The 70,300-nt window shown below is 38.7% G+C and overlaps 6 protein-coding genes across 11 annotated transcripts; 3 read left to right on the top strand and 3 right to left on the bottom strand.

Annotated features, from left to right (window-relative positions):
- Positions 1-70: 70 nt before the first annotated feature.
- Positions 71-6,980, bottom strand: cpeb1b (cytoplasmic polyadenylation element binding protein 1b). 3 transcript variants are annotated; one of them, XM_079472726.1, is made up of 12 exons: positions 6,846-6,980; positions 6,190-6,358; positions 5,219-5,407; positions 4,602-4,813; positions 4,025-4,277; positions 3,817-3,930; positions 3,632-3,736; positions 3,142-3,278; positions 2,623-2,821; positions 2,431-2,525; positions 1,725-1,805; positions 71-1,638 (listed from the first exon to the last, which is right to left on the bottom strand). In XM_079472726.1, exons 1-12 carry the CDS (start codon positions 6,858-6,860, stop codon positions 1,528-1,530), a joined length of 1,680 nt encoding a protein of 559 aa, XP_079328852.1. In that variant the 5' UTR covers positions 6,861-6,980; the 3' UTR covers positions 71-1,527. The 3 variants fall into 3 exon arrangements, with proteins under 3 accessions (XP_079328852.1, XP_079328854.1, XP_079328853.1); XM_079472728.1 differs by having other exon boundaries at positions 396-1,638; positions 2,623-2,764; positions 6,846-6,926; XM_079472727.1 differs by having other exon boundaries at positions 396-1,638; positions 3,647-3,736; positions 6,846-6,921.
- A 954-nt stretch (positions 6,981-7,934) lies between these two features.
- On the bottom strand, positions 7,935-14,361 carry rbpms2b (RNA binding protein, mRNA processing factor 2b). Of its 2 annotated transcripts, XM_079470114.1 has the most exons (9): positions 14,185-14,361; positions 13,847-14,051; positions 12,643-12,720; positions 12,259-12,297; positions 11,790-11,852; positions 11,197-11,347; positions 10,620-10,771; positions 9,239-9,311; positions 7,935-9,147 (listed from the first exon to the last, which is right to left on the bottom strand). In XM_079470114.1, exons 2-8 carry the CDS (start codon positions 13,898-13,900, stop codon positions 9,246-9,248), a joined length of 603 nt encoding a protein of 200 aa, XP_079326240.1. In that variant the 5' UTR covers positions 13,901-14,051; positions 14,185-14,361; the 3' UTR covers positions 7,935-9,147; positions 9,239-9,245. The 2 variants fall into 2 exon arrangements, with proteins under 2 accessions (XP_079326240.1, XP_079326239.1); XM_079470113.1 differs by having other exon boundaries at positions 13,847-14,321.
- An 8,467-nt stretch (positions 14,362-22,828) lies between these two features.
- On the top strand, positions 22,829-24,821 carry oaz2b (ornithine decarboxylase antizyme 2b). The gene is made up of 4 exons (XM_079476163.1): positions 22,829-22,977; positions 23,116-23,288; positions 23,980-24,065; positions 24,336-24,821. Exons 1-4 carry the CDS (start codon positions 22,918-22,920, stop codon positions 24,410-24,412), a joined length of 396 nt encoding a protein of 131 aa, XP_079332289.1. The 5' UTR covers positions 22,829-22,917; the 3' UTR covers positions 24,413-24,821.
- A 476-nt stretch (positions 24,822-25,297) lies between these two features.
- Positions 25,298-32,121, top strand: slc25a44b (solute carrier family 25 member 44b). Of its 2 annotated transcripts, XM_079470816.1 has the most exons (6): positions 25,350-25,468; positions 25,729-25,815; positions 28,277-28,454; positions 29,437-30,102; positions 30,302-30,429; positions 30,775-32,121. In XM_079470816.1, exons 4-6 carry the CDS (start codon positions 29,475-29,477, stop codon positions 30,964-30,966), a joined length of 948 nt encoding a protein of 315 aa, XP_079326942.1. In that variant the 5' UTR covers positions 25,350-25,468; positions 25,729-25,815; positions 28,277-28,454; positions 29,437-29,474; the 3' UTR covers positions 30,967-32,121. The 2 variants fall into 2 exon arrangements, with proteins under 2 accessions (XP_079326941.1, XP_079326942.1); XM_079470815.1 differs by lacking the exon at positions 25,729-25,815 and having other exon boundaries at positions 25,298-25,468.
- Positions 32,122-35,153: 3,032 nt separating this feature from the next.
- crabp1b (cellular retinoic acid binding protein 1b) lies at positions 35,154-42,628 on the top strand. The gene is made up of 4 exons (XM_079467123.1): positions 35,154-35,369; positions 37,159-37,337; positions 38,358-38,471; positions 41,649-42,628. Exons 1-4 carry the CDS (start codon positions 35,300-35,302, stop codon positions 41,697-41,699), a joined length of 414 nt encoding a protein of 137 aa, XP_079323249.1. The 5' UTR covers positions 35,154-35,299; the 3' UTR covers positions 41,700-42,628.
- A 221-nt stretch (positions 42,629-42,849) lies between these two features.
- Positions 42,850-62,001, bottom strand: sin3ab (SIN3 transcription regulator family member Ab). 2 transcript variants are annotated; one of them, XM_079469006.1, is made up of 21 exons: positions 61,803-62,001; positions 59,834-60,040; positions 59,102-59,269; positions 58,895-59,001; positions 57,091-57,382; positions 56,751-57,002; positions 56,475-56,627; positions 56,220-56,375; positions 55,911-55,997; positions 55,696-55,814; positions 55,358-55,568; positions 55,147-55,263; positions 54,796-55,034; positions 54,254-54,437; positions 52,397-52,964; positions 51,772-51,941; positions 51,253-51,426; positions 49,345-49,437; positions 46,350-46,444; positions 44,432-44,633; positions 42,850-44,339 (listed from the first exon to the last, which is right to left on the bottom strand). In XM_079469006.1, the coding sequence occupies exons 2-21, from the start codon at positions 60,008-60,010 to the stop codon at positions 44,118-44,120; spliced, it is 3,786 nt and encodes a 1,261-aa protein (XP_079325132.1). In that variant the 5' UTR covers positions 60,011-60,040; positions 61,803-62,001; the 3' UTR covers positions 42,850-44,117. The 2 variants fall into 2 exon arrangements, with proteins under 2 accessions (XP_079325132.1, XP_079325131.1); XM_079469005.1 differs by having other exon boundaries at positions 56,220-56,393; positions 61,803-61,983.
- Between the last annotated feature and the right edge of the window lie 8,299 nt (positions 62,002-70,300).

The raw sequence follows: 70,300 nt of genomic DNA, 5'->3' as shown, positions 1-70,300 counted from the left end.
TTACTTGCACCGTAACCTTGTCCCACCACAAACTCGTAAAGTACATCTGGATTTAGTAGGCCACAACATTGAAAGCTTAGTAACATTTAAGCTTTAAAAGTAGTATTTAAGAGACAAGTCCACAAATTATTTTCAGGAGTCGGTGAGAAATTTACTCCGACGACTGTGTGATGACACCACAAACATGTCGAATCACAGAAACATTACTTCGTCTTAAGTACAAACATATTTATATTAAACAATGGCGTAAATACATGAAAGTTGACATTAGGAGCGCAGTAGTGCAACCTAGGGTACATGAAGACAGACTTGTCACTTCAAATCACTACCTCCCAGTTTGTGTAAGATCACACAAATATGCTTCAAGCATTAAACAGAAAATCACACACCCAGATGAATGCTTAAACACCTTTATTGTGCAGTCAAAAATCGAACTTCACCTTTAAAGCAAACTTGGCAGACAACAATGAGGTAGAATGACAGAGGAGCTTTGGAAATGGCTTTGCAAGGAATGCATATTACAATCGTTAATCTGAATGTGACATTATCCATTCAGACATACAGCAGAGGATGGAATAAAGTGATTTGCATTTAGTCTGCAAAGGCTCTTGGTACATTCAAGGGAAGTCTATGGTTTTAAATTCAACAAGCAGCCATTTGGGATCACACCCACAACACCTGCTGATGTACAACACAAGTGATTAAAAACCTACCCCTTTACAAAGTGCAAATTAAAAAGTGCAATAAAACTACGTGCAGTCGATGGCCACTCATTTTGGATTAATACAAGTTGATTGAAATCTGATTGAGAGCAGTAAAAGCAATGCCTAGTGGAGGCACGCACTGAAAATGGTCTGGATTGGCTATTAGCAAAGTTATGCACAAACCTTGTTCTACCAAACAGAATACTGATAATGCAGATATACTCCCAAAAACACGGAGAGAAAAAAAAAACACGAAAAATTAAAAAGCCGCCAGGTAGATTGCTATTCAACCGTTTCCATGCCATACCTTAAAACTGTTTCATGTAAAAATTTGTGAAAACTAAAACTGCTAAATGTCATGATGAAAATCTGGCTTTTGTAGTTGGGTCTCAAAAAAGTAAAAAACACTGGCAAAAAGTGCCATGAAAAAGTTGCTAGTGTGAGGGGGAAAACCAATTTAAAGGCACTGTATGGCTTCCATCTGTTAAACAATGAGACTTTAGAATGATATTTACCAAAACAAATAGCAACCTATGCTAAAGGAGAAAGAAAAAAACCCTTCAACCATGGCCTAAATCTCAACTGAGTCAAAAACTCTGGGTCTTCCCATCCACGGGTCCCAGCTAACCCATCTCACTGTGTACAGTGCCAAAGTGAACAAGCCAAACTGAAAAGAAAGTGCTACAGTGAACTTTCTACAGTGTTTCCCCAAGCCCCAACTCCTGGAAGGGCTTTTTTGGGGAGACCAACTCTAGAGCAGTGCTCCTGGGGGAGCAGGCGCAATGGACGACCAGGCTGAGGCAGAGAGCTGCCATGCGTGGCTTCAGTTGATGTCCCGCTTCTTCTGGTTTCGCATCAGAGGGCGGTGATTGCTGAGGATGTCCATGGAATGCTGCCTATGCCAGCAGGAGCGACAGTAGTATTTGAAGCAGGTCTACAGGAATAGGGGAAAATTTGCAATTTAATGGCAAAATGAAATATTTAAGGCAAAATTTATGGTCAAACAAACAAAACCGTCACCTTGTCCCTGCAGAAGAATGGCCCAGGCTCACGACTGCATGATTGACAGATGGCATCCTCCAGGTATGGGTCAATCTGAACCTAAAAGTTAAATCAGCTCTCATGAAGAATAATGCTTGCAATGGCACAAGACAAACTTAGTCCCTGTTTTTGACTAGTGTATATAGTCCAACCTCTATGACAGAATTTTTTTACATCACGTTTTAACATTGTGTATAGTACACAGCCATTTTCTCAAGGAGAGCATGGCACTCTCGTTTCCAAAGCCAAGATGTGGGTAAGCTTAGTTTTAATGGATACTAAGAGCACGCATTAAACAGACTCGGATGTTGCAAAAGTGAAAGTAAAACTATCCGCGTCCGTAGCTGCCAAATAATAACTGCAAGTAATTAATTATTCTGGCTCCAGCCAATACACAGCCCTAATAAAAACAGACATTGCATTTTAAAATAGAACTGGCATCAGACTGACAGTTGAAGGGACCGAGTTAAAGCATGCTGCACTCAGGCCATCTAACATACATCATTTGAGATTAGTCACTAGAAGGCAGAAGTGCATTTTTGTTGATTTTAACATTATGAGGGCATGAATTATTGAAAGAGCATGAGCCACACATAAGTGATTTACAATAAACACTGCAAGAGTACATGGAAAAATTGGAATTGTAATTAATTTCACTTTAGCACTATTAAGAAACAACGCTTACCTTCTTTGTAAATTTGGGTGTCTTTATCTCAACAAAGGCAGCACTCACAGCTTTCAGGTAACTACGTTGATTGTTAAAAGTTACACGTCCAGAGCCTAGAGAAAGGAAAACCATATGGTGTAGCAAGCACAAGAATGATGGAAATTCAAGTTTACATGAATAGTGAGGGTACTCCTAAACCAAATGGCTCACCAATTGGGTACTTGTGCTTGTCTGTGTCAATGCCTGCATACACAACTCCTCCAAACAAGTCATTCATGATGCTGGCCAGGGCCTCAGCGTTGAGCATACCATGTAGGGCCCCTACAAACACAGTGTTCCTTGGGTCCAGCCTCTGAGAGGGGCAACTCACAAAGTTACTGTCTGAAATCACCCATGGTATCACCTGTGCCTGAGGACCAGAGAAAATGAAACCATATACTTAAATCACACAAGTGATTTGACGACAAAATGCACGCTGAAAACTGTGCAGATTTCCATCCAGTCTTAAAATTATGCAAATGGGTTGCCAGGTCCAGTTTCCCACATAACTACTATACACAGATTATAGCATAACACTAAACTAAAATATGCATTTTAGATATGGGAACAAGATTTGAAGTTGATATAATTGGACCAGTTTTGTTACTTCGATCTATCAACCCTGAAAAGTATTAAATAGCATTTAGTGCACCAGCCTCATGGTATGCCCATGACATATGAAAAACTTACATCTTTGCAGCGCATTCTTCTGCTGGACATTTTAAAGTAATACTCGCTGTAACCCTCAGGATGGAGCAGGTCCTCAGTGCAGTCCTGCAGCAGGCCACGCACAGACTTCTCCGACTCAAACACCAAGTATACATAACCTGAAGAGAAAAAGATTCTTATCACAAAATCTCATGTTGAGATGAGTCCACAATTTCAGTTACAAACAACAGTGATGCCCTCTAGTGCTCTACTTAGGAAAACACAGGCTCGAGTTTAACTTTAGTTCACCATTCAAGTAAAAACACCATTAAAGTTACCACCAATTAACACCTAGATACAACTAAAAACGAGTGTGTAAGGTATAAAAATGTGCGAGGTCTTAACTCCCAGAACAAATACCACCAGATATATGAAGATCCTCAGTAGTTCAGTGCCCTTCACCACACCTCAGAAGCAAACTGTCTCGCCCCAGTGCTGTAATGAAATAAGAATCCTACCCTTTCAGCATTACCTTTGGGCATATTACCTTTCGGAGGGCAGCGAGGGTGCTTGCCATCCTTACCTGGCCACTCCACGCTCAGAGGGCCATAGCATTTAAAAGTGTTTATCAATCCAGCTGGAGACAAAGAGAAAAGGCTTTACACAAACCTATAACCAACATACACACAAAGCAGCAGATGTAAACGTTCTTCATACCTTCAGTAATGTCCCAGGGAACGCCTCCTAAAAACACCTTGCAGGAGTAGATGGGGTTTTGGTAGTGTCTGGGAGGCAACTGTCCACTCCATGTGAAGGTAGCTTCATTAATTGCTGTAGAGTAAATATTCAGAGATTATACAGAACATCAAACATGTATTGGGAATGTTAGGGCACTTCATGCATTATGGTATACAACAGATCATACATGCTGCCTGTCTGTGAAGCCAGGCCTCTCTTTCAATGCTAAAGGGGCTCTCAGGGGTTTTCATCAGGTCCCAGTTGGGCCAGATCGAGGCACCAGGCCAGCGGTGGGACAGACCACCACTCAGAGTGGCACTGGGTGGTGGAGTGAGCGGAGAACTGCTGTGCTCCAAACGAGAGCCCAGAGACAGCTTGAGGGGATCCCTTTGCATATTGGACATAAGGAATGGCACTGACGGCGAGATCCTAAGAGAGGACTGCAAAGAAAATGGAAGCATGGATTGTCAAATAAAACAAGACAAAATATATCTTGCAAAAATGTCCAAAAAATACAAATGCGCATTTGGTTTACAACAACTGGATGATTTTAACAAGTCACAAAGCTACAAATAGTCAATAAAGTCAGAAAGCATGTGAAATGTTATTAAAATATAAAATGCACTTCGTTCAAATCGATTTTAGACTTTCGTATATCACACTTAATCATGCAGCCCTAAACTGACACCAATATATTTAGACCTTAAACTTTCACCCTGCAATTTTTTGGGTTTTTACTGGACAAATATTTGAAGAGCCCTTACCAGTAGGTCTGAGAGATGATCTGAACCGGAACTGAATCCACTGGTCTCTGAATCTACAGGGCTTATGGAGTGAGAGTCCAGGAAAGACTGAGAATTTAAGCGTGCCATGCCTGGAAACCTCTCAAGGAAGTCTGTGGCACCGATCGAGGAGTCAGAGAAACTTGGTAGCTTGTTTGAGAGATGGCTGGGAGTGCTCCCCAAAACACTTTGCACTGAACATCAGGAAGAGTAGATGTGAAGGAAATACAAGGCAAACCAAGAAAAAACTGTTTTACTGTAATAACAACATCAAAGACATAATGAAGCAAAGATGACACTGTATTCCATCAGAGACCCTAAACCACAAACAGCTGCAATAATAGGGCAGCCCACTCACTGTAGTTATACCAATTCTCAGCCTGCATCGTATTACTGATAGTAAACAAAAACTCCTCTTGACTTAAATCTCCAGCCTCAACATTTAGTTAAACCCTACCACGCATATACGTAGCTGTGACCATTTATAATTCTATAGTATTAAATAAATGGTGTTTATGACAGCAGCGGATTTCCAAAAGTAATTGCAGTACAAAGGAGCTTGGAGGGGAAGAACATTTTTAGCGTCGCACTTAACTCACGTGAGCTGGCGGTGGTCTGTGAAGGTTCTGTATCATGGCTGCTCCACGGTCTCTCCCAGTCAGACAGGCTGAGGGACTGTAGGCCCAGATCCCAGTTATTGATGTCAGTCAGACCCCTGGACAATTCCTGGCTACTGGTGGGGAAAAGCATCCTGCTCCGGACTGCAGACAGGTCCGACTCCGGACGATCTGTAAACAGTCCGCAAATAAAACACACGCTGTTGGGTGTCTCCGCATTAGCAGTGTGAATAAAGGGCATGCAGGTTCAAGAAAGCATCAACTCCCTAGAATCACAGATTTATCACGATCGCAGCCTTCTGCCTGGCTAAAGCGTACAGGAGCAGCACTCTCCACAGAGACTACCCACCCTGCATGTGACCCAGGCGCTGCTGCCCTCACATCCCCTTGTTAATGACATCAGCCCCTGGCCTCTACTGATGCCACACCACAGAGCATTCCTGGCGAATTCTCAAGGAAAGAGACAGCACCCTTCCCACCGCTGACTCAGACTTCTGTTCGAGGTGGCACTGATAGCAAGTTTGCTAGCTGCAGGCTAATTGATGAAGAACTGAATCGCAGGAGTGTTGCTATCGGCGAAGTTACTGAAGAATTAGCAATCTGGGCTGCTCATGCAGAGCTGGATAGCATCCAACTGCTTGCTCCAGCACTGATTCAGCAACCTCGGGCTCGCCTGCATGACATGGCATGACCGGCGCTTTAAAATTTCCCCGTGCGTGTATGGGATGCTTGAAAGCAGGGCCAACGCAGAGGTAAGGGAACGGCAGAGCAGCACACAGACAAATGTGGATAACCGGTATATATTGTTCAGCAAACGTGGTACCAAAAGGTTATGGATATGTAACCTGTATGGGAAGACGATCTATTTTACAGGCATTTATCATCTTACAAGGTTGGAGTTGGTGCGCCTTTTACCAGAGGTCGTGAAAATAATGTGATGCTCAAAGATTTACCATGAAAAGGATCCCGCTTGCACTTTGCTGTAGGAGTTGTGCACACCCCACTGAGGTCCAGTGAATTTCCCAGCATTGTGTTCATCCTGCAGAACGCGTCTGCATTGCTGCATGTGGACAGAGCTGGGATATCTGAATCCAGGCAGTTAAGAAGTCTGGGATTTTCTCTCTGCGGGGAGAAAACAGATAGGCTACCTGTCATGTCAGAGCTGGGTTGAAGCACACAGAGCCTTCCTTCCCCCCCTGTCATTTTAACACTTATTTCTTGCTAACTGACTGTTAAAAAAAAAAGTCAAGTAAAATGACTTTCCCTGAAACTGCTCTTGTCCGTATCATTACAAGTATTTAAGTGAGCTTTATCAATGAAGACGAAGAACGTTATTGGTGCAAGTTCATCGATACTTTGGTTAACCTACGTTACTAAACTTAACACATAGCAGTAAGGTCAAGTCCATAGCGCCTATATATCGGTGTACACAGTCAACACTACCATGAACAGCATTTCTTTCCACCACAAAAGTAAAATGAGACACAGGCTAAACTTAAATTTTTGAATTATATATATTGAAGTCGCATTTAGTAAACAAAGCCAGGCACGTGAAACTGCACAAAAAAGAAAACCGAGCAGGCACGCTTTCTCTTTTGAAACTACTCACCAGAGAAAATGCCATGGTGGTACTGTCAAAGAAAATGATCGAAAACAACACTCAGTCTAATGCTCCTACTCGTCTTAAACCATTCGACAGAAAATTTGTCTTAATTTATGACACCTGTGTTGGGGTCACGAACCTAAGGAATTGGATTCACTTCTATCCAATGTAACCAATCACAGGTCACGGGCCACAGTTTAATGTTTATTCATGAGGGGCGGGTACTTCACGCAAACGTCACTTTTAACGCCGTGATGAAAACCTATGTATAGCTAACTATAAAACTACAAAACTAAAGGCTAATGCCTTTACGTGCTAATTCGATAAATCCCACTTCAACCCGGAAATAATTTATAGAACGGTGCTTTCGTAGATATTTGTACAGGTGGCTTCCCGGACAGTACACCAGGGCTAGGCCTTAACGAAATTAGAACATTTGAGTACTTTGTACGAACATGTTTTGAGACAACACAATTGCGTTGATATATTTTAAAGTATTGTCAGTGCAAGCTGTTTCAGTTTAGACAGCTTTAAGGTTTATTTTAGTATAGGACTAGTCTTAAACCCTGTAGCTACGGGAAACCACCGGTAATGTGGTGTTTTAATGTTAGTAAATAAGAAATATGTTATATCTAGATGTTACTTCCGGGTTGACATTTATGCATTTGGCAGACGCTTATCCAGAGCGACTTGCATTGCATTATACTTTTCTATCGGAGCATGAGCAATGGGAACGAATCCACAACCTTGGTGTTGCTAGCGCCATGCTCTTATCACTGAGCCAAACACGAAGCAATTTAATTTTAACAATTGAAAAACAACAGACTGTTAACCAAAGTAATGCACATAATATAATTGCTTTAAAATGTAAATATATAATAGATTACGTTAACATTACTTTCTGAAATCTAGTGTAAAAGTCGGTAATGCCGTCCGAGGTTAACCGATCTTCCAGTTATCTCTAGAGATTGAGAATTCTGACCAATATTAAGTGACATATGCAAATTTGTACGAAGTATATTTGTCTTGACACAATAATTAAGAGATGCCACGTGAGATTTTTTTATATAAATCAGGACCATGGATAGCAACATTGTCGTACTGCACAGATAAATAAATTGATCTGTATTTTTTATTAAACACACAACAACCAATGTCCACAACAACAACGTTTATTTTGCATAGTGATGGAGAACGAATCACGAGTGTATTGGATGTGACTGGTCATTTCGAAACCAAATATTTAAGAATACTATTGCATGATTTCCTCCAGAGGGCGGCACCGATCTTATGTTTTGCATTTGACTTCTGCTTATGTCCCCAACTCCACATGTTCGTAGAGGTTTAAATAAATTACCTACACTGCAAGTCAAGGGGAACGAAAAAGAAATTACGTATATTTAAGTAGGCAGACAGAAAGACAAGACATTTTAATGCATTCCCATTTAATACCATACAATAGTATTTTTTACACCAAACACTTTTTTCAAAAACATTTATATTGTCTGTATTTACCATTAATATACCCACATTAAAAACATGCACCTTTGTATCATTATTTTCAGAGTATAACTTTAAACCGCAATTGAATAGCAGCCAAATACGCTGTCCATATTGTTAGTTTTGTGCCACACTGACACAGTCAAACCAAAGAAAATTACTACGTAAACTCTGAAACCGCTATAAAGGACATGATACAAAAATCAGAAACACAATACAAAGAAAGAGTTACAAATAACTTATACAGATTAATTATTTAATTGCACAAACTCTTCTCACCCCACATACTATTTAGAGATTGTCTTGTAATATTTTGCTACATTGTCAGACCCTCAGTGATGCGCTACAGTGGAAATGGGAGGGTATCTGCCTGGAGATTACAATAACCATCAAAACAGAAGTTGGCCAAAAGACAAACAAGAAAAAAGTTACACCCAACAAGACAGCAGGACACGTACTAACGATGCACAGAGCTACACATCACGGCGAAACTGACATGCTCTATGTCTGCGTGTCAGCTGATTGTCTTATATCCCTTAGACGCAATGAATGAATAAATGAACAAAGCGAGGTCTAACTATCATAATTGAAAAACAAAGGAAATGTATCTCACAAGAATTACCAATTTCTACTGTACCATCTATACGTTTAGACTAACGTGTGCAGTTGGAAATGCAAATCAATTTCATCTCTTCATTGCATATTCTAAAGGAGTAAAGACATCCAAAAACCAAGTTCAAATGAAATTGACTATCTTTAAACAGAATCTAGAAAGCGCCATTTGAAAAGGGAAATGGTTATTGCACACCTGAAAGAAAAGGGACACACAAAAAAACAAGTTACTGTAAAACATAAGCAAACTGTAATGGAGTGAGCCAAAAACTTTTATAAAGCCTTACTGGGAATTTAGCAGAACTGCCGTGACTTCCATCCAGGTTGGGAAGACTCTGATGTCGATGGATACCAACGCATCTAAAAAAAAAATATATTTATATTTGTGCTTCCAACAACCAAAAATCAACTGTCTTAATTCTGACAAGTAATTGGTTTAAGTCAGAATAAATGTGTGTGTTACAGTACTTGTCCATTATATGCACCTGACAAATCTATCATCAGTTTGCAATCTAAAGGACTGACCATAAAACTTCCTTTCAGGAAGGCATGTGACAGAGCCAATGAAACCTTCACAATTCACCAGCAAGAGACCCAATCGGTCACCGTTGACAGTTTCTTTCTATGAATACTTCAAGTTCCAGCATGTCTATTGTGCGAAGCCAATTAGGCATTAATCATGCCTTCCTTTGCTTAACTAGATGGTTGCTACTTGAAGATACTGCTTCCATGCCACATACTTTTAAACTTCGTAGTGAATACATTTTGAGCTTTGCATGAAATTATAAAACAAATGATAAACACCCCCACACGTACGTTCTTATTTAACCCAGTTAATTCATATTAGCAATTTAATTACTTTGGAGGCTGCCAAATAGATAAAACCTAGCTTATTTTTGCGCACATTTAGTATAAAATTTTTCATACCAAAAGTTACTGAATAGGGTCATGTTGGATCATCGGTATATCACAAAGCGAGGTGAACAAATACCGAGTTGACAAAACCAGATGAAGCCAACCTGGTTTAGATCAGGTTTAACTGTAGCACAACGCTTTAAAAGACGTTCTGTCAACTCCAGTGTGATCCAGAGTTTGAGAGGCACGTGAACCTGAATGAGTGGCCCCTGCAGCAAACAGTGGCGTGGCTGCACTGTGACAGATATATGTCACTTTTCTTAGAGCTGATGGTACGGTTTTAGTTTGAGATCTTTAACCAAGAATAAAAACTGCTCTGGAGTGGTCCTTTTCTGTGTAGCGCAAGTTAGCATGGCAACGAAACGCTCTCAAACCAATCACTTTCTTGAGCCCTAAAACTCAAGAGTATCCTCAAACTAGACTAACTAACTAACCGGGGTAAAACCCGAAACCGGCTTTGTGATACAGGCCGCAGTTCAACAGTCATTCACATCATTCTACACTGTACACTTTATTTTTAACATGTGACTGATTAAAAACTTTTGTTATTGATAACAGAAATTTAAAAAATGTATACATTTTAATAAAATGTTATTAAACATTTAATAACCCCCCCCCCCAGTAGAAAAGACAGCACACACTTATCTAGGAAACACTGTTCACACCTCATTAAATACTTTGCCACATTGTGAATCAAGTGCTGATTGAACAGAAACTCAGCATCCTATTCATATTGGAGCAAACTGGACTCACCTGTGCATGAAGTGCAGCAGCAGCAGCAGCGGCCGCAGCTGGGTACGTGAAAGCAGTGTGGGGTAGGCCGGGGCTGAGCTCCTGCGTGTAGAGAGGATAAGGAGACCAGGCCTCTGGAGATGCCGGGATCAACGCTGCCCCGGTCAAGTCATCTGAGGAGGCATAGCAAACCATCACCTCAGTGCCACCTCACCATGTGAAACATGCCTGAAATCAACACTTCCGAGCGAAGAAACTCAAACACGAAGATAAATTGTTTCAATGAGCTTTTATACTCCTACAGGCTTAAATGTAAACAGAAGTGGCAAGATCAGCGACAGTACTGGTACCTTTGTGATTGCTGATCGTTTCTGTGACTTTTCTTGGAACAGAAAAGACGTTAAATGTGATGTGCTAACGTTGAATTTAAGTGTAATAGAAATAAGAGAACAGAAAAGGCTGTTTGGCAATGACGCATGCATGTGGAGGTGGATTAGTTATTTTCTTGTGTTATCCTAAATTCTACTCTAAATGCACAGCTACAGTTTGTGTGTGTCTGTCTCTGCTGTGTGTGAACTACTGTGGGCCGTAAACTTACATGGGTCCCGTGCTATGAAGTGAGCTCCTTGAGCTGGGTGGATATTTGTGGGATTCGGAGTGCCCATCAGCTTACTCTTTGCCATCTTCGTGTTGGCTTTAGCAAACTCTAACCGGAGGGTCTGCGGGTTTTCAGGGTCAAATCGAACCCCCTGGAGACAAAGGGGGAGGATATAGCAATAGGGATGGGTTGTGCCTGCCTGTCAGACCCTGGCAAACTGTGAAGTGCATCTTAAGCTGGTGCACACATGCAGGTGAACTTTTCTACTAGTGATTGAACAGCAAAGCTAGTGGTTATTTGGATGTATTAGACAATACACAGTTAAGACAAGAGGAAGACACTATGAATAGTCTACTGTACAGTGATCAGATCTTGGACAATTGAGACTTACATTCTACATTTTGCTGAAACACACCCCATAGGCACTATAAAGCAAATAGCTCCCAAAAATGACCATTTAAAAAAAATCGTTTTTCTGTACATTTGTGCTAAATATATAATGCATTTAAAACATCAAATATGAATTCAGCAGAGCATCTCCCGACATATTTTCAATAATTCAAGCCATTGCTTACAGATGGCTGGTTTCTTACGTTTAATGCGTTTTTTGCCGCTTCTGCGCCGGAACGACTTTCAAAGGTTACAAAACCAACAGGCTGGAAAAGAGAAAATAAACCAATAGCCATAAGCACAACACAATTTTAGATAAAAGAAAATAAATGTAAATTTTAAGATTGCCAAAGGGGGATTATTCTGCATAACTATGGATTACCAGTTATTGAAGAACATTATTTTTAACTCTATATCAGCACTTAAGGCTATATGTCAAACTTGGCCATAAGATCACACAGTATTACACAAAAAGAATCCCCCAATTGTACTTGATAAAAAAAAGGAAATGTCATTAATATGCAGCATTTTTATTGAAATTTCATCACTGTAAATTATTTAAGAAACAAAACGCATATGAATAGGGGCATGTTTTATATACCATGTTGTTTTTCAATTCTACAATGTACATGAAAACAAACTTTAAAACAAGCAGGCTCCAACATGTCTCACCTGCTTTGATGTTAACTTGATTAGTGAACCCTCATAACCCTGAAAAAGAAATCCAATTAGCAGTCAGTGTCACATGCTAGAAGAAATTCCTGCCTCACTCTCCAAGAGACCCTGTCAGATAAGAGTTCATATTTACAAAGGATGCGCTCTAATGCACCGCTTCCCTGTTTGATGTGAGCTGGACTCCGCTACCAAATCTTAAATCCTTAGTTTTTCCAATATAATAAATCTGAACATTAGCCACCTTTAATTAACAAGGTTTCAGTACGCAACACTTTTTAAATGGATAAACTGCCATTTTGGATTTAGGGAGTTTAAATAATAAATTGGGCTCCAAATGCTCAAGAGGTCAATGGCAAAGTTTACATTTAACAATCCGTTTACCTTAAATGGACGAAAAAGCAGGTAGAGTTCCCGAGGTTTGATATCTGTTGGCAGACCACTGACAAACAGAGTTCGTACCTAAATTAAATAAAATACATTTAATTAGAGGAAGAAAAGGATAAGAAATATTAGAGAAACCATCAAACACTTGACCTCTAATGCAGGCTTTTGTGCAGTCAGCTATTGAAAGACTCAGCTATCTTAAAACTTTGATCATAAAACGAATGTAGATTTTTTTTCCTCAAAACAGAGGTTTACAAAGTTCAAGACAAATGTGTTTAATACAGACATCTAACGAAATGGCTATAGAAAAACAAATGGGTGTCCAGTGTCCACTCAGTGGGAGGTTCAAAACCACAACAGATTGTCAGCGGAAAAGCTACGAACAAAACAGCATGACTGTTCTTCCTTCCTCTGACCCGGATTCCCTGATTCCTCAGCCTTAGACTACAGCCCCTCAATTTACACCGCTTACTATACGCCAGGCATTGTACAAGTGCTTGATTCACAAATGATGTTGAAAGGCTAAGCGTATATAAACGGTGATGTTTTATTAACTGCAACCAATGTAAAGTGCCTCACAAATCTATTTATCTTTCTCGAGAGCCTGCCATTACAAATGTTAAATTATAAAACGAAAAGCAACAAAATATAACTTATCATAATCATTTAAAAATACATTACAAACACACAGACTCCGCTTAATTTCCTGTTCTCTGAATTAAGGCCCAATATACAAATAATTTGACTTGACAAAATATATAGGCCTCTTTATTTATTATTTACGGAGGCGAAATTTAAAGCAACTCCAAGGATTGATTTGCTGGATGCAACAGTTTCAGACATAACGTCTACTGCTAAGACGCTTGATACATATTATTTGAACATAACAGCATAATAATGATAATAAAGATAATAAATAATAATAATAATAAATTACATCAATTCCACTCGCAACACCACAAAATGCATATCGCGAATTTTGCGAATATAAAACAGACCGAAAAATTGGTCAATATAAATGTACATTTCAACAGAATATACAGCGAATAGCCACCCCTACTAGCAATTACATTTCAAAGTTCAGGGGGGAGACGCAGAGGCTCCCCACAAACATTCCAAAAGTTTGTAACAAATTTACATCGACATCTAAAAAGAGGCTTATCTCCTCAAATTATAGCTAAACACCCTTTAAAACTCTTACCTCCTCTTCAATGGAGACATTGTTGTTTGGCTCGGAGTCAGATTTGATACTCATCTTGTGGCTAAACTTGACACCGGGATGGCAGATGTTTCGTTTGTCGTGTCGAAGTGCGTCCGAAAGTGCGACTGGATCCCAATGGCGATCCGGATGGACTCAACAAAACTTGTGCAAGAACCCCAACGTCCTGTCAAAAGTGTCAAGTGAACTGAAGACGCGAAGGTGATTCGGTGAAAGAAGTGCAGCGTGCGGTGGGGGAGAGAAAATAAGAGCTACCGCTGCTCACATTTGCCTTCTTTTAAACATTAAATTTGGAAGAAAGTGGAGATCATGGGTGAAACCTGTTCCATAGTTGACCTGCTCGCCAATTAGGTCATCAAGGGAGATGAGGAAGGGTGAGAGTGGCGTTCGCGGCCAGGAAAGGTTGCAGCTGGTAGATAAGCCAACCCCCCTATTAGTGAATCATCGCCTTCATGGGAAGGACCAATTGGAACTGGTCCTTATATTATTGGAGACGTATCAACCGAGGGACTGGTAGTAAATAAATACATGTCCTCTTAGTTTGTTTACCCAAGAGATATGAGAACTTTGTAAAACTCTTTTTAAAGTTTACTTTTCGGGGCACCTGTGAAAAGGTTGTGATGGAGACATGCTTTATTTGTTTGTTGAAAAACTGAGCTATTCTAAAAATAACCCTGACATTTGAGTGCATGTAATTATGGGAACATCTGTTTAAGAGGAAAGCATACTTGTCTTTTCCTTTGGAACACTGCAAGACAACATACACAATACAATGAACAAAGAATTAGAAATACACATCTAAATGCAATACGTTGTTTTTAATTGGTGTTCTGTCTGGTTTCCTGACATTGTATAGTAGCACAATCAAGCTCGGTCAAGCAGGCAGGGTGCGGTATAGTGGTTAAAAAGTGTCCTCTTATGTTCTGATTGACCCAGTGTTGTTTTATGCAATCTGTCTAAATATAAACAATTCTTTCTTGCCTAACGTTTCCGGTCCCGATGAACTACAGATGTGTATACACGGATGTTTAGTTCATGAAGTAAGACAAGTACAGTGCTTGTCTTATTTCATTCAGTAAAAAATAGTTTAAAGCTTTGAAATTACTTCAAATTCTGTGGCGTTCATATGAAAAGCATTTACCAATAAAAATAAAGATCGACTACACAGTTCTGATGTCAGTTTTTCCATTATCGCACATTCTAATAGTAACCTATGGCTCTTGTCTTGTTCTCAAGGGTTTAAAAATAAGTCAAACAGAGCACAGAGCCAAAGATGATTATACAGTAGACAGACTGATAGATGTATCAGTGCCAGGCTCTTAAAGAATGACAAGTGTACAGATTGGCTGAGTGTAGACATACCACAGTAGAAAGGGTGCTGGCATACGGTATAACACATATGCTGCAAAATGACAAACGTATAAAAATTGTTTTATTTCATAAAGCTCTGTCGAGCACTTATTGTTAGCATTTCAGGACTCATCATAGCAATATAATATATTGACAACTATAGCTAATCCTGTCCATTTCTCTGTCGCCTGAGCCCCATTTCGTGTTGTGTGCTTGTTACTGGTAAAATCCCTGACACAAAGGCTGTACAGTGGGGCCAAAATTCTGTGATGAGGCCTTCATGTTTTATTGGAGAAGAGCAGCCACATTGTCCCAAAAGCCACCTCGATCTACACTCCTCCTCCATACGCCTCGCTGGCCCCATCCCATCACATCAGCGTCACAGAGAACCGCAGCACTTAGCTTGTGTTCCGTGTGTCCTCTGTGTCTCACTGCGGACCCACCATTTCTTCCAGCCTTCCCTCTTTCAGCTCAGAGGTGATTTTTTTCTGATTAGAAAGAAATCCTTTTATGGAAAGGTTTTATCACTTCCAAATGTTTTTAGATTACAATTATAATTTGGAGATTGTTAATGGGCACAATGTGCACATTTCTTGGACGGAGTTCTCCACAACAGCTTGATCTTGGGTCAGAAATATATCCCCTCTTAAACATCACTGAATCTGTCATCTCTCCAAGACTAAATAGCCAGTAGACACAAACAGTGGTCACCAAGTCTCCTCTTTGTAACACTAGCTTAATGCCCAACTGGGATCTGAACAGTTCTCAGTCTCAGGAAACACTCTTTTTCTGTGTCAGAGGTGTTTGTTGTTGTTTCATCAGCCATAAAATGACAGTCACCACAGTTCATTGCCTCATGGTCAAGGACATTTTCACCACTATGAAAAGAAACCATTGCCTAGAATCTCTGGAATAATTGTTGACAAAGCTGGATAAAACAAACACTATAACAATAAGTAATGCAATAAGTAAAGCTCTTTTCCTGTTGACCTCTTGTGGCCTCTTTGGGTTCTTGAAGAAATGAGACCCTGTGGCCAAAGGATATTAGTATGGCCCCTTTCGTTTTCTCTTCATACTCGTTTTCACTTGAACTGTCAAGACAATGTTGACAGAAAATCAAGTGTTAACCAATGATTTCTCATATCATTTGTCATAAAACACTAGTCATTTTTTGTTTATGCATCAATGGTCCTCACTTTGTTTTCTTTCTACACTTCTCTGAGGTATAGCCTTCCTCCTCCCTTTTGAAAGCACTACGGTGGCTGACACAGGACTATAATAATAGTAATAATAATTTGTATTTGAAGGTGCCTTTCAAAACCCTCAAGGAAGCCATACAATTGAGTTGTAATTATAAAATGAAGAGCAGCAATATAAACAAACAACAACTATTGACTGTTAAAAAGATCAGGAATACGGATGTAAAACTAAGAGCAGCATTACAACAAACAACAATAATTTACTGTTAAAAATGATTAGGAAAAGCAAATCTAAACAAATACGGTTTAAGACGTGATTTAAAAGTGGTCAAACAATTACTTTCTTGTATAGATTGAGGAAAACAGTTTCAGAGATGAGGAGCGGCCCGGCTAAATGCCCTAGACCCCATAATGACTAAACGAACAGATGGTTCCACGAGGGAATTAGATGAAGATGATATGAGAGTCCGTATTGGGGTATAGATATGAAGCAAATCAGAGAGATATGTGGGGCAAGATTACGAAAAGCTTTGAAAGTGAGAAGCAGAATCTTGTCTCTGTTCGATATTTAACAAAGCCAGTGTAAATTATAGAAAACTGGGGAAATATGCTCTTTGGAAAAGGTTCTTGATGATACAGGCAGCTGAGTTCTGGACCAATTGAAGTTTATGAAGGAGTTTGTGCGGTATTCTAAACCGAAGAGAGTTACTACGAGAGCTGTGGAATTGGATGCAAGGAAAGGTTTTGTTATCACGTTTTCGCTTCTTTGCCAAAGGATATAACATACATACGAAATGTGCTTTGTAGATCAGTTTGTCTGTGTAGGGCTTCTGTAGAAACAACATGGTGAATTCTATGTAATGGGACCCGCTATTTCTATCTTTCTGCATGTAGATAGAAATAGCTTATTCCAAGGTAATAAAAACACAGCACTTCATTATGTAAGGTTTTTATACACATCTGAAGAAATAGTTATGTACTGTATATTATATTGCATTTCTGTTAATAGATCGTCCAAAAAAATTGCACATTGGACCTTTTAAAGTCAGATGTTTAATATCTCTATGATATGAGAGCTAATTAATTGTATGTCCTCCCTCATATTTTCACAAGCGATCCCTTGTTTCCTGTTTTAATGTGAAAAATACACATGAAAGGTTACGCAGTTAAAACAAAGGCCAACACATTCCCAGAGAGACAAATTAGGATCTGAACTCTCTGGAGTTTTGACGATGTCTTACATAAACATTCCATGCATTTAGGCAATGAAATCCCAGCCAAACTGTTGTCTCGTTCATAATAATATAAGGAAAGTCCCATCAAGGCCACGTATAGAGTAAAAAACAAGGCCTAAAATAGCAAAACTCTGTAACCTGGGTGGGAACATAATATTTTGGCTCTGTTCCTTGTATCTATACTGACTGCCAAACAGGACAAATTACAACAAATTCCCAATGAGGCTCTACAACGCTCGATCTCATATAATTGGGCTTCACTCACACTGAGAGAAGAGCTACTGATTATCTAAATAGAGACGAATATGAGAAACTCTGAGAAAACCTTAATACTAATACTAAACACATATTATTAAAATCAAACAGTGCACCTTAAAATGTTTTGTGAATGTTTGGCTCATTAGTGTACGGTGCACAAAATCTTTGTAAAATCAAGCACAAACAGAGATTTTGAGACCTACTTTTCTGATGGCCCAAGCATAACTTGATATAGCAATTTTAAACCTTTCGCAAAGTAAACTAAAGAAACACAGAAAAACCAGTCAAGGGGAACTGATCTCATCAAATTTTAAACACAAGTCGGGGAGCTGCTAAAGGGCTGGAAAAGGGGTGTGGATGATGGAGCTTAAGTGGGCCAGCGTGTAAGCATCTATTCACATTTACCTTCACAATGTTGTAGGTATAAAGAGAAAAACACATTTCAATAAACATATATGCTCTCCTCAGTATGTTTAACTTTTATGTTTTAATATTACTTATTGTACTATGTTGTTAAAGAAACCATTAATTTAAAAGGAAGACTCATATTACTACTGCATATTCACTTTAAACTATCTTCGGCATCTCCTGAACATAAGTCTATCTCTGTTTAAACAATGTTGTGGTAGACAGGAGACAATCACTTGGAGTCACTAGAAATGTAAATTCCAGTCCGGCAAGAGGTCCCGGGCACTACACAGCTGTCCATCACATCTACTAAAGTCTCAGTCTCTAAGACGGATGAATATTTCATAATAACCCTCCCTTTTGCGTAGGGCTGTCAGCCCCTGTTTCTTTCCACAACTGCACAACGCTCTCTCTGGACTTTAGAGGACGGCACACAGTTTGCATTATTCAGACGCACCATGCTGAGTATACTTTCTGCCACTTTGAAATGAGGTCATATGGGATGATAAAGAAAGAAGTGTAACCACGCACAAGACGAACACATGTGATTAAATTCTCCATTGCCTGTGCATGTCTGAAACTATGCACCTGTATGAAACTCCAAGTTGATTCAGCCGTAGAAGGGGAAGCTGCGAGTGGTAAACTTTCTCAAACATAACCTCACTCACCCTTTGTTGTTTACATAATATGGGACACATTTATGCCCAGAGAAGTGGACACAGTGCGTGTGGAGTGCTAGGATTCAGATTAAGGAACAAAAGGCCTACTGACATCAAACCTGCACCCAGTAAGACAGCTACGTGCTCAGGCAATGCAGTATAATTAAATGTTTATTAATAATAATAATGAGTTATAAAATATTTTATAAGTGGACCAGACCAATTAAAATAAAAAATGATGATAAATTGTAATAGTGCTGCCCTTACCACACCGGTATAAATGTTTGTTTCTAAATTGTTTATGGTGTATTATAAAAATCATCCTTCTTAATGCATCTCTAACAATTTGTTATATTGTCAAATAGTTTAAGCTTACTGTATTAATTGCACATTTTTATGTTTCATAAAAAATATTTGTATCAATACATGCACGTTACAGATAATGCAGATGTAATGTAAACAGATTTTAGCTGATGTTATTATCAGCTGAAACATAAAAAAAAATGACAACAAAAAATGTTACGCTACCCAGAATATACCTCTGTTACTGTTTACTTCGTGTTTCTGATGAAAAACAATAGCAAAAGTTTTACACTCACTGTTTACATGTTATCACACATTTTTTTTGCACTTTTCCTAAATACATGCACAAATATTAGTGTTGTATTGCTTAAAAGTGACCATGAACTTGTTTTCTTTGCAGTATCTGAGGTCTCAAAAAATACAGGGCATCTTTACCGTCCTTTATGACCTGTTTTTCAAGCAAATAAAATAAACATTTTATGTGAAATTTGGTAAAAAATATTGTTAGCAGTTCACAGAATGAAACACAAATTCTGATCTTAACAAAACACATATCTATAAATAGTACATTTTAAAATCTGAAAAAACAGTGTCGTAATTTATCCACAGCTGCATATGTAGTTTAGTGTGGCTTTCTAAACGTTGTTTTTTACAATGTTTAACACCACATTTGTGTTTACACTTACATGCTTAGGCAATAAAAGACAGACTAGCTGCTTTTGACACCAACACACAAAATCCCTGAAGTTATAAATCCATACTCTTCCAAATATGTGTGTTTTTCAAACAAGCTTAATGTATAGATATATACCCTTTTCCACTACCCCTGATCTCGCTCAGCTGGCAGTACATCCCAGTGTTTGGAGGGTAGTGGGGGTAGACGTTGTCATCCGTGAGCTGATGTATACCACCTGCCTTGGCCTTAGCCTGACCCTCTGCCGCCCCCACAGCACAGGCATTCCACAACCTTCCAGAGTCATGTTTGTACTGAGGAAGATTAGACAACCCTCCCCTTGGACTCAGCCGTGCAAATGACCAGCCTCCGCTCCATGCCTCCTTGTCTAATGAGGCAAAGTGAGGGAGGCCAGCCTGCACTGCCAAGAGTCTCTTTCTCACTGCCACAGCAAGCAGCAGGGTCATGTTTTTCTGTTGAGTCATTTCTGAAGTCGTATCAAATCATTTTGATATAGATTTTGCTAGAATGAAATCATTTAATCACCAATTTAATGTGCTGATTTGTTATCATTTCCACACAACTTTAGAGAGAAACTAACACAGCAAAAATGTCAAACACTCATCCTTTTCAAATCTTTCCGCCTCATTGCCTGCCCACGCATATCCAAACAATAAAAACCTTTAGCCAGCATATTTACTGTTCACTTGTTGAGCACTTCCATTTGGAAGGTACATGTTTTAACAATGATTTGATTTAAGGAACATTATTATGAACATAAATAAGACGTTTACACCCTCAGAGCTAAGAAAAACACTTGTTCTATAAATTGTATTTATGAGCTGTCGGTTTCTATTTGAAGGCTATGTGTTGCAGCTGAGTTTGTCAAAATATATCCTTAATTACAAATTAAACCATACCAAATTTCATAAAATACCATTACAATATTTCATACATGTCTCATATATTTATGCACTTAATGGTGTATCCAAAACAACTAGTTCTGCATTAAAAATTGAAAATAAATTGGTTTTGGCATTGTAGTTTCAAAATCATAATTATTGAAAATGTTCAAAAAAACTGTGAAAGTAAGGGTTATTTCATAAATATGTGCATTTTGAAGATGCTTTTATCGAAAGCGATGCACAATGCTTTCAATGTCAATTTGTGCACCCCAGGAATCAACGCCACAACCTTTGTGCTGCTATTGCAATGCTATGGAAATTAAACTTTAGCAACAAAACTTACAGTTCAATCCAATGATGACTATAAATGCATTATCAAAGACGGACACAACGGAGAAAAGAGTGAAAACCCGTTTAAGATGTATGGAATGATACATTACAGATATAAGGAGTATAGCGCCATCTACTGTTCGTTTTACGGATTGCCCCTTAAAAATTAATAGCAGCAACATTGTCATGTTTCACTTTATCGTTTATTATGAGTTTAATTCGTTGTACTTTTATGGAGTCATATGCAATAGCAATTATTCACATAGTAATAATTTATTTTTTAAAGCAATCCTAGTAGCAGATGTTAGTAATGAAGTAAAAGAGGATGATCAATTTTAATACCTTCACTGTCTTCTAGACATGCTCTAGACATGCTTTTTTATTATTCTAGAGATGTTTTTTATTGATTTATTTTGCAATGATAAGGAAGCCTATATTCAAATATTTAAGCGTTGATCCAGGTCCAGTTACCTCCTCCTATCAGTAAACGGACATGAGCACTGAGGCTGTAATGCACTGAAGTGATGAAAAGCCCATTGATTAATTCAGCGGGCGTAGTGAAGAGGGATTCAGCCATCGCGGCGCTAAATATATTTACTTTACAATCAACACATCTATCGACAAGAAACATTATGATCAACACAGAAGCAAGGTGAGTATTGTTCTCCGGGTTGGGTGGCTGGTGTTAATTGCATTATATTTGACGTGCGTGTATGGAACAAATCCTATTCTGGATATAATAAATACAATATTACAATCTAAAACAACACTGAATGTACGATGCAATATATGTGCATTAATCTGGGCACATATGTATTATATACACTATAATAACCTGTTCCATCTATCCATCAGGTAGAGCAACAACTGTGTCTATCCAGCATCTTCCCTATGGTTCTGAAACAGTGAAATATTTAGAGTCGTGAAGGTGTTTTTGTGCTATAGCAGAGATGAGCTGAACACTGTGTTCTTTATTGTTGCACGTTCTTACATCACATGCACAGTTCACGCCCTTGACGGCAGATTTGTCCATACGGGCTTCTGATTCGTGATTTATTTTACACACAACCACCATTCAGCAGTGTCAGGCAATAACTCATTGAGAGCTTCTGTTACGCAACGCTCACTCCGTGTCCAACCAAAGGACAACGGAGCGTCTGTCGTGCAATGCAGAATTAAAGTTTTTTATTCCAACTGGTTCAAAATAAAATGTTTTTACTAACGTGTTTTTATAAAGAAAAAGATAATTAAATTAATTAATCTGTTATGTACCTATTAAATGCACTATAGTTATCTTTATAATGTCTATAACCGTTTATAAAATTACTTGGTTAAGATTATGCAATATATACAGAAAAACTGTAGCTTATATGTCGACATATAAATAGGCATAACGATACATCTACATTACATTTTTCCATTTGGCAGACACTTTTATCCAAATCGACATATACATTATACATAGGCATACATTAGTTTTCATGGGTTTAAGTCCCTGTGACCTTTGTGCTGCTAACACAATGCTCCACCAACTAGAACATTAAATCAAATCTGCAACCGATCTATACAGTTCAGCAATACAAATTTCTTAGAAAATTCAGTGATGTTATAGTGGCTTGTTTACCTGTATCTCTGCAGCGCTGCACTTCTGGATTCAGTATGTGTGCTCAATTGGGTCAGGCAGGGGGCTCTGGGGACTCTGTGGTGCTCCTGATGCCCCTCAACCACAGAGGATGATCACATCTGGACAAGCGACAGGCAAGGAGCAGACTCAAGATGTGCTCCTTTACAAGGTAAAGCTTGAAAAGGATCCCGATGATGATAGTGCCTGCTTACTAGAAAACTTTATTGTTTTAACAGAGATTTATGAATCTTTTACAAAGATAAACATAGACTAATTTTAACAGATTGGCTGTATTCTTTTTATGCAGGGTGGGAAGTTCACTATGAAACAGGTGACCTCACTGGACAGCAGGTCATCTATCCTGCACTTTCAGTATCAGCAAAATGATCACTTGTCATGGAGCATGCGGTCGATATGTTCTGGCCACAGCCTTTTTGTTGGTATACCAGATGGAGAACTACTTAAAGGCACCAAAGAAGGGTATGTGATTAATACACTCTTTACAGCACTGTTCGCTCTAAAGCCAGCGTTGAAGGATTCAAGCGTTGAACTGATAAAAATATGCTCATGCATGGCAGATAGTTGATAGACATTCTTTTCCTAACATTATTTTGACCTGTTGAGTTATCGACAATTTTATCCAACTTACCAATGAGAAGTATTGGGCAAAAAGACCAGATGTTTTGTACAATACTAAAGGTAGTTGAATACTATGAAAATTGGACCAAAGCCTGATTTAGTCTGAAGACTAAGGCAAATGGATCATTGAGGCCCACTTGGATTACAATACACATTACACATAACAATAAGCTATGAATGTTTCATAACTTTCCATCCCTGTCCTAAAAGTCTTGCATAATTTTATAGTTTTATTTCATTAACACTGCATATAGGAATTTAGTCTGTCTGATATTTGACCTGTGTTTTGACTTGCATAACCTTAAATGTTTTGCTTATAGTCAATGTTTTCTTGTACAGCTGCTTTGTAACAATGAAAACTGTAAAAAGCGCTATATACGTAAATAAAGCTGACTTGACTTGACATAATTACAGTTCTTCCTCCATTCTCACTCTTGTCTCAGGGGCAAATTCTTTATAGCCATACATTTTATTTATGGAGATACTGATGGTTTGTGTTTCTGTTTCATTGTGCCCTTTTCACCTACTGAAGACTCACCAGTGTCTTGGAGTTTGCAGAAGAGAAACTGAAGATCAATCACGTCTTTGTGTTGTTTGTGAAGAGCAGGCCAGACGCATGTAAGGTCATAGGCACTGTGCAATAGAGCATGTTTAATTAGTTAGTTTGCTTTGTTTTGGTATGTTTTGATTCAATTTAATATAAAAAAACTCTTATTTGTTTTATTGTATAAAAAATATTCACAATAAACATATTGGCACTATTATGGTGTCATATTAGCACAAAGTAGCATATAAACTTACTATCCTACAAAATGTGAAATTTTTGCAGGGTGCAATTTCTTCCAGTAATGGTTTTCTCTTCTCCTAACTTCTTTTTTTCTTTTCCAGTCCTCCTTACAAGAACATTCTTCTGTCTGGGATTTGAGCTTGTGAAACCAGATCATCTAATAGCATCCGACAGTTGATTTCCGTCTTATGGTCTACACAATACAACAAACTCTCTCCACAGAAGAATAACACACATTTCTATAAACTGTTGTAAAGTGCACTAAAAATAATAGTGTGGATGGGGAGTGTCTGAACAGTGTCCAAATCAACGTGCCACTATAAAAATTCATGATACAGCCATTTAGTAATAAGAAACCGGTTGAAATTTAAATTTAAATGTAATTCATTTAATTAGAACCACACAGCCATAAAAAACCTCTCCTTTTAAAACCATCTATTTATTGAAGTTTGCATTATTTTAACTTGATATAATTGGGGTTGTTTATGTGGTATTCTGTGTTTATTATCAAATGTCCTGTAACAGCTACCAAAATCACTCAAATGACAGCAACACAAGACATATTCCCAAATAAAGAAACATACTGTATGTTCTCCCATGTTCACTGGATATGCAATATAACTTACCTGAAAGTGCTGCTTGGGGTTTCTTCGAGGTTTTGTTTAATGTTACTGTTGATATAACAACAGGAAAAAACTGCGGTAAAGATCCTCATATGACAAAAAAAGTAAAAACAACGTTATTATTTGATCTTCAGCTCAGGGCAGGCTTTAGATACGTTTGTAATTAGGTTTCAATAATGATTTTGATTCAGAACAAGTTTTAACATGATGTGTACGACTACACATTTGAAAACAAGTGCCATCTTTCTTGCTTTTGAGGTCACTTGACATTTTATCCTTGCTTCCGGTAGCAGTTTTATTTATGTATTATTTATAGGCTAAACATTCAATTAGCAATTTTGGGATGCAAAAATTCAATCAAATAAATAACGCATGAAACGCGCCCTCTGTTTGAAATCCCGTTCGATAACTTTTAACCTTTGACGGTGTGTAAGATCAGAGTGCTGTGGTTGGTCAGTTCACCAAGGTGACGCTGAAAGCGTCATCGCCTTCGCTTACGGATTTGCTACCCCAACCAACAGTTGTAGCTTGCTAATGCTATACTATTCTTTACTGGACACACACCGATGTCATCATGAATATGCATTAAAACGGAACATCTCTGCTGCACGGTAAAATATTTATTGATATTTTTAAAACGTAATCTGACTGTCATAGACCGTAAAGCACTGTACGAGTCCTCGTGTCAATTTGCCGTATGAAATACTGAATGCTAGCTAGCCTACCGCATATTTTGCTATTAATGTGAGCAGATTAGACTATTATATTATGACATTGAGTTTTTTAATTAGAGCCGAGGCTTGTTAATGCGTCGATCTTTAACATTTGGTGAGAGAGAAGCTTTTTATACAGATGTGTCTTGTATTGACAGGTAGTGGGCAGACCAAGGCTTCATCAAACATGAAGAAACGGTTGAATCAAAATCCTGACATTTCATCACGTCAGATTGTCCTACCAGGCACGCGCACATCAATATAACGTCGTTTTTTGCGCTCTTAAATAATCCCAATTTCCTTTTTAATTGTGTCTGCTACGACAACCTTCTTCGTTGTTAAATCATTCTGCATATTTATTACTGGGAGGACAGCCCAAAGGGTATTTTGCACTGTACATTAAGCCTACCTTTTATTTTATACTGTAGGATAATCTGATAGGGTATTTACGCTGTAAACTCATTCAATGTGTTTATTATAAACTGGTAGGACATTTTGCACTGTAAAATCACCTGTTTATTTAGTCGATGTGAGTTACATTTAATACATTTGTGCACTATGGTAGGCAAATCTGACAAGACGGAACCGGTATCGTTTCGAGACTTCGAAACAATCCGACACCCGTCTCCACAGTGACACCTAGTGGTCATCTGTACGTGTGACCCAAAAACAACGATTACGTATACTTTTTTGAACGTGTTTGGGCTAGTGGTTGGTGCTCTTGACTAACGTTCGAGTCTTTGTTGGTGCGATCGTGTTCACACCAGAGTCATTGAAAAATGATTTATTTGAGGTTTTTAATAGGCTACATGTTTGACAAGTACTTGAGCCTAGTTTTGCAAACTTTAGGCTCTTAATTGTAAGTGATATGGGCTATTTGGCAGTGAGAATTTAGCCTAAATCAAACCACAAGGTCTCACATTATTCCAAAATGGATTCAAATTTCTCAATACTACAAACAATACCCCGTAATGACAATGTGAAACAAGTTTGTTTGAAATCTTTGCAAATTTAGTACAAATAAAAAGCACATTACAGCCTCAAGTCTTTTTGAGTATGATGCTACAAGCTTGTCACACCTATTTTTGGGCAGTTTCTCCCATTCATCTTTGCAAGATCTCTCAAGCTCCATCAGGTTGGATGGGAAGCGTGGGAGCACAGCCATTTTCAGATCTCTCCAGAGATGTTCACTCGGGTTCAAGTCTGGGCCACTCAAGGATATTCACAGAATTGTCCTTTAGCCACTCCTTTGTTATCTTTGCTGTGTGCTTAAGGTCATTGTCCTGTTGGAAGATGAACCTTCGCCCCAGTCTGAGGTCCAGAGCGCTCTGGAGCAGGTTTTCATCCAAGAATTCTCTATACGTTGCTGCATTCATCTTTACCTCGATCCGGACTAGACTCCCAGTTCCTGCCCCTGAAAAACATCCCCACAGCATGATGCTGCCACCACCATACGTCACTGTAGGGATGGTATTGGCCAGGTGATGAGCAGTGCCTAGTTTCTTCCAGACACGACGCTTGCCACTCAGGCCAAAGAGTTCCATCTTTGTTTCATCAGACCAGAGAATTGATGAGTTCCAAGAGATGGTTCCAAACTTCCATTTATGGATGAGACCACTGTGCTCATTGGGACCTTCAATGCTGCAGAATTGTTTCTGTACCCTTCCCTAGATCTGTGCCTCGATACAATCCTGTCTCGGCAGTCTACAGAAAATTCCTTTGACTTAATGGCTCGGTTTGTGCTCTGACATGCACGGTTAACTGTGGGACCTTATATAGACAGGTGTGTGCCTTTCCAAATCATGTCCAATCAACTGAATTTACCACAGGTGGACTCCAATCAAGTTGTAGGAACATCTGAAGGAAGACCAGTGGAAACAGGATGCACCTGAGCTGAATTTTGAGTGTCATGGCAAAGGCTGTGAATGCTTATGTACGTGTGCTTTTTTCATTCTTTATTTTTAATAAATTTGCACAGATTTCTACCAAACTTATTTCATGTTGTCATTATTGGGTATTGTTTGTAGAATTGAGGAAATTAATTGAATCCATTTTGGAATAAGGCTGCAACATGACAAAATGTGGAAAAAGTGAAGCACTGTGAATACTTTCCGGATGCACTGTACTTCCTACACTGAAAACGGCTGTCAATGTTCGATCATGTCCACTCAAGCCTCTTCAATGTCCTTTGCACTTGCTAAAATTAAAATGAATAATACATTCTGTGTAATTCTTTTAGTATGTTATATAGCTTTTTATACGATTTGAGGGCTAAAAAATTGCGTTCTTTTATTCATGGACATGAGATGCCCAGAATTTTGTGATTTTTCACTGTGAAATATATACATACCTTAGGAACACCAGATGTTTTGGCTACACCTATGCCCATCCAATAAATCAAGGTGGAGTGTGGGATTTCAACATTGATAAGGTGTTCTTAGTTATGATTTGCCATCACAGACTTCACAAGGCTGTTCTCAAAATGGTCCCATAGGCTACAATTGACCTTTTGACTTTTTACTGCACTCATCCTATATATAATTTATGTCAAATGGCAAATTATCCAACATATATCAATAACACAACATATGGCTCGGTTTGTTTTGTAAAATGTGGCCGATTGCATATCAAGTGATACTTATCCTGAGATGATCACAGTCCATAGATCACTACAAACATGGTTATTTTTTATTTCTTTATTTACAGTTAAATCCCATTAATTATATTGACAGCAGTTTGTCGCTCGCATCAAATTCAAGACTCTGCTCCTGGCCTACAAGACCACCACTGGTTCGGCACCCCTTATCGCTAATGCAGACTTATGTACCCGCCAGATCCCTACGCTCTGCAAACGAATGACATCTTGTGGTGCCATCCCAAAAAGGTAAAAAATCCAATCACGTACCTTCTCTGGATCGGTTTCATATCTGTGGCATGATCTGTCCGCTTTTACAATAACAGCAGATTATGTAGCTTTGAGAATCTGCTGAAAACACAACTCTTCTGTCAGGACCTGATCGATCAGTTCTGACTTCTATCTCTCTTCTAGTCTTTCTAAAAATAAACTTAGCTCTGTATACTGTGGTGGGCTATATGAGACCAGTTTTATTGCACTTTTTGTTGTTCTTATGTTGTCCCAATTACTTCCATTGTTTACCTCATTTCTAAGTCGCTTTGGATAAATCGTCTGCTAAATGACTAAATGTAAATCACATCAGTTATAGACACTGGTTTAAGAGTTTACTTTCAGATCAACATCCCTAGTGGCGAAATGTCGTTGAGTTTTGAAACGTTTCAAAACAGTAATGACGTACCGAAGCCTCATTTTCTAAAAATCAAGTGACATAGCCTGTTCGATAAGCGCTTCAAAGCACTGATTCGGTACAAAAGATTCGATACAGGTTTCAATGCTTCATGAAGCCTGTTTCGAAAATGTCCATCACTAGTATTGACACCAGTGTGAGTGTGAATCAGCAGTCATGTACAGGCTGAATGCTAAGCATCAGTCTGACGTGAACAATCACACATGCAACATATAGGTGTGGGATGTAGATTTATTTTCTTTTATTTGTTATAGGAACAATGAAGGCTCAATTGCTTAGTAAAAATTAAAGTTAAACACAACGTTTGTTAATAAGAAACTGCCTTTTACATTCTATTTTCACCGCTTATAAATCATTCTGTATGTTTTATGTCCATTCATTCTTATGATGTGTATTCATGTACATGTGCATTGAGCTAGTCTTTTTTACATTTGCACTTTGTATGTTATTTATTTATATACATGCTGCTGCTACTTCTACTTCTGTTTGAATGCTAACTTGCCCAATGACAATAAAATGTAATCAATTTTCTCATTTCCCAAGAACCCTTGGATTGATGCGGGGCACTAGAGGTGGGAAGCATGCAGCAGAAGCGGAACATTCAGATCATAGAATGGGAGGACTTGGACAAACGCAAGTTCTACTCATTTGGGGTATTCGTAACCATGGCCATCCGTGCCACAGTCTACCCTGCCACACTCATCCGCACCAGACTGCAGGTTCAGAAAGGGAAATCTCTCTACACTGGGACCTACGATGCCTTCTGTAAGATTCTCAGATCTGAAGGTTTAAGAGGACTCTACAGAGGCTTCATGGTGAACACATTCACGCTTATATCAGGCCAGGCGTACATAACCACTTACGAACTGGTGAGGAAGTACGTCTCCAACTATTCTAAAGACAATATACTAAAGTCCTTAGTTGCGGGAGGGTCAGCGTCACTGGTGGCCCAGAGCATTACTGTTCCCATAGATGTAATATCGCAGCAACTCATGATGCAGGGCCAAGGGGGGCATCTCACCCGCTTTAAAGTTAAACCCAAATCATCAGGAGCAAAAGCCTCAATATCTTTTGGCCAGACGAGAGACATTATCGCACAGATATTTGCTGCAGATGGGGTCCGTGGGTTCTACCGAGGTTATGTGGCATCCCTCCTGACCTACATCCCTAATAGTGCAGTGTGGTGGCCATTTTACCACTTTTATGCTGGTAAGAGGTGTAAATGTTCGATTAAGCATTGACATGGTTCATAAGTCACACTGGTTTCATTTACTTGAATTTTAATCATTAGAATTAGTCTTCACTTATTTATAAAGTGACTGATAAAATACCTATATATTTAAAATTATGGTGATAAGGAAGTCATACTTTGGTTATCAAACTTGATTTGTTCTTGTATGTTCCACAGAACAGTTGTCTAAGATGGCTCCCAGTGACTGCCCTCATCTACTACTGCAGGCTATGGCTGGACCTCTAGCAGCTGCTACTGCTTCCACTGTCACCAACCCTATGGATGTCGTGAGGGCCAGGGTTCAGGTAATGCCTATGCACACACTCTATATGGAAAGACAAAAGGCTGGTGTTTAAAATGCGTAGATGGGTCCCAGAGTGCATTTACATGTAATTATTTAGATGTAAGTCATGTAAGAGTGAACACAAGAGAATTGCAGTTGTGTCTTTAATAAGCCAGGGCAGCAATAAGGGTGTGTTGAACTGGTTTATGAGCGATTCAATATCCATACTCATTGACTTAAGCATGTAACCTTATTTTAACTCAAAAACATGTGTGCCTGGAATTTCATAATAGCAATGTTATTCTAAGGCAAACACACAAATATAACTAGATATACTGACTTATATTCTGACTGTTTGCTTGGGCAGGTGGAAGGCCGGACGTCAGTCATTGAGACCTTTAACCAGTTGATCAGAGAGGAAGGATTCTGTGGGATGACCAAGGGCCTCTCTGCTCGCATCATCTCCTCCACGCCAACGGCAATAGTCATGGTGGTTGGTTATGAAACTCTTAAAAAACTCAGTCTACGACCAGAGCTGGTTGACTCCCGGCACTGGTAAAGAAATAAAACTTCCATTTGACCCCTTCGCTCCATCTTATTTTAGAATTTATAACGTCCTGACTTTTTATGATTCAGCGTGACATGGCAGAACACACTTTTTTAGCTAATGTAACAGTCAGCTTTTAAGCTGTTTGTTACTTTATTCAGTGGGAAAGCACTGCTCAGGGTTTAAAAATACATATAAAGTAAAAGTGTAACAGCACAAGGATTTTCTGACACTTTAAAAAGATGTGATTGAAAATATTGAATGTTTTATTTTGTGACTAATCATTGTTTAAGCAGTGTTTTAATTGTCTTATTGTGTCACTGTTCATTTTTTAAATACAGATACAGAATATTATTTTTAAATAGATATACATAAATAACATACAGTTGTCCCACAATGTTCTTGTGTCATGAGTCGTAATAGTACAGTTAATCAAAATGTACAAGGTATGTTCTGTACAAGAAATTGTCATGTGCGTCATATTGTTCCCTGTAGGTGCTTCTCGTTCTGCTGTGGGGTGTTGATATGTTTAAAGTTGCCAAAGCTGAGCAGATATTCAAGAAGATTGGTGCATGTGTTGTTTAATGATCCAAATTCACTCTAAATATACCAAGTTGTATAAAGTAAGTGTCCTTGAGTTTGATTTTTAAGAAACTATGTGAAAGGAAAATTGAGTGGCCTAATGAGTGAAAACTAAATTCAGATGTTCCTTACATTTTTAGTTTTTGTAAAACTGGAAGCTTTTTAACCTGTAGACGATCCATTGAAATAGCAAGCCTATCCAGTCTTTTTCAGATTTTGTGCTGTGCTATCTTCTTTACCACTAGGGGGCAGGCACTTACAAATTGTTGCCAGACGCCCTGTTTGGAAATCCTGTGTTCCTCACGGTTTACGGATATTTCCTGCAGTTTAATTTGAACCTGTTCAGGGCCACTTTAGAATAACAATACCATACCAGTAAACTAGTCAAATGTAATTAGCAGTTAAGCTTTGAGTAAGTTAGTCTGTACTATATTATCTGTGTGGTCTGTGTTGTTTCTGGACAGTAACCACAACTAGCACTCTACAATGCAGAAAAAGAAAGTATACTCCCAATGTGACCCCACAAGTTTACCTTGATGATACTAAGAAGTTCTGCTGTAATAAAATGATTTTTGATATCCTTTTAACCAATGTCGAGCTGCGTGGGAGAGGGTGTACTGTGTAGTATTATATTTGCAGAGATCACAAAATTGGCTATAAATCCCCAATAGTCACGAAGCATGATTCACTTCGGTATGTTATTGTGTCTTTAAACGTGAAGAAATCAGAGATGAACCTTCAGAGATGAAGGGGAAATTCATTAGTAAAATTTTAGGGCAAGTGTTCAGCTCCACAGTGTGTTTGTCTTTGGGCTGTACAGTGTCTTTCTTCCCTGATTTAATGATTAGTGCCACAGCAGTGCGTCTGTAAAGCCTGCGGGTTGGTGGTGAAACATGTGACTGTTGCTTGAAATCAAACTCAGGGGAAGGGAGGATATTACAATATCAGACATTTTCAAGTTGAAATCTCAATGATGCATGATTGCATCAATAAAACATGAGTAATTCTGTGGAAAGATTTAAAGTTGAACAATCGGCTCCAGTGTAAGCTGATCTGTTGAAAAAAATAGCTTTCCAGCAAAAGAACTAAGTGGGGTTCGATACTGTATGTTCAAAGTTTATCACACACTACATTGGAAGGATAGTGAAATACATTTTTATCAATCTGTGCATAATAGAACAAACCCAAGCCAAAGAAGTAGAAGACCATTAATGTAAAGAAAAGACTGGAGCAATATACTAATACGTTACTTCTCATACACATAGATCATGCCATTTCATCAGTTTAATCACCCAAATGCTTATTGTGAATTATGCATCTGTTATACGAGAGAACAATGGCTTGTTATTTGTGTGTTTGCGGCAATATTCTGTATTGGGGTGTAATGTGCAGCTGCGATTAACTGCTTCTGTAATACGTCCTCGGCCCTTCGGCAAGGAAAGGGCTGCCAATGATCCACGTCTCAGCCAAAACACAGACCAAAAGCACTATCTTACAGCCTACAACAGCTATGGGTTCCTAAAAAGAGCATTACTGTCCTTCCCACAAAACTCCAGTTTATGAACTGACAAAATGAATGTGGGTTTTTGCTACCTATTTGGATGGTGTTCTTGGGTTTTTTGTGAGACTATATGAGAAAACCCAAAATGTTTATTGTGCCCTTAAAGTAAATGATGCCAGAAGAACCATTTTGGCTTTATGGTGCCATAAAGAACCTTTAACTACCTTTCTTTTACAAAAAAGATTTCTTAAACTAAAGAAAGGCAAGTAAGAAATTGTTCTTATATTTTGACTGAATGGTTCTTTGATGGTATCACTATGAGGAGTTTCTGTAAGCACGTTTATTTTGAAGAGGGTTTGTTGTTTCATTTCCTTAAAAGATTCACACAAAAATCTCACTCTCTTGTCATTCAATACCTGTATGACTTAATGTTTTCTGCAACAACAGAAGGTATTTTGAAGCAGGTTTGTTACCCGACAACATTGGCCCCTATTGAATTCCATTGTATGGACACAAGAACTTTCTCAAAAGATCTTTCTTCCACAGAAGAAAGAGTCATACAGGTTTTAATGGATGACATAACTATCGCTTTAAGTTTAATTAAAAGAAAAGTTAACTTCCAGACATCTAAAAAACATTCAATAACAACCGTAGGCGATGGGAACCTTGAAATCTGAGGTCTGGTTACTCTATCAGTGATTAGTTTGAGGTCAGCACAGATAAATGATCAAGCAAAGATCAGATGGACTGGACTATGAAGTACTGGTCCTCACCAAATTAACCCATATAGACAATCTGGAGCAAATAGTCAAAAGCGCAGGGCGTTGGACAGTCCCACTGGGAATAACTTCCATTAGGTATGTTTCACGAATGAAAAATGACATGGAGCATAATAGATGTCCTAATCAGTCTGGGGGGCTTTTTATCTGAGATATCAGGGGACAGGGTGTCGTCACACGGGCCGTGTCTCTTTTGCGGAGCTGAACGTTGATGAATGTCCTCCATTAGTGTACGTCGATTGGTCATTTGTGATTTAATCTGTTATGACCTCAGACCAGTTCCATCTGAGCCCAAGGTATATAACAAAAAAGCTTTTAAAATCTGCTTGCATGTATTGAAGTACAGAGAATGACAAAGAAGGTATAACCATATGAACATTAAATTACTTCACACCAACATTAATGTTGCAACGTAACCCTTAGACATTTTAGAAACTAAAACAAGGCCCGTCACATCATGCTCTCAGCATCTATTTCTAAGACCTCACATTAGCATATTCACCATGGGCTTAGCTTATAAAAACAAAAGAGAGACGCACACACACAACCACAGCAACATACCAACAGGCCCATACCAAATCAATTGATTGATGGGACAAACGGTGGCTGATGAAGGTCTGCAAGGGACTGGATGGGTCCTTTCCTTCTTCTGGACACTTCCTGGAGAAATGACAAAGCGCTCTCTGCCCTCTCTCTACATTAATTATCAACTGCTGTCTCAAAGGCACTTTGTCAAAGAGATAAATGAAACAACATCAGGACAGGAACAAATCAGACTGCAGAAGAGGGGAGGAGGGAGTTCAGCCTGGGGCCCCTCTTTCTCTCCTGGGGCTCCGGTCCTTCTCCTCTTGGGAGGCAGAACCCGGGATGAATGAATGGATGTTCATGGGAAATCTGGTGAGGACATGTTCAGGGGCTTTTTTGTAAAGTGGCAGGTTGTTTAAGAGGAGGAAGAAATTGAATTGAGTGTGTATACGCTCCCAATTTCATCAACGAAATATATATTTAAAAATAACTTTATATTGGGTATGACGGCACTGTTTATTTTTTTGGGCAGAATGAGAAAATCTTTCAAGTAATTTTATTTTAATGCCCTAACTAAATAATAACTCGGAAGAGCAGAAAGCATAAACTGACTATCTAAGTTCTCCAGAAGCTTCATATGAAAATAAATGTGACGGCTGGGATGTTATGAAAGTGATATAGTGTTAGATGAATGAGAAGCGTTGGAGAATGGGTGCTCCTGTAAGCCATTAGATCCATCTGGGGAAAGAGGGAGGGATCTCTGACATACGTCACAGATGCTTGCTATCAGTAGTGGTCCAGTAAGCTTAACTGAGAAACAGAAAGAAAGAGAAGGTGACAGTGTGGACAAGTGAGGCTGAAAAAGAAAGGAATCGGATAGGAGTAAATACGGGTTGTTTTGAATTAAAAGTAAAGCATTTTTTTATCAAAGTGCAAGGTTGATAAAAAGGTTGTGAAGATGCCCAATTTTGCAGGAACCTGGAAGATGAAGAGCAGCGAAAATTTTGAAGAACTTCTCAAAGCGCTTGGTAAGCGATCCTCTCTGTTTGAACATTTTTACCTCCTCAAGGAAGAAGTGGATATGCTTTGCGATCACTAGACTATTTCATCCTGTGGTCTAGGCCACATGAGGGCCGATCTCTTTTTTCTGCTGTTTCCTCTTCAATAGCATATTCATGGATTAACTAGTGTGAAAAGTAAATCACTGTTATTTTCGGGCTGTTAGGCTGCGTATTCAGTCTCTTTTGTTTCTTTGGCAGCATGTGTTGCTGGATTCTTATTTAAATTCTTGAAGCCACAGACAGTGTAGAGTTTTGGAAAAGGGTACAAAAATGCACCCACTCAGTGGCTTTGGATATTTTAGTTTATTTGTTTAATATACAGCTGCGGAAATAATTAAGAGACCATGACAAGTTTCAGTTTATATGAATTTAATAATTACAGTTGTTTAGGTAAATTTTTTATTTTTGTTTCATTCTGTGAACTACTAACAATATTTCCCCCAAATCTCAAATACAAATATTGTTTCGTTTTGCATTTATTTGCAGAAAATGAAAATGGTAGAAACGGGTCAAAATAACAGAAAAGATGCTCTGTATTTGCTGGACCTCAAATACTACAAACAAAAAAAGTTTATATTCACCTTTTAGCAATACAGTATTACAATAACAGTATTTAAGCAATGCAATATTTGTACAATATTTTATTTAAACAATATATATTTGTAAATGTATGCAATAACTTCGATTTTATCTGTTGGATTACTTTATGTCACGACTGGAATGCCCGGAATCTAGAAATGCTGATTAAATGAAAATTTTGAATGCTCTCCATGGCTGTATTTAATAAAAATATTGTATTTAGCATATGATGTAGGCTTATTTGTAAGCGTATTATGAAATAGCAATAAGAATGTCTTTGTAGGCCACTACAAAGGTGCAGTTTGTATATCCACAAATTCTTATTGTTTGGCGAGATTATCTTAATAATTTATTTATGAATTTATATATCACTAGCCAAAAAAAGAAGAGTACAGATCCATAGAAAACTGCATGGCCTTTTCCAGGAATAGAGAGCTTTTTTTGGGAAATGTGAATTAAGTGGATTTATAAAACTGATGAAACATTTACTGACTAATGCAGTAGTTTACACTGCACTCCTGTGCTATAAAGTCCAATAAGTTTGTAATTGGTCATTGCAAACTTTCAGCGTTGACCAAAAGCCATGAAATTCCTCCCAGTCAACACCTTGTCATTGTAACTACCTATTAGCAACATCTGCTGATACCAATCTGTACTGACTATTTATGATATAAAATGGAATACCATAGCATTACGAATGCTTGCTTTGCTCCAGTTATGGCTTGGAGAAAAATGAATGTCTATAATAATTTTTTCTTAAAAGCACACAAATGCAATTAAAATATTTCCTTAGCTCTTGTATCTATTGCAGCAGATGCAAATATATGATGCAAGTATGGCAGTCTTTGGGAAATTACAGCATGTTAGAGGATCATTACAGCACAGAAGAACACTTAAGAGGTTTCTTTAAATGAACTTTCAATAAATGTTACAAAGAAATAAATACCCATTTGTAGCCTTTATATTCCATAATCCTAATTTTTGTTCGGTCATGAGGCAAAGCAACAGTCCATTCAAAGGTATGCATATTTTTTATCTGTTTGTGCGTTCCCTGGGAATTGAACTCATGACCTCGGCGTTGCTTGTGCCGTGCGCTACTAGTTGAGCTATAAGAGCATACACTGAATGGTACTGAATTTATTGTATTATTTATGACTTCATGCTTTTTGCAATGTAGGGGTGAATGCTATGTTGAGGAAGGTGGCCTGTGCAGCCGCTTCCAAACCCCATGTGGAGATTCGTCAAAATGGTGAACAGTTCTACATCAAAACATCTACTACTGTGAGGACCACGGAAATCAACTTCCAGATAGGACAGGAGTTCAACGAAGAGACCATCGATGGCCGAAAATGCAAGGTACAGTCAGTAGGATAGTTGGTATTTTCTTTTTCATTCATTTCTTAATAACTGAGTAAAACAAAATTACATTTTAATGTTTTGTATAGACAAAAAAAGTATAATACAATCTAAATAGTACTGAGAATTGTCTTTAACACATTAACCCAAAAACAACAGACCGTATGTGATTGTGCAATTCTGACACTTCTAAGACATGTCACAGACAGTTTGCTAAATCAGATTTTATGTCACCCAAAGCCATTAAAGCAAAACAGTGGGCTTATCAAGACTAGCTAAAGTCAACCTTATGTCTTCCACCTTTAATCTCCTGGATTTAAATGGATCTGAAGGGATTCTGACTCAAACAATTGCACCCAGATCCAGCACAGGGAAAGATAATGTTTGCATACTAAAGAGTTGACAAGCACTGATATGAGAGGATGTGTTTCATAAGAGCAAAGAGTTTATTCTGAGAACGTCGAGAAGCTGCCGACGGGGCAGACCAAACCGTCATGTGACGGAAAGCCGTTTTAACAAGCTGACCTTTATGACTGCTTCCTTTTTATGAGCAATTAAAAAGCTCTGACACAAAAATCTATTTTTGACTAAGTGAAAACCAGACCTTTTAGTTTTATTTATGTATTTTGCTTTTGACACAAATACAGATGAAGGGTATATTTAGTCATTCTATTATACACAGCACAGACGCAGGAGAAGGATGTAAGTCTACACACGGTTTAGAATCTTAGAGGGTCGAGTCAGAGAGGTTATACAGAAGGATAAAATATGGCTGTGACTCATCGACATGACAGAGCAGGTCACTCGTGGTGGTCCTCTCTCATCATTACTCTTACGATTCACTGTTTTCATAGAGCTTTTGATGTGCCAATGAAATGCATTTGGAGACATCGATCTAAATCATTGCTTCTAAACACAGATGGTAACAGAACAATTTCTCTCAGGAAGATTGTTCTACCCCTGAAAGAATCACAATGTGCATTTATCTTCAAAGGCTGTGTGCCATTGGTCTGTTCACAGAGCTTGGCCACATGGGAAACAGAGAATAAGATAACCTGCAGACAAACCCTGGTGGATGGCAACGGCCCGAAGACCTACTGGACACGAGAACTGAGAGGGAACGAACTCCTCCTGGTGAGGACTTTCCCATCATTCAATTACTATCATTAATACATAGACAACATTTCTTTCTTTCTTTCTTTTTGTATTGGTTTGGGATTCTAACAAATATGCAGCATGGATAAACATCTGGCCTGTTCTGTTTTACAGGCCAGATGGACAACAGTAAACCGGCCTCATAACTAGGAAGCTTTTATTACTGCCTTTATTCACTGGCCTCGCTGCCCCTGGGGGACATCAAATGTCTTCCTCTCTCATTCAAGAACAGTATCTGTTGTAAAAAGTTTAAAGAAGATTTTTGAAAGACCGTAAAACAGCACAAAGGAAACTAAGACTTAGACCATGAACAAACTGGTACAGCGAGATTATATCTTCTGCAACACCTGTAAAATGTTTAAGTTGATCACATTTATAATTAGACTAACTTGTATAAGCTTATAAAGCTTTGGGTGAAAGTTAAAGGGATAGTTCACCCAAGTATAAATATTATGTCATCATTTACTCACCCTCAAGTTGTTCTAAAACTGTATTCAAATCTGTTCAGTTGACCACAAAAGAAGAAATTTTGAAGAATGCAGGAAACTAAATAGTTCTGGGGCACCCTGAACTACCATAGTATTTTTTTCCCAATGGAAGTCTAGTGCCCCAGATTTGTTTGGTTGTTAAAATTGACATGATGTTAGGTGACTACATGATGACAGAGTTAAAATTTTTGGGTGAATGGTTCCTTTAAATTGTGTCTAACTTAAAGAGATAGTTCACCCAAAAATAAAAATTCTGTCATAATTTACTGATGTTGATGTGGGGTCAGCTGTGGCCTAATGGTTAGAGCGTTGGGCTTTTGATCAGAAGGTTGAAGGTTCTAATCTCAGTGCCAGCAGGTCATGACTGAAGGGTCCTTGAGCAAGGCACCTTACCCCTGATTGCTCTGCAGTAATGTGCCACTGTGTAAAACTACTTGTAAGTCCAAAGCGTCTGCCAAATGAATAAATGTAAAAATGTAAATGTAAATGTTTAAAGCATCTGCTAAATTAATAAATGTTAATAACCCATTGACGACCGACTGGGAAAAATGTAGATATTGTGAAGAATGTACAGCAAAGAGTTCTGGGGCGCTTTTGACTACCATTGCATTTTTTCCTTTTATGGTAGTCAATGAACCTTTATCAAATTAATTCGAAATCAATGTAGTCTAGCTGTCATCGCAGATTAATTAAGTGTTTATTATCATTATGTTTCTTTTAGGCAGTTACAATGAATGGTTTTACTACAAAAAACTCTATACTAATAAAACCATGTGCAACTACCATGATGGGTGTTTATCAGTCATATTCATTTCAAATGAAATATGACCAGTAAGAGTAAACACGGGACTGTAGCAGGTTAGAAAATAAATGTATTTATTATTCAGAATGTGCATTATTTGGATGGGAAAAATATTTATAGGAACATTTCAGCAAGTTAAAGAGATAAACATCCTCAGTTTCCAAGCGCATACAAATGTTATTATAAAAGAAAGGCACTTCATTTCGCAGTATCAATATCACCCATGTTTTCCTCAATTCTTTTGTGTCAAGAAATTGTGAAAGCTCGATGTTCAGCCTTAAAGCAGCAGTAACACAGCTGGTTAACATATTCAGCCATTGGTTTTAACTGTGTTGCTATACCGGGAAAGGTGACACACTGCTTTGCTTACCGGATACAGGAAATGTGATAAAGGTTACAAGCATTCACCCAAATATGTTTCTCCGTGTTCATCCAAAAAAAAAGTTTTATACAGGTTTAGAACAACTAGAGAGTGAAAATGAATCAAACATTTTTCCTTTTTGGGTGAACTATCCCTTTAATGTTGATTCAAATATAAAGATTTTTGAGGTTCATTGATCTGTCCCTTTTGACTAAATTCTAAATTCTTAAAATTCATTTGTTAATTGTACCCTCTTAAAAACCTGAAGAATTTACACAACAAAACACAATCCCCAATGTAAAAACAAAGGTCACGTTTGGGTTCTCACTATTCCATTGTATTCACTAACTTCTTGTACACATTTCTATACTGTAGTTTTTATTGCTTTAAATGACATCAGCGGGATTTAAACTGTATTAACACAGTGTTCCACTACATTAATGTGCTCATGGATCTTAACACAGCTGGTGACATGCAAGAAACAAGACACACTAGAGTCCCATCTGCGACTTATTAACCATAGCAGAAAATGTGATCACAGCACAATGGTGATGCATCTGGCTCACATTAAAGCTCCTCTTAGCTTATGAGGAGCAATAGTTTCTGAATATGCAGCGATGGTAATAAATGAAAGTCTTTCCTATTCAAGACCAGCTGTTTTGTCATTAGCCAAACAATCATTTAAAAGCATCGGCTAATTCTAAATGATCCCTCTTCGCATAATGAATATAAACAACCTTTGTTGTTTGTAACACTTTTTGTGGAATGAGAATAACGTTTCATTGCATAGTTTAAATAAATATTTTCCAAGCATTTATCATCAGAGCGCTTTTCATTCGTTTACATCAACTTTACATCATCCTAACCTGTTTATTTCACCGCATTTGGGACTCCTGGTAAAATGACCACATTACTATGAAGCTGGCATCCTACAGCAAGGTTGCTGGCAGTAACCCACTGCAGACTGTGCAAATGGGTCTAATTGATCATGTTACATAGGAATGTTGGCAGTGTAGGCCACACTCTTCTCTCTAATGTCTCCTAGGACATTTCTGCGCACAGCAGATGGCCCAACACCATTATTTTAAAGTGTACGTGCGGCGGTCCTTCACTTTTCCCGCTCGGCAGTGCAGATGGCGAGCTGTGTTGTTAGATGCCTCAGTTTTGCTGTTGCAAACTTCAGTAAATATGGAAGTCTGGCACAGAGCTGTCAGAAAGGATGAGTTTTTCCTCTTCCTGACATCAGAGCTTGTCACTCTCAGCACGGGATGTCAAACCTGAAAGCAGAGCTGTCAGAGTCCTTCATGTCTGCAGGGCCCAGATACTGATCAATACAATAACATCTCTGTGATGTACACAACAACAATTACATAATTTTCATGTGTACAGTATGGTAAAAAAGCATTTATCATGGTAAACATGGTTTCTAGTAAAGTGTCACATTCTGATTCTGTAAAAATAACTGAGTTAAAGACATTCTTTTCTTTTTTATTTGTATTGTATAGACCTTTGGAGCAGACGATGTGGTGTGCGCAAGGATTTATGTCCGAGAATAAGAGCAGAGGCGACCGATGGAGTTACAGTCAGGCACTTGCAGCTTTGGAAGAATAACATATTTCATGATTAACTTACACTATAGTGTGTTAGTCGATACTTTCTTTTAAAGAACCTGGTTGTTTGTCTATTCATTGTACATTAGAGATGTTAAAACAGTGCTAGTTCTATTAATGTTTTTATCTGGTAAACAATTTTAGAGCAGTTACAATAGTTGACTGCAGTTCTTCAGTCTCAGTACATCCTTTTAATCTTTTTTTGGCATTTGTTCACCATGAAATAAAAACGAACCCATTCAAATATTACAGATGGGATTGTAAACATTACCACCAATAAAGTTTACCACCATCATTTATTAAAGGTATAAAGCCAAGTGTTGAAGGTGTAGCCCATGACTTTATACCTTCAAAATCACAATTATCTATCGAATTATTCGAGATATTAACACATTCCCCAAAAAACAACAATAAAAGGGAACAGCTTGTCTCAATGCCACAAATTTGGCACGGCCCGCAGCTTGCAAGCAGAGTAAAAAGAAAGGTTTGGCATCTGTGAGAAAAGCCCTCATCAGTTTTTATATTTTATGCTCTGTGAGTTGTGGCACTGGAGTGCCTTTATGACCCATTTCTCCAGAGAGTGTTTAACTGTACTATGGGGCCAAATCTTAATTAAATCATGGACCACATCGAACCCACACCTTTTTTTCCCCTCTGTGAGTTAAACACGACTGTGGATTTTTATTGCTCTCATTGGTCCTAAACTCAACTGGGCATATTTTGCAGGAAACTATAAAGGTGTCCTGAGTCTTATTTTACACATATGTAAATAAATAAAAGGAAGCAATGAGTGTAAACTGCATTTCCTAATAGAAAACTGCCTCCAGTGAAGTATGAGGTCGCAGCTTTTGAATAAATAACTACATGCCATGGGATAATATGAATTTGTGTAATGTTTTGTTAACGCTAGAATCACATTTCTGTAGTTTATAATAGCTCCCCGAGAGATTATTCATACGCTCCCTCTGCTGTCAGTGTGCGAGACTACAGAGAGTGTTGTTCCAGTGCACGGTACTTATTCATTCCCATCAAAGTAATTCAGTGTGAGAGAGAGCCATGCATTATTGTATCATTTCAGCTGGACACACAGCAGGATAATCTACTACAATTCTGTTTTATTTCAATCTTTAAAACAATAATGAATAATATAAAAGGGCTGTACATAAGAACATAGAAACATGCCATCATTTCCTTCTTTAAATGTTTGTTTTACATATTTGTCAGCCTAAACCTGAGCCTTAGAGCGCACACAGATGCACTCCAAGGCACTTATCCAGACTTCTCATGATGAGAGGGAAAATGGGACCATTTTGGGAACAGAATTGCTTCTAAGTTCTACTCAGAACACAGGCAGTGATATCACAAATTTGAATACAAGTTCGGATAAGGGCCAAATATAGTGCCGTGAAATCTGACTCTGTTCAACAGGTTCTGGACAAAGTCGAAGCTGTTGAAATGAACACTTTCATGACTACAGAGACAGAGGAGACCGTGCGACCAGACAAAAACACTTTAAACAAGAACTCCTATCGGTATGAAGTCATAAATTGTTTTCTTAAAGATATCAGAATTAGACTCTTTTGCTGATTAGCATATAAGGAAGTCTAACAGCTGAACTACACAACAGTGAAGGTTCTCAGAATATAAACAGTCTGGCATATATACATTTTATTTACATTACAAGAGCTTTTGTGACTTATTCCGATGTTCCCGATTGACACTTTGTGGCTGGTATCTTACATGTGTATTAATGAACAGGAATACCTTCATTAATGGTGCTGTATTTAACCAGCGAAGAGATTTCTGTAATGGATCTTTATTACAATGTGAAGACTGTGAACACTATGGAAATTCACATCATAATTCCCGGTTTAGCTGCATAGCCTTACACAGAGGCTATTGTTAAACTGATCAGAAATGTTCCGTCATCGGCTGACATTCGTTTTCATTTTTGAGCATACCTGTGGTTAAAATGAACCACAAGAGACATATTGCTAATAAACTACTTCACCTTGAAGAGATGAAAACATCTAAACATTTACAAATGAGCATAGACTTGACCTGTATTTGTAAACCAACGGGAAATCTTTGTCTTGAGAATCAAAATGAAAGTCAGCTGCAGCATTTGCAAGATTCTTTGAGGATTCTTGCCTTCATGATCAAAGGACATTTACCAACTGGTTATAAAGTCCAGGGGAACAAAGAAAGAACACCAATCTAAAAAATTTAAAAAGGTAGAAATAAAAAAAGAAAGCAAGCAATCTCCAAAGAACTTAATGGCCGGGAGATTTTAATATCAGTGCTACTTCAGTCATTGTAAAAACAACGTAAAATGGGGGTAAAATCATCCCCGTCTTGAAAACTTTACAACGTAGTGCTGTAGGAGACTTTATATTTGTTGATGTTGTGGAAGTGGACGATCTTGGGCTCACAGGTGGTTCTGCAGGGCAGCATGCCTTCGTGGCTCTCACCCATCAGCCAATTGTCAGTGGCGAGAGCCATGTCATCGGTCACGTGATCTTTCCGCCACCTGTCCAGCCACAGCTGAAAACGCTGGTGCAGACGAGTGCTTACTCGCTGGTGAGACTAAAAAATAATCAAAACAAAACCAAAAATCAATCATGCAGCATTGTGAACTAGATCATCTGTGTGGGAACCAGTAACCGATGTCTACATACCTGATGCGCTCTCAGTTGTGCGCTACGCCGGTACATATAGTCCTCCGACTTGAAGACGTACACCATCTTGTAAGAGTTGAGCTTAAACATGCACTCCATCTTTGAGTCCTCACCAGCCTCGCAGGATTTCTTGGCAGTTTCTTTGGTGTCTCTCATCTGCACCTCCTGGCCCCTCTGGCACTTTCGGATTCGCCTGAGGTTCCTACAAAAGAAAAACGTTGCTTTTTAATAATTCGTCTGAGACCTACGTTTCTTAAATTTAGTACAAATGTTTTCAATCTAAGCATCTGACGGCATAAAGAGAGGAAGATCCCAATCAAAAGGAAATTATGCCCCAATGCAACTGTGTACAGTGCACCTTGGTCTCAATATATATGGTACGACATTGAATCAATCTCCATTGAAAACTCATATCCATGGCAATACCATTTTGATCAAGTGCCAAAATCCAGATTATGGGGGAAAACAAGGGACAGTAAATTTTCCTGCTTCAATTAAAGACTAAAATTAGAAGTGTACTTACCAAAGGTAACAGATGGGTATAGAAACCATGACTCTTATTTTGAATTCAGGACCTCACTTAAAGAAACTAGCCAATCGTCACAAAAAAAGAAACCAGGTAGGGAATAAGGTTAAATGGCCAGGATATGGGTTAACATTGTGCATTAGGCATTGCATTAGGACCATGCACTAAAAATGTTCGCTGCATTACGTTCCTTAGCATAAATAATGGAGCAAAGATAGCGACTTAACCTCACACTGCACATAAAACAGAAAAAAGCAAATGATCCATCTCAAATAAATGAACTTGAAGCGTGCTTCTCAGTATATAAACATGAAGATATCAGAGGATCTCTTAACCACTGCAAATAAAACATGCATGAAAGAAAATGGACACAAGCCAAAAAAAATCAAACATCCTCCCATGCTAGAGCTCAAACACCTTTTAGGAAAGAAAAACACGCACATTTGAGGATAAAATTCAGACCAGAATTTTATTGACAAGGCCCTCTCTGAAATACAGCCGTATGCGTGTCAGACCACAATGAGTTCAAATAAGTCACAGCACCACTTGAGAACTGACAACCCCGATCAAACTGAAGAATCAGCAATGGGAGGACAAAGCATCTCTGAGATCTCGGCATACAAGGTCTGCTCAGAAAGTCCTAACACTCATATCTTACAGACTATAAAACACATTTATACACATTGATGAAATCAAGTCACATACAGAAATATATCTGTGAATAGAATTACACAAACAGACCACATCACACTTTGAGAGAGAAAGCAAACAAGTATTTTCTTTTGAAACTCAAGTGTGGACTATTTTAAAAAGATTATGAAAACGTATCATAGGAAAGTACAGATCTGCTTTTTTTGGTGAACAGGCCCATCTTATCTAAATGCACAGATGTCTTCAGCCTCTTCAGTAAGATTCCCTTCAAAAGAACATGATTACCCAACCAAACCCTTTTAAGAGCAGGCACATAAAAACATCTTTCATATTCTCAGATATGAGAATGAAAACAAATATTAAAACGAAATGCATTTTCCATCTCATCTCAAACACAATTTTGCAAAAAAGAAAAATCGGTGCACATAATTCTTTCATTCCCCCAAAACACACCATACTTACAATTCATAAATAAAAGGTAAAATAACCAATAGAACTGTACTGTGGCCACATCTGAGAAGACATAAACAGCTTTCAACAGGTTTCGTTAAATAAAGTCTCAGTAAAGTGCGAATACAAGCAGGCAGACAGCTTGTGTGTGTTCGGGTGATTACAAACAGGCAGTGCTTGTACAGAATGACTCCCGAACGTTTACAAAGACTACCGTAAGCATTCCTGTGATGTTCCTGTCTCGGTGGTACATGGGAAGGGGCAAATGTAAAGGACTTGGCTGAGCCTCACCTGGGCAGAAACACAGGCTTCTGAGAGAGGTGCTCACGCAGTTCTGGAGAGGCAGAGTTGGTATTCAGATATCGCTCCACGTAGTCGGGCCAGCGCTGTAAAGCACACAGAGACATTTACGGTTATAAGAGAAAGAGTCCCCGTTTAAAGGCATTATCGTCTCAAACTTCTCTGCATGAATAATATCACTGGGATAGGTTCTGCGTGCCAGTTTAATGCGTTGTTCCACGCGACTCCTTTCTCATTTATTATGCAAATAACTGCTTTTGAGCTTATGCTTAAAATGAGCTGTTTTTCAAGAAGTAAAATACACAAACAGAGTTTTCTGCAAAGATCAGACAATTTTAATATAAAGCAAAGTACTACAAGTGAGTGTGAAACCAAAATATATTGCAAAGTGACAAGCGGCACATTTGCATAAACAATTTGAAGTACATAAACCCGCAGGGTCAACCATACCGTTTTTAATAACCGAGCAATATGAATAATTGATAGCATTATTAATTAATACTAAGCATGGCTAAAATGTAATTACAGAAAATAAAAAAGTAAATTGCTTACATCAAACCCATAACATTTTACAATATGTATAAATCTTGCACAGGTCAAACACTACAATTCATTAACTATTCGCCACAGAAGTCACATACTGTTCTTCTAGTGGTTTAGGCCGCACCTTTCCCTCCCAGTACACTGACTGATGTGCTAGAGAATATAGACAGCTCCAGGAAGAACCGAAGGGAACTGATGTAGAAGCACCTGAGCGCTTTGGGAGCTCATGTCTGCCAGCTCCATGATGAGTGTCTCCTAAAATGATGTATGGGTCACGATGGCACTGACTGGAGAGTCACAAGCCCAAATATCAGTGTTGAGCCGGTGTAGAATGTGTCAACTAAAAGCTTGCCGTCAGTATCTAACAACTTTTTTCCAAGTGGCAGGAACGACTCATAACAATGATCTGTATTGAAAGTGGCATACTCCCATAAATAAACCCCAAATGCAGACGCAGGGAGAATCTGCCAGGGCATTTTGGGGTTTATTCTGTGGTATGACCTGTAGCCCCTGACGCCTTGATTCTTTAATAAACGGTAAGAAAAGGAATAAGGAAGTCTTGCAGGCATCTCTAATTTCCTGTTATAGTGGCAAAAATGTGATCTGTGCATGAAGAGTCAGTCTAGGAATTGCATGGTACGTCACTTCTAGCCACTCGAGTTAGCAGGGTAATATAAGGCTGTTCTAACAAGTCTGAATCCTGTGGTGTTTTGAACATCTGGTTCACCTACATCACATGACCTCTTTTCTCAGGTACAACCAGACAAGAGCAGTTAGAGACTGACTTCTTTTTGCATCCTGCCTGCACCTCACACAGCAGCAGGTCCACAGGTGCAGCAGATGTTGAATAAGGCAAAGCATCTGAACAACAGGCTGTGTGTCAGCTATAAGCCTGTTACAGTGAACTTAATACACTTGATAAGGAAATAAGATATCTTAGACATCTGTATACACCAATGTTAGATTTAGCCACTGCTAAATGTCACAATAAATATAACTGACTGTGGTCGATCACTTTACATCAGTCAGATAACGCTTTGGTGTCACTGCGGGTTCTTGGTATGAGAATAGATGGTGTGAATGTGCAGCCCAATGCCACCAGAGCAGTGCGAGTTACAGCATAAAGAGAGTTTACCCAAAAATAAAACTGCACATTTTCATCCTGATGTCATTTAAAACCTGTATGACTTTTGTTCTTTTATGGAACACAAACGAAGATATTTGAAGACAATTCTGTCCATAAAATGGAATCGTTTGGGGCCAGTGTTGTTTGATTAGAAACAGTCTTTGTCTATCTTCTGCAGAACACAAAAGACATTTCAGTCAAACCGGTTTGGAATATCATGAGGGTGAGTAAACTGAAATCATTTTTGGTTTAACTATCCCTTCAAAGCAGGGGTCGACAACCTTTTCTAACCAAAGAGCAAAATTCATTTTTGCAAAAGAGCCATTGCAGAAACTACTATATATATATATATATATATATATATATATATATATATATATATATATATATGGTAAAAAAACATGATTCAAATTTATAAACGAAAGTCTATAAATCTGGGGCCCCAAAAAATATTTCCATTACTTATAAACAACTTACAGGTTTACATTAGGCCTCCTTCACTCAATTGAATTTCATTATATCTAATATATAAAAATTTTAAAAAAAGTGCACGTTCCTATAGTACGGTTACTCACAAGACTGCATATGTGTATTCTTACTTTGCATTAGGTATGTTCGACTTCTTGAAATTCTGCAGACCGATCGGCAAATGTCTGACATCAGAGTAACGTGAGAACATTTCGAAAGCACACGGAGCTCTGCTCAAGCGGCACTTTGATGTCATATGCCGACCGGACTGCGCAACAATTCATGATAGTGAACATAGCTTTGTAATACGGTTCCGTATGTGGTAAAGACACTTACATACCGGCATTGGTCGCCTCTGTCAACCTGGACATCATATGATTCATGTGCGAGAAAGACTGCTCACAAGGATATGAGTGCATCAATACTGATGCGTCTCAGTTAGCTTCCATCTGCTCACCGCATACTTTGCGGCACGGTGTGTTTTTAACACTTTTTACATGTGATTAAAGTGAGGCAACGAGTTCTGTATCATACGCCACAGAGAGCCATACCTTTCAATAAAAGTATGACACTCGCTCTTTTAAACTCCTCACGCTCTGGGTAGCTTGAATCTGGGCTGCGGGCGTGAGAGGTTACCATAGAAACGTTTTTGCTGTTGATTAGTGCCGTCGCGTTTGCAAGTTCTGCATGTGTGTATTGGCCAGGATAACCTGAAATATTCATATATTATGATGTTTTTAACAATCAACTGATGGTGAAGGGTAAGACACCTGGCGAGCCACATGATTTTTCCTGACCATTGCTTTAAGGTATAAACACAATGTTTTCAGTAAAGCCCGTGGCATGTACCTCAGCTTCAACAGTTTCATCTGAGTTCTCTTCCTCTGTGTCCAACAGCTCCACAGCCAGCTGCACGGTCCCCTTAGACTTTTGGAACAGTAACTGGAAAAAAAAACACAAGTTGAAATACATGTAATGCGTAGAGCACAAGAAATACCTTAGGGAAATGCTGCTGTGCAGCACATGAAATACCTTTGGGTTTTACCGTGGCAGGCAATACCCACTCTAAAACGATTTTCAACACTTTCAATAAATTCTTGTATAATTATTAGGGATGAGCGAGTACAGCATTATCTGTATCTGTATCTGTATCTGTTAACCATATGAATTATCTGTATCTGTATCTGTACTCGGACTGGGCGGGGCCTAACCTGGAAGTGGGCGGGGTTTAACCCGGAAGTGGTCGGGTTGTCTTGAAAGGGGCGGGGCTTTAACCAGTATGTTATTTTTAATCATGCAATTGCTATGGGTTGATCAGAAATTGTTATATTTATTGCTGATTAGAAAACTATTTACATGACAGCATCAGCATTGAGCTTCAGATCAATGGTTTTGATCACGATAACAAACGAACTATATACAGAACAAGTTTTGCAACAATTAATACAACACATGTGGTTGCAATTATGAAGAAAAATGTAATGAACAAGAGTTTTCATCTAAACATAACTTTCTTTTTTTAACTTTTAATTTTTTTATGATCAGTGTTTTTTTTTGGTTACTTTTTTTTTTTTTTACACCAGGTGTGTGTGTGTGTGTGAGTTAGAGAGAGACAGAGAGAGAGAAAGAGAGCTGTTCTCTTCTCAGCGTTCTGTGTGTGAGTGAGTGAGCTGAGAGGATTTATTTTTCTGCGGTGATTTAATTATTTTAGACAAAGAACATTTTATATCTCAAGCTGAATTCAGCCAGCGGCGGCTTTCTGCGCATGCGCGCGATCATTTGCAGTCTGGACGGGGAGGGGTGAACATCTCCTGCTCTGACTGCAGCCGGGGGAGGGGCTGCTTCGCGAGGACTGAGCCGCCTGTGAGTGCTTTGGTGCGGGCGTGCGGCTCTCGGCAGGACCCGCTGCTCGTTGTGAAGATTAAGAACGATATGTGCTTTCACGTCAGAGTCTCCAAAAGTCTCCAATAACATCAGAAAAAGTCGTTAGATTTGTCGCTAGTCGCTTTTTTAAAAATGTGTCGCTAGAGGGGTCTGAATACTCGCTAAATATAGCGACAAAGGCGCTAAGTTGGCAACACTGAGTGAGCAGAGCGGGACACAGCAAATCTGTATGTGTAAGGGAGGGGCGCTGTGACTAGCCTATCACAGAACGCAGACACAGTCAGCTACCCAATGAGGATTTTTATTCCATCCGAGCACAGATATTGACTCGTATTACTCGTATAATACTTGTACTCGGCAAATATGCTTTATCCGTACCGGATACTCGTTTCAGCCGAGTATCCGGCTCAACTCTAATAATTATTATGCACACCGTTTTAATGAACTGCTACTAACTGAATCCACAAAATGTTTGTAATGTAAAAATTCACAGAATGTTGCAAAGAACATCATCTATGCTTTAGTGATAAAAGTGAACATGGTCGATGTCACAAATCTGTAGATAAAACAGGATGACATTAAAACAAAAGTTCATTAAAAGAGAATCTAATTTTGGCTGATAAATTGATAGATGGTCAACTGGTCGATTGAAAAATAGACAAAGATTACTCATCAGCATACTTATCTGCCAGTAAAATTCATAATACCTCAAGTCACTATTCCCCTATCCTCCTGATAACATTTCAGCTGTGATTTACAATAAACTAACAATCTTAAATCACATCTACATTGTGACATCATCCTAGACTGCTTCCTGTAAATTCTTATAAAAAAGAGAACTTTGTGTGTTTGTCTCATATCCTCATATCGTACCTTAAAGCAGTTCTCATCAGACATCAGCTGCTCGGCTTTGTGCTGGTAGGTCATCTCGGCACCGGCTCTGGATGCCTGGGTGCACTGGGAGCCACTGGTGGCATTGTTGGCACACTCACTAAGATAAAGATCAGTCACCTGTACACAGATCTCATCACTGACTATATGCTGCAGCTGTGGGAAAGAGAAACCGAAAGAAAAGGGAAAACAGTAAAACAGGTTTCTGCATCACTGACAAAATTTTGAGAGGTAGTCTGTATGCCAATATCCTAAAGCTAAGTCCACAACATAATTCCAAAAGATGCCAAGCAAACATTCACACAAACACTGTTGACCCAAAATTTGAAGAAATAGCTAATATCAAAATAATTATCTGAATGTGGAACATCTTCAGAATTTGCTGGCACGCTGAAAGTCAAAATAACCTTCTAACAATGCTCTTACGCAAGGTTCTCAGTACAACATTTGATTCCTTCAGATTAGGGTTTATAACAGAATACCATTTCTGGAGTAACTAACCTGTCTGACTATACTCTGAATGAGTTTGTCCATGGTGAAGGCACTGTATGCATGAATGGTAAACATTTCCCTTAGCTGATCCTCGTATTGAGAGGTTTCCATGTTGCCGTCCAGAAGGTTTCGCACCATCTCTAAAAATGCAGAGTAGTAGTCTTCAACATCAATGTCCACTGATAAAAGAGAGAAGACATTTTAATTCATTACGCTTCAGCAACATCATTATTGTCTTAATCTAAGAATCTTCTATTAATTGTCTAAGCAGTTTCCATGGTGACAGGAGCCCAGAGGGTTGCAAGCAAATCTGACAGAAAGATCATTAGCTCACATGTGTTAAATCCCCCAAGAGATCCTTGATAAAACATTCACCTGTCTTCACAAATTTAAATGAACAGTTCACCTAAAAATGACTTGAGTAGATTTCTTTGTTCTTATGAACACAGAGAAAGATATTTGGAAGAATGCCACCATTGACTACATAGCAGGACTAGCTGAACTGTCCCTTTAAACACCATAAACGAGTTCTTGACCTTCAATCTCAACTACGCCAACACATTGCGTAAAAAGGAAGGACAAACAATGATTCGATGCTAACAGCTGTGTGCTACAGCACCGAGGCCAGACTTACTTGGTTCTTTTAATCGCAGCTGGATGGCCGGGCTGTCATTCTTCTCTCTTTTCAGACCGAGGACATTTCTTTCCCACTCTCTCTCTCTGCCATATTCCTCTATCTGCTTTTCCGCCTGTCCGTAGATCCGCAACAGTCGGGAGCACAGGATCTGGTGTAGCCTCAGGAAGATGTACCAGTTATTGTTGACATAGAAGAGGTTGTAGGCATCATCGCAGTTGCTGAGCTTCTGCTGGGAAGCCGCTGTATGGCTGAAGAGGAGCTTAGACTTCGTTGACGTCGTCCCGTTGTGCTTTTTAGTCCCATCTTCATCCGGTTCGGTCTCCTCCTCTTCTTCCTCTTCCACGTCAGAAAGCTCGCCGCGTCTGGCGAACAGCATGTCGGGGATGAAGTGGTAGATGATCTGTTTGATTTTGTACTTGTCGTCTTTGTGGATGCCAGACTGCCTCTTGACGTGATGGATGATGAGAGCGGCCACATCCTCTAGTATTTGGCTGTCCTCATACGTGAGTGTCATGTGGGGGCCTGAGAGCGGGGCGGCATTGTCTTCTGAAGCCTGCTCCTGTCGCTAAGTGGGTGACAAGTTGTTGGTTGTTATAGCAACTGTGATAATGTTCAAGAAAATGTCTTTTGTTTATAGATTAACACACTGGCAGTACAAAGTATAGGCACTTTACATAAACAGAGTACAAAATAGGGCCTGAAACTAAATTGGGATGGAAAGAAATAGAAAAAATACTTGAACATTTTATATAGCAATAACTGGAAGTCCAAGAATAACAAAGAATGTCAAAATTACAATTATGTTAATGCTCGAGAGTCACAATTAAAGAACATTGAGTTAAAGGTCCAGTGTTAAAAGTAGCGGCATCTAGTGGTGAGATTGTGAATTGCAACCAACATCTCAGTCCACCCCTGCCTTTTGAAGCACTACGGTGGTTGAAACAGAACTAAGTCGTCATGTTTTTTGCTGAAGTAGATACGCTCTGTAGGGCAGTTTGTCCATTAAGGGCTACTATAGAAACAACACAGTGATTTCCATGCAAGGGGACCATGTAGATTGAAAAAGCTCCTTCTAAGGTAATAAAAACATAATGCTTCATTATGTAAGGTCTTTATACACCTCTGAAGAAATAGTTATGCATTTTATACGCCATTTCTGTCGATAGATCCTCCAAAAAACTAAACACCCGACCTTTAAAAATGAGTGAATAACAATTCAATGGTTGTATACAGCTAAAAAAGGCATTTGACGAATGATTAATTATTGATGTTTTAAACTAGCTAGCTTTTCACGCTAGCTTAATCTTAAAACTTGTACACACTGGGACAATAATCAAACGGGCTTAATCACAAGCATTTTTCAAGATATTTTCCGGCGTTCATACCCAAACAATTTTCACGGATCAAAGGCGCAAATTCACTTCCTGACATAGATGTTGCTTGAAAAACAGTAATACACCGGTGCACAAGGTGGTGCTGTGCAACTTCACTTGTCACACAGAAGAAGAATTCATCTTGCTTCCTCTTCGTCAATGTGTGCTGGGCAAGACCGTTTTGTGCTTGTGCTTGCCACAAAGTCGTGTTTAACTGTAACTTCAGCAGCTCCAGGCACATGAACAAAAGCTGCAATCAATTGTTTGGCCAGTTTTTAACATGGCGCATCAAACAAAAAAACTTAACCTGACCCGTTTTGCGCGTCAGTGTGCACACTTACAATGACGCCCTTTCTTTAGTAACGCAGCGTTAAAAGTCGACGAAACACGGGTGATTATCGTCCCGGTGTGGACAAGCCAAATCACAACAAAATCATAGGATTTGAGCCTCTAATGTCCCTACTGATTGCTTTTTTCATACCTCATCATACAGAGTCTCAATTTCATTGAGCAGCGTCTTGGAGCGGAACACCTTTGTGTCGTTCTGTTTGAAGTTAATACCCTGGTGATCTAAAGACTTGAGGTAATACTTCTCATTCTGCTCCCTCCAGATTTTATTGAAGCCACGTTGAGCCTCCCGCCACTCCTCTTCTTTAATTTTCAGCCTGAAAAGGCAAAACATAAGAAATTCTGTGATGAAAACCTGAAACGGTAAATGACAAAGCCCTCCCTTGCTGTCAGCTCTTTAGGGGATTTTTTTATTATTTGAGAACAGTGTATTCCAAAAGTACAAACTCTTCGACGACAAAACTCTGAATATTTAATATTACATATTACACCACAATAGCCATTCATAAAAACCATGGTGATGCTATTGTACTTTTCTAGTTATGGAAGTTTAAAATACAATCTGTCAAATTCCAACCCCTTTCATAGCTTTTACTGCCCACAATGTGTGACATTTTATAGTTTTATGAATCTGCGACAAAGGATCCAGCATCAAACTATAAACTGTATGCTGACCTTTTGAGTACAATAGGCACAGAGACTGCAGGATTCGTCTTCAGCCCATCTATGATGTCTGGAGCTTTGTCGCCGTATATCCTCTGGATAGCTTTACGATGAACGACCTCAGAGGAGCCTCCGATGGTGTTGTCCAACCTGAACTTGGATTGTTCTTCAGCGGACATACGCGAGAGCCTCTTTTGAACAGCCTCCAGGACACGGATAGTTGCGAGATTTGTCTCCAAAACCACATCGAGCTGAGTTGCACAAGACATGCTTTCATCAAACACTGACCCAAATGTCAAATAACATGCACTCAAGGCGAAGTAGCGCTGCTAAGTATGATAACAGAAATAATTATTTGCTCACCTCAAAGCGTTCATCTTCACATCTATATATGTGTTCTTCATACTGAGTCTTTTTGGAGCTGACAAAGGTAGAATCCTCAGACCACGATGGAAATGACACCCAAGTATCATTAAGCACCTGTCGATTATTTAATTTAATTTATTAGTATCAGGATAAAGATTTAATAGATGTGACAAACTGACATAAAGTAGCCTCCTAACAGTAAACACACCTCTTTGCAGAGTGGGGTCCTGCCTGTGCATCTGGGCTGTTGGAAGCTTTTGGGCAGGGCTCGGTAACTGGAGCCCAGTCTTTTGCAGGACGCATAGTCTATCTCCATAGCAATGCCCTCAGTGGCCCTTTCTTTGGGAAAGCTTTCAATCTGGACACATTCTCTGTAGCCAAGAAAGTTCTTGAACCAAGTAAAAATCTCAGGGAATTTCCTGGAAAGCAGACAAAGAGAAACAAATTGAATAACATTAAATAATGTTTAAAACTACTTTAATAGCAATTGGCAAATGCAAGGTAGGTATACACAAGATGTCAAATGTCTCAGAGGGTTTCACTGACCCTAAAAAGGGTAAGACCAGCTGCACAAGCTCAGCGCGTGAGATCACTTCTTGATTGAAGATGACCAGGCAGCGCAGAAAATTGTCATACGCCTCTGAACTCCGCAGTGCCTTCCTCACCTGAGAACAGAACATACAGGTAAAATATATCATTTTATAAAATAACAGAATAAACCACTCTTGTCATTGCAACAAAACAATATTTAAAGCTCTTACCTTTTCAAAAAAGAGAGACTCGGCACCAATTCCAAGCTTGCTGGTTTCAGCCATTGGATGGTCTTTTCCCATAAACTTTGGCTTCTTCTGTTAAAAGAAAACCAAATGATAATCAATATTAATATTGATAATTTTGTAATAAAACAACCATGACGTTATAGACCATTTTGCAAGATGTAAACAACCTTGGTCCAGAAGCACTTCCTGTTTTAGTTTTTTATACTACACAAGTGTTAAGTAAATAAATGTGCTTCAGGAACAGTGTTGTTCACATCTTTCAAAATGGTTTCTATAAAACTCAAAGTTCACCTTAACAGGGGGTGTAGTGGGGGGTCCCGCATGTCTGCGGATCTGACAGCCATTCTGGTTGAACCTCTGCTTGTTATTCAGCTGAGGTCTCTTCACTGTGCCTCCATGATCAATGCGTACAGACTCTGCCTTCTCGGCTGCAGTCTTGCTCAATAACTGCATAAAAAGAAAAGGCTTATAAAAAGGTAAACCTAGTTTAGCTTAAGCATTATGAAACACATTATTACATGTCATTAAGGTATTTTTAACAATTACCACTGAATTGTTAGCATCTGGAAGGAACTGGCCAAATTCAGAAAGAAGGTCCTCCTGGTTTTTGAAGAGCTGGGCCACCTGGGCATACACCTCCTGTTCAGTCAGAGCAGGTGTGTAGTTTCCCCCTGCCTCCTTAGCATTACGCTGTTCCTTCTGTTCCATGACCAAACAAATGAATATCTTTTTATATATATTTTTTATGACCGCTGTATAAAAGTACTCCACAGGCTGAAAAACTGTATCCTGACATTGACAGAATTTTATTGACGCTCTCACCTGGTACGTGTGCAGGATCTCCAAGAAGGATTTGTAGACCTCTGGCTGGCCCTGAAAGCGGTTCTTGATTTTGTTCACATAGTTGATGGCGTGGTTGAACTCCACAGGCTGGTTGTTCTGCAGCGGGGTGGTACCGGCAGTACTGCTGCTGATGGGGGTGTGAGACTGGGCCGAGGGCGAGCGAGGAGAGGCGTATGAGGGAATGGACGGATTGGGCTGACTGGTTGGGGTCAGTGCAGGAGACTGCATTGGCTGAGAAATATAAAAGAGCACGGTACAGAATAGTTGTAAATGTGCATCCTGTAACCATTAGAATCACGATGCATTACTTGCGTCATACCTTGCTGATCTTGGCAGCAGTTGGCTGGCTGGGGATGACCAATGCAGCGGTGCTGGTGGGGGCTGCTGGTTGGGGTTGGTGCTGCGTTGGATGGGTTATGGGGAGGTTCTGGACAGAGATACCGTGTGGGGTAATGTGGTGGATCTGGCCAGGTGTGGTCACGTTGACCAGGTCATTGGTCTGAACCTCAATTTTGTAACCGGGTGGCAGGAAGGTGTTGAAGCCCATGATTAGATCAGGATGACCTTTGAAGAGCTGAGAGACTCGGCTAATAACACCTGGTGTATCAATGCTGAGGATACAAAAAGAGAACATTAATGGTAATGATTTTCAGCGTTTCCCATACATTTCATTCACTTGGGCAGTCCACATTTTTTAATTATTTATCCATTCGTGGAAATGACTGTTTCTGTGATCGATTACTAGTGGATAATCAGCGCTTCCACATCTTCTCTCTATCCTGACTTGTTTAGTGCGAGTGGCACACGTGCGCGTCCACCTCTTCCGTGTTCACATGCACTCTCTGCCGATGAGCTCCATGTGTGTGCGAGCCTTTGGACACTCGTCCGAGTGTGCAGTTAGCTCTGTGTAGTGAAAACGATATCAAGTGCTAACACTAACACGACGTGAGGACATCACAAATATGCAAATGCATTTGTGACATCACAAGCTTCACAAGTCTGTCAAAATCCTGTGGGAAAAACAGATTTTGTACTGTGATCTACTTAACAAGCAAATCGTAGATATTGCGATCACTACAGACCAGCAGAACAAAAGCATTTTACCTCAAAACTCCCTCAAAAAGTACAGAAGCAAGTCAGCATATTGTTGTTTACAATGTTCTTGTTGAAAGAAGTAAGCGCATCTACATTCTTGGGTTAAAGTCAGATATTCATTCTGTTAAAGGGACAGTTCACCAAAAATCTCACTCTCGGGTTGTTCCAAACCTGTAAAACATTATCTGTTCTGCTGAACACACAGGAAGATATTTGGAAGAAAATCAGCAACCAAACAGATCTCATCCCCCATTTACTGCCATAGTAAGGACAATAAATACCATGGGAGTCAATGAGGGAGGAGATCTGTTTGGTTATTTCCTTTGTGTTTAGCAAAACAGAGAAATATTTTCAGGTTTGGAACAATCTGAGGATGAGTAAATGATCACAGAATTTTCATTTTTAGGTGAACTGTCCCTTTAACAATAAGGCCAGAGAAACATTTAAAAAAAACACTTTAAAATCTATCCAATAAAATTCCCTGTTAAAATTCTATAGCTACACTTACACAGCTGATAAAAACATGAAAAAGGATGCCGAGTGTCATGGCAGCGGCACAGCAACTCAGAATGCAACATCTTAAACTTTAGTTTCCCTTCAACTTTAATTCTATTCTTGTGTTATCTTGCAAACACTGCTCTTTCCTTCAGGCAATGCTAATCTCATATTCCTTAAGAAATTAACCAACCGAAAACATGGAACCATAATAATTGAGCATAATAATGAATGATCCACCGATTACAAAATGAGTATAAGAAGATAATAATGAACATAACACTTCACAGAGGAATGATCATTAGTTTTGCTAAATGAATTAACAATTAGTCTCTTCACTACTTTGCTAATTATTCCTCTCATCCGCTAAAAGGACAACAAGAGGAGGTCAGAGCACAAGAGCAACCAGAACCACAAAGACAGGTTAAGTGTTTTGCTCAGGCACAGGTAAAGCCCCCCGGCTCTCTCAGAAACAAAATCACGCCATGTTTGGTTTGGAACACAACAACCCTAAAGAAAAATTTTTTACTGACCTTTGAGACTTGAACTCCTTCATGATATCCAGAAAGTCATTGTAGACCTGTGGCTGATTGCCAAACTGAAGCTTAACTTGATCCAAATACGACAGTGCATCTTCCACCTGAAATTACAAAAATCTCAGATCACACGAATCTACGCTCTCAAGCTCTCTCAGCTACACTCTAATAACTCTTGTAGTGTGTTCTTAATGGCTTTCTAACCTTGAGTCTCTGGAACTGCTGTTGGCCCAGTGTTGGGGCCGAAGCCGGAGCAGCATGAGAGTGACCCTGCGCCACAGACTGGACAGCTGGTCCATGGTGATGAGGCCCACTGTGCACAGCTGAATTGCTGGTGTGTCCATGTCCCACAGAGCCTTGGGCCACCGACAACTGTAAGGGTAAAAACATGAACTGTCAATCATCACTGCTGTTTGTGAGTGAAATAATTTAGGCATTTTTCTTTGACACTTGAGCAGGCCATTGTTATACAGTTCTGCTCATGACTGTACAGAAACATCTTGCAGATTCTGTATCTTTTTTTGTTTGTTTTTATCATTCCTGGTTTGTTTTGTTTGACAGAAACTCTCCTCCACAGTGGGTCAATCATGTTGAGATTCACAATGATAAAAAGGGACACCAGCAGTTATTGAAGCTCAAGGATGCAATACATGATGTTCAGGACAAAGGGTATATAAACTTAAACCGCACTGAAGTTTGTGTTCAGAGTGACCCTATATTAAAAGGAATGTTAAGAAAAGGAATGTTGAGAAAGTTATGAGCATGTGATGTGTATAAACCATATTTATATGTCTATATATCTTTTATATTTAGAGATGTAAAGAGGATTAAACATTACATATATTAACAATTACATTCACTTAAGTGTTTACAAGTTAACGTGTTTTCACAAAGTTTACGATTTCTTTAAAGGTATCCTGATGTTTTTTTTGTTACCTGGTAGGTCTGAGAAACCGAGTACTGCATGCTGGATGATGGCTGCATGTTATCTGGTGCAGTCTCGTACAGGGAGGAGACAGAGTTAAGGACGCGGTGCTGAAAGCTGTCCGCACCCCCAGGGAGCCGCCGCTGAGAGCCGATCACTGTTTCCTGATCCTCCAAGCGCCGCTTCATTATGTACTCATGCTCTTCACTGCGGTGGATCTACAACCAAACATCACACCGCCATTAAAGCTAGCGCTGAACACATGCACTATCAGTCAAAAAAGTTTGGACACACTTGAATCAACCACTTAAGAATACAGTTTTTCTCAGTCTTAAATACATGACTTAAGTTGTACTTGTGATTTTCCATTTGCTCATTTGGATGCATTACACTCGACAGCCAAGGACAAGGCGGCGGGAGCAAGTGCCCAGAAAACATGGGAACTGTTTCAGTAAGTTCATATTATTTCTAAGTATCATTTGAAGTGTGTAAGTCTGTCATTAAGACAAAGAATGGCTTTTTAAAGAATGGAAAGACTTTTCAACAGAAGACTTTATAACTAATATACAAACGCACACACACATATATATATATATATATATATATATATATATATATATATATATATATATATATAACAATAGGAGTCCAACAGTTTGACAATTAGTAATAATAATGAGTCATGTTAAATATATTTAATACCATTTTTAATGTAAAACCTGAAGGCTTTCAATGAAAACGCTTTAGCCACATAGTCTGGAAAACCGCAACGTGTCAGCAAGCTCCTCTGACAGGCTCAACTTTACGGCTCGGTTTAAAACTCAGTAACGATTTTGTCACCTGTCAAATTTACTTCGTAACAAATGGCATTTAGACAACTTAGTCATTTATAAAGAGTTTCCCGCAGTTATGAGCTTTTGCCTTAATTGACACAAAGACTACCACAAAAGTTAGACGATAAAACTGCGGTACAGCTTCCTATAATATTAGATGATGGATTTACACAGCGAAAGCAGATGGTGATGTGAAACGAGTTATGCTAGATGGAAACATGCGAGGGCATGTGTGCTGTCCAACTGTCTTTGAATGGCTAAACTCCCGTTTCACCCATTCGGACGGTGTCTCCTCCTCCTCCGAGTGTGTGTCAGGCCTTGAGAACCACACAGCAGGCACACACATGCACAAGATGACCTACACACATGCATACTATGTGCTCGGTATAGCTCGATAGGATACCCTTATTGTGTACGTATGCGTGTTTACTACTGCTTTGGGAATGTAAACATGCTCAAGTCAATAAAGCGTCAACGTCTATGAGGCGTTACAGCAGCAGTAACCGCCTCTATCCGATGAGCAATTCCCTACAGGACTCGGAGCTAGACAAACGGATAACTCGATAATAAAAACAATGCGATCGTTTTCGTAACCCCAATCGTTCGACTAAAACCGCCAATAAAAGATGAAAAAGAAGCCTGGTTGGCAGTCGATGTTATCAACTGTTTCTAGCTACAATCAGGAAGTCCTGTCTGATGAATGATCCTATCGCTACCGGTGAGAACACAACTGTTCTGAGATCAAACCAGCACCGTTATACAGTAGACCATAACACACTCATACACAATCGCCGATAACTGGCAAATCAAAGGCGGCGAATGATGGCCCGATATTCATGCCGAGAAGCTGACCAACACTGTAAAGCACAGTAAAAACCGTATCTACCCATCCAAGCTAAGCGCGGCTAGCTCCAGCGCCTAGATAAATAATCTTATATAATCACAGCTATGGTATGCATCACTACAAAGGAACTTGGTGTCACGTTGCTATCTCACGCGTTTTTAGTTTACTGGCCATTTGATCGAGACAGTGTGGTAAGTGTCAATAAGTATGAGAGTTAGCCGCTCGTAGCCCGGCTGAAGCAGTGAGACGACGACAGCTAGCGTAACTTAGCAAGCGTCCGCTAGCTCACAACAGTCAACTCACCCCGCAACAAACTCTCCGGATCACTTCAGTCTGTTCCGCCAAAAAATCAAAAGCACGGAAGATCAGTAACAACGCTAAAACGTTGAATCGTGTAACGTTTAGGTTCAAATGAACAAATTAAAACACACGTAACCATTCAGTCAAGGCGCCAGACCTCAAATTGCATGCTAGGTTGCTAATTGGCTAACATGGGAAAACAACCTCAGCAGGAGGATCCTCGTTCGGGGGCGTGGCTTTGGACAGGGCGGCCTCAGCAAACTCCCACCGAGAAATACGATTGGTAAAAATTCGAACAAATCCGATTTCTACTGTCTTTAGCCGCCTCTTTTGAACAAGGAAGTTGTCTAAATCGCTGAAATACTACATCCCAGTTCAGAATGTTGGCATGAAATAATACTTTCTCACTTGGAATTTTGTGAAGTTAAGTAATGGCGGAAAACGATATGCTATAATGTAGAGTAAGAGTTGTGGCACAACACCAGTCTGCGAACTTTACGTTGTAAAACAAAAGGATGCGTCAACTTACATAAATAGGTTAATGTTAGTACATATATGCAGTACGTGTCTTTATTCTAACATGTTTTGTGTCCGGTGTGTAACACACAGTTACGCGCATAAGGTCGCTGCTTGTGTTCTCTAATATATTTAAAGTTAAAACGTGTATGAAATGACATCCTACGCTAACAAATCGTTTTCTAAAACGTATATTTTTTCTATTTAATTTGTAACCCGTCATGATCAACATGCACGCACGCAGTTCATAAATCAACGCTTTTTTCGGTGTGTAACGTCACGTGATTGTCATGGTTAGTCACCATCAGTCAACAATGAAATACTCTTTATTACATTGTAGTATATTTACTGACTATTTAATTTGACTAGATATGAGTTTTTCGATTTAGCCTTCTTTTAAATCGCCTACCTTCACTGCTTGATCTGTTTTCTCAGCTTTCTGGCCATGTGGGGATCGCTTTTAACGTGATTTGGGTGCTTTATTGTAAGCCGCTTTGGTGGGCAACCTGTCTGCAGAGATGATAAATGTGAATGCATTATTGCATTTTTATTGAGCTCTCAAGCTGTGCTGTTTTAAGTTGCTTTTGTTGAATAAAAAATGATTCTGTGCAGACATAAGTGTCTAGTTTGTTGGATGTTGTGAAAGACAATATTTGTATAGAGGGGTCCATAACAGCAGAGGGAGACAGAGTAATTTCTGTATGGGTGATCTCTCTCTCTCTTTAAATGACAATGTAAATAAAATGAAACTGTTATACAGTATGTCCATTCAATTTTTGTTTACACAAGTGGGCATTTTAACCTAGTTACACTTTTTTATACTGTAAGTTTAGTACAGAATGTCTAACTATGAAACGTGTAGTGTAAACCTTTCCAGGCTTTAGAAGAATCACAGAAAGGCGTTTTTTGTTATTAAACAATTTAACACATAACGTGTCATTGCAAGCATCAGACTCAGCCAACTGAGCTGCAGGAACATGCTTTATAATACTGACATCTCTAACTGATACTGTCAAGAGGGTGTGAACGTAAATGTTATGCTGCTGTTCTCCCATTAAATGAGTCATCCACAATTTAGCCTTTCATGGTTACTGCATTGGTCTATGTAAAAATAAATCACCAGGTTGTCTGAATTAGATGATTAAGGAGAACAATGTTAGAGCGACAACCAATGCAGTCTTCAAATTAATCAACAAGACTCCGGATTCCAAATTGGGCAATGGATAAATACATCCAAGTGGCAAACATTTTCATCATTTCTAAATGTATGTTTTGTAAATGTAGTGTTTTAGTTATTACAACATAAAATAACTTGAAACAGCTTTAGTGTTGGTGTATTGTGAGTATTTAATTTCTATAATGTTAACATTAACAACATGCTACTTCACAAAATAGTTACACAAAAACTGGGTGATATAATTTGTTGTCATCAAATATTGTTTTTGTGAAACAAAATGGGAAGAATACTGGAGACCAAATACATTATGCAATAAAAACTGCTACTTTGAAGGCCCCAAATGGTGCTTTCAGTCGAAAATCTTTTCTCTTGTTGCTCCCACACATGCATTTATTATGCCCTGTGTGTTTTCCTCTTGAGGGTTTATGTAAATGTGTGTTATGTATGTTGTTTCATTAGTTAAAAAACCCACTGCCACTTATTAATTATTGGTACAAGTCACCATATTATATCTGCTTTTGTTGTTTTGCCCAGTGCGATAACGATAACCGACAATTCTTTAACATTGGAGGCAGATAACCGATTTATTGGCCGATATACTATATCTAAATATTACAATAAAATTCCTTAAGACTGAAACAAAAAACAAAATGTGGACAACTGCTTTGATTTGAAAACATTCATTGCGGAAATTCTCTTTTTCCTATAAAAATCATGTACCAAGTATACTTTTTTAATACTTTTAAGATTTTTTAACCTTCAACCTTTTCTGGTTTATTTTTTATTTGATAAACAAATTATAGATTTTCATCCAGAGCAACCCAGAAAAGTGTTCTCAATAGCCACGTCTAACAAGTCTCAAGACAGAAAGCTTTCAGACAGCAGTCTGAAGTTCCTGTAAATTACTAATAGCAAGGAGTGAACAATCATGGTAGAAAGATAGTACTGTACTGTATTTTAACTGTGAGCAGTGTGCAGCTGAAGAAGTTTAATCAGAAGAAATTATTTATGATTTATGGACTATAATATATCGGCCTAAATTTTATTTTTAAATTTTACCATTAAAAATGACCATTTATCGGTCGATACCGTATTTTGTCATTCATCCCTACATTGTTTAATTGGCCTGTCATCTTGCTGCCTTTATATTTAGGTTAATTATGATAATTATGTCACAGATGTTTCTAGGCAGCTGCACCAGGCCAGTAGTTTGAGAATGGAAGTTAATTTACCTTACACTACTTTTGACAGTCTGTCTCATCACGACATGCTATTTTCTTTTCACTATTTGTTCCATTACTGTCTAATATATTTTTTAAGATATTATTTTAAGATATATTTATAAGGTATTATCTTACCATTGAAGCGCATTTATTATTTTACAATTCTATATGCAATCATTTATGTTTGCTTTTTAGCTTTTCGGCAAGGTATTTCATGCTTAAGGTTATAGAAAATACTGTCAAAATGTAAATAAAAAGTGCAATTACTTTTACAATTACAAATAATGATAGCAAAGAAAAGAATTTAACAAATGCCGGAGGCGATATTCATTATGGACACCGGTTGTAGTGGTTGATACAGTGTTTTTGTCATCATTTATTCACCCACTTGTCATTTTAATCCTTTATGACTTTCTTCTGCAGAACACAAAAGAAGATATTTTGAAGAATGCTGGAAACAACGATACCATTCACGTCTATTGTACAGACCCAAAACCAAGTCAGTGGTCAAATAAAAAAATATATCTTGTGTTCTGCAGAAGATAGAAAGTCAAACAGGTTTGAATGACAAGTATTGAATACAGTTTTGAAATAATTTTGGTGACTGATTTGTTGTCATTGAACAATTAATTTCTGATGTGTGTCTTCCATATTGAGGGAAGAAATACGAGGGGTTGAACAGGGTCTTACCAAAGCAAACACGAATCACCCGAATGGTAACTTTACAGAAAACGATTATTCACAACAAAACAACATAAATGTTATACTAAATACAACTAAAATCTCTTTATACACCTTATTAACAGCTACATATATGCCCCAAAAGGGCTCATTATTGAAAGAAAAGCATGAATAATCAAATTTGTCAGGCGTAAGGGTATATGGGTATTCCTCACAGCATTTGTACTGATAATATTAATATTACATTGCACTGTAAATGTATGTTTACTTAATTTAAACTGTAGTTTGCACAACTTAAATATCCCATTCACTTTACTTCTGAGCTTTTCTTGTAATTAGTTTATTTTGTGTTGCATGAACAAAGGATTTTAAGTTAAGCTTAAAAATTTATACATTTGTTTATTTTTAAGGAGAATCTACTTAACATAAGTATGTTGTTGAGACAACAAATCACTTTTTAGAGTGTATCCATTTTATTGCTCCAGTGTGTATATGACCATTAAAGTGTGACATAAGTAGAATTCCTCATTCAGGTGTCAGAAGGAGTTCCTGTATGGGATATCAAACCCAAGGCTCTATGTAGTTTTCCTTCTTAGATGATTTTTTAAGATAATTGTAGTGAATCAAATCCCTATACATTATTCTGAGGTTAGTAATTCTCTTGTTTTCATGTTGGAAACAACAAACGTTCTGGTTTAGATGATATATAAAAGGGCAATTGAGGGAGGCATAAAGCAAAATATATTGTAGGGAAAACAGTGGATCACTAGTTCAAGAAAACAAGCTGTCTTGGTTGCTTTAAGCCAAGCAATGTGAATGAACATCTCATTCCTTCCTAAAACCAACAGGCGGGACGCGACATGACAACCTGCTTGTTCTTAATGGGTTTGTTGCATCGCTGCGGATCCAGTGTGGACAAAATGTAAAATTATAATGGGTTAATGCTTTTCTAATGTCTGTTGCTGTGTAGCGTCCCACCGGTCGCATCCGGGTGTAGACACAGTGTTAGCCGGCTTACCTTAAAGAGGATTATTTAACTGAGTTGGCAGGTGCCCTTTTGTGGCATCCAAGTTTTCAGCCAGATCAGAACATTGTAAAGTGTTCCTCAAATATTTAGCCAGGAAAATAATGATGGTATATTTGGAATATTTCTATCTTGGTTATCTGGAGTTATTAGATTGAGCCATAGACTCAACCCTAAATTATTGCGTTGCAGGCTGCAGTATAACTATAATTGAAGTGCTACAGGTTCTTGTAAGACTAAATTAATTTGAGCAAAACATTTTTTATTTATATATTACACATTATATTTTGACACAAAAAACAATCTATGTAACAGTTGTAAGCATTAAACTGTTCTATTGTGTTTACAGTTTCAGTATACTGCCAGTGTGATATTGACCAATGTATTGATTGTGGTGTCTTCTTTTTGCTTTTAGAATTTGTTTAGAAGGAGCCGATCATAAAACAAATGTCTATAGCAATAAGCAAAGCAAATTAAAAAACAAATAAATTCAGATTTCACAGGCTTCTTTCTTTATTAGCTTTCATGTAGACTCTATATGATAGATCTTAAAGTAGGGATGACACTCCATAAAAATGAAGCACGATAAGGTGCTGGCTTTGAAATTCTTTTGTGACTGTCACATATCAAAACACACGGAGGTGAAGTCTAACATCTTCACATCACAGTTTAGTTCAGGTGCAGACGCAGGTGTTGCATGTGAAAACCGTATTGATGTACTGTAAGGCAGTTCAAAAGGCACTAATGAGTAAAAATCAATCAAATGCACAAATGAAAAATAAATATGGCAGCCTAGATCTACTAGATTATGCATAAATTATGTATGGCCACACAACAGATGGTTTGCAACAGCTCTGTAATTCTAGTCCTTTAGTCATATTTGCCAATGTTGTGACCTCTTTCTTGTAGCACCGCATCTATTTTGGCAAATTATTCAGTCTTTATTTGCAGCAAAATTTAACTGACACATCCACACGACATGACGACAACAGCTTTGAAGTATCTCTGAAGTATTTATTGTTAATGCTGCAATATGTAGGAAATATTCAACATATGATAATGTGATTTCAGCAGCTCATGCGTTTCTCTGCCTCATTGCGACTTTACCCTCAGCGTGACATCTGCCCGTGGGGGCATCTGAAATTGCACAATGATCAGAAACGACAGATTCATGCAAATTCAAGTAGTCCTCCCGCTAAATACCCATTTAGAGTCGACACCAAAGCAGTGGAGGTCAAATGAGCCCTCAACTGTGCCGATGACCCGTACGTATGCTGTCACGTCTTGATCTGCGTTCCAGACTCCTCCAAGATATCTTCAGAAGGTCTCTTGAAAGCTGCGAATTACAAGAAGAAAATGTGATGCAAGAAAATTCTGACGCTATCAGAAGTCTGTAATCTTTTAAAGGGAGATTGAGACTTGTATCGATTTTGATGAGGCAGGGAAAAACATAAGCTATCATTAAAGTCGGCAATTAACCAGGAGAACACTTTGAGAGATCGGTGTCAAACTGCCATTAAAAACCGCCAGGACAAGGGCTCTCAAATTGTTATGGTGTCTCATAGCTGCATGACTTGCAAAATGTTCAAAGGTGGGAAATTGGTTGGAGGAGATTTTAATTTATTTTGCCCTTTCAATGACAGTCTGTGTCTCGGTCTCTTTTCAAGCTGAGGCTTCCTCCAAGATTCTTGGCTGCTCCTGTCCACCTGACAAATCAGACTCCCCTTGTGATGTGTCTGTTTTTCACACAAAAGATTTGTTTGATCGGTCATTCGCATGAGAATTCATAAAGTTTTCACATGAATTTGAACTTGATTTGTCCCAAGCAAACCGAAGCCAAATACATTGTTCGTATTCATAACAATTCCCACCATTTTGCCAAATTGAAACGTGTGTTGAATGGAACAGCATGGTAAAAATAGATGGACAGTAGTCCAACTAAACAGCAATGCCTTTAAGAAAGCGTCATGTCCGTGCCCATAACACATGCTTATACAGTCCGAGACCTTTCACCATCATGTGTACTTGAGTCCAAGCATGATACCTCCATTATTATCTCTGGTAATCAGATTTCTACCAGCATCACAGCATTTGACAAATGGTCCTGTGCATCAGGCCCGACTCCCCCATTTCCTCTTCTTCAGGCTCTTCCTGTAACTGTGCCCATTCTAAGTGTGATGTATAATGGTGCCCAACCCTGTCAGACAGCTCTGAATGAGATTGTTGTTGTTTCCTCTATTGTTCCACTGCCTCTGCTGAGGCAGTCAAATCTGGGCATGTACACATCTATTTAGATGCCTGAACAAGCAGAATCTCCAGGAGAACAATCGTTTTGTGGCAGTAGTGTTATGTTGTAGGAACAAAAATGTGTCCGAATTTTCCACAGAAGTACTAATGGATTGTCTGTATGGTTGCAAGCATAAATTATTGTCCGTGGTTTTCTCTTCATAATGTTAGAAGTAATGTAAGGGTTCATTGACTTGGTGCATTTCGTATATATTTACATGTTTTAATACATAAATAGGTTTGTGTAAAAACAGAAGATAGTAAAGCATGAACAGGAGTAATGTATTTGTAAAGAAATGCAACAGGAATATAATAAAAACTTATGGATTTGGTATAAATATTCCTAATTTCAAATGTCTTGATTACTAATACACTAATGTCAATTACAGTATCATAAATCTGAAAAAGTCCATATCTAAATATTTTCAGACAGAACATTTGACATTTACTCACCCTCACTTCTCATTTTTGAAACCTGTATGATTTTCATCTGCAGAACACAAAAGATGATATTTTGAAAAATGTTGGTAACCGATCAACAGGGGTACTCATTGACATACATTGATACATATAAAGTGACTGAATTCAATAAGATGTATTTTTCTAAATGTTAATTAACAGATATATCTACAGTATGTCAAATACCATTAATGCTTCTAAATGAAACTTGTATTCAGTAAAACAAGGAGGTGGATTAGAGTCCTAATGAACCGCTCATTACAGTCCAAAGACACAAAAGAAAAGAACCCCATTGCAAATGGCTTCATCTGGATTGTCTGGGTTTATCTTCATCCTTACACGGTGTCGTAGAATAAAGCACCTCATTTGTTTTGAGTCACTATGCAATGTCTTCCAGCTTGCCATGCTATGTGGCATCATGCTGCGAACTTCTGGAGGAGGGCATGGGTGAGTGGTTGCTACTGCGTGACACATATTAGTACTTTCCTCCTGAGGTTTACATTGTGATCTGAAGGCTTGGTGTTTTCTCTCGCAGTTTAAAAAAATACAGGAGTCAACCAGAGGGTTTAAAGTTTTGTGTTTTTGCAGTCTAGTGTGGGTCACACTAAATGGCACCCAGCATTTTCTCCAGTTAATCATGAGAACTTTGTTAGTCAGGCTATACCTTGTCATGGACCCTATCCATCATGAGTGGGGTTAATTTCGTTGCAACTCAGTCAATAAAGTGAAGAAATTTAATTTAGGGGTGAATTTCATTCAGTACTTAAGATGTCGTATAGAGGGTATTAGTTGTAAATTGCACGACTCCATCTATACAGCTAAATGAGGTGAACTGAAATGGATCTGAACTTAGCCCTGAACCAGAAACCAATAACAAAGGAACAATGCGTATTTCCTTGCCATAGAGTATGCGATTATAACAGCCAAATGCTTTAGTGGATAACTTGTTTGCACTTTAACATACAAAATATACAGGCAATACACCATTAAATATGATCTATCCTTCCATCTATGAGAATCTATTCACTCACAGGTTTAATAGTGCCCTAAACACACAACATCTGTTGCAACAGAACTCTTGTTTTTATGTGCCTCTTGGGTCTCACACAAAGCTGTAAACCATCTAGATTCTAAG

This window comes from Barbatula barbatula (assembly GCF_947034865.1).
Source record: "Barbatula barbatula genome assembly, chromosome: 1".
NCBI lineage: Eukaryota > Metazoa > Chordata > Actinopteri > Cypriniformes > Nemacheilidae > Barbatula > Barbatula barbatula.
The sequence above is the reverse complement of the archived record's forward strand: the minus strand, read 5'-3'. Positions and strand labels throughout refer to the sequence as shown.

What these genes read in the sequence shown, in the direction of transcription:
- oaz2b (XM_079476163.1), top strand. Translation starts at nt 22,918, where the DNA reads ATGATCACATCTGGACAAGCGACAGGCAAGGAGCAGACTCAAGATGTG. An exon ending in AAGATGTGCTCCTTTACAAG is followed by an intron (nt 22,978 to 23,115) that starts GTAAAGCTTGAA and finishes CTTTTTATGCAG; the next exon opens with GGTGGGAAGTTCACTATGAA. An exon ending in CTTAAAGGCACCAAAGAAGG is followed by an intron (nt 23,289 to 23,979) that starts GTATGTGATTAA and finishes CACCTACTGAAG; the next exon opens with ACTCACCAGTGTCTTGGAGT.
- sin3ab (XM_079469005.1), bottom strand. Translation starts at nt 60,010, where the DNA reads ATGAAGCGGCGCTTGGAGGATCAGGAAACAGTGATCGGCTCTCAGCGG. An exon ending in CGGTTTCTCAGACCTACCAG is followed by an intron (nt 59,270 to 59,833) that starts GTAACAAAAAAA and finishes TTACCCTTACAG; the next exon opens with TTGTCGGTGGCCCAAGGCTC. An exon ending in CCACTACACCCCCTGTTAAG is followed by an intron (nt 55,998 to 56,219) that starts GTGAACTTTGAG and finishes TTCTTTTAACAG; the next exon opens with AAGAAGCCAAAGTTTATGGG.
- crabp1b (XM_079467123.1), top strand. Translation starts at nt 35,300, where the DNA reads ATGCCCAATTTTGCAGGAACCTGGAAGATGAAGAGCAGCGAAAATTTT. An exon ending in AGAACTTCTCAAAGCGCTTG is followed by an intron (nt 35,370 to 37,158) that starts GTAAGCGATCCT and finishes TTTGCAATGTAG; the next exon opens with GGGTGAATGCTATGTTGAGG. An exon ending in GAGGGAACGAACTCCTCCTG is followed by an intron (nt 38,472 to 41,648) that starts GTGAGGACTTTC and finishes TGTATTGTATAG; the next exon opens with ACCTTTGGAGCAGACGATGT.
- slc25a44b (XM_079470815.1), top strand. Translation starts at nt 29,475, where the DNA reads ATGCAGCAGAAGCGGAACATTCAGATCATAGAATGGGAGGACTTGGAC. An exon ending in ATTTTACCACTTTTATGCTG is followed by an intron (nt 30,103 to 30,301) that starts GTAAGAGGTGTA and finishes TATGTTCCACAG; the next exon opens with AACAGTTGTCTAAGATGGCT. An exon ending in TCGTGAGGGCCAGGGTTCAG is followed by an intron (nt 30,430 to 30,774) that starts GTAATGCCTATG and finishes TTGCTTGGGCAG; the next exon opens with GTGGAAGGCCGGACGTCAGT.
- cpeb1b (XM_079472726.1), bottom strand. An exon ending in CAAGCGGGATCCTTTTCATG is followed by an intron (nt 5,408 to 6,189) that starts GTAAATCTTTGA and finishes GACTGTTTACAG; the next exon opens with ATCGTCCGGAGTCGGACCTG. An exon ending in ATCATCTCTCAGACCTACTG is followed by an intron (nt 4,278 to 4,601) that starts GTAAGGGCTCTT and finishes TTTTCTTTGCAG; the next exon opens with TCCTCTCTTAGGATCTCGCC.
- rbpms2b (XM_079470114.1), bottom strand. Translation starts at nt 13,900, where the DNA reads ATGAGTATCAAATCTGACTCCGAGCCAAACAACAATGTCTCCATTGAA. An exon ending in ATGTCTCCATTGAAGAGGAG is followed by an intron (nt 12,721 to 13,846) that starts GTAAGAGTTTTA and finishes TATTTAATTTAG; the next exon opens with GTACGAACTCTGTTTGTCAG. An exon ending in CGGCAAAAAACGCATTAAAC is followed by an intron (nt 11,348 to 11,789) that starts GTAAGAAACCAG and finishes CTTTGTCTCCAG; the next exon opens with GGGGTTCGATTTGACCCTGA.